General features: G+C 43.7%; 1 protein-coding gene across 1 annotated transcript; it reads right to left on the bottom strand.

Annotated features, from left to right (window-relative positions):
- Positions 1 to 24180: 24180 nt before the first annotated feature.
- cps1 (carbamoyl-phosphate synthase 1, mitochondrial) lies at positions 24181 to 64432 on the bottom strand. Its single transcript, XM_048239854.1, has 38 exons — positions 64086 to 64432; positions 62942 to 63051; positions 62575 to 62719; positions 62273 to 62362; positions 62114 to 62170; positions 61905 to 61997; positions 61725 to 61814; positions 61107 to 61235; positions 60679 to 60785; positions 60414 to 60555; positions 60222 to 60299; positions 59505 to 59603; positions 59312 to 59407; positions 58926 to 59115; positions 58281 to 58438; positions 58062 to 58190; positions 57765 to 57909; positions 57053 to 57263; positions 55115 to 55313; positions 54302 to 54478; positions 53358 to 53476; positions 51301 to 51442; positions 51142 to 51207; positions 50974 to 51037; positions 50585 to 50766; positions 47253 to 47447; positions 43954 to 44021; positions 41766 to 41841; positions 40110 to 40187; positions 35158 to 35265; positions 34534 to 34623; positions 33881 to 34051; positions 29311 to 29385; positions 27931 to 28029; positions 25756 to 25815; positions 25379 to 25491; positions 24843 to 24972; positions 24181 to 24738 (listed from the first exon to the last, which is right to left on the bottom strand). The coding sequence occupies exons 1-38, from the start codon at positions 64203 to 64205 to the stop codon at positions 24640 to 24642; spliced, it is 4500 nt and encodes a 1499-aa protein (XP_048095811.1). The 5' UTR covers positions 64206 to 64432; the 3' UTR covers positions 24181 to 24639.
- Between the last annotated feature and the right edge of the window lie 7657 nt (positions 64433 to 72089).

The raw sequence follows: 72089 nt of genomic DNA, 5'->3' as shown, positions 1-72089 counted from the left end.
TCTTGTCCAGTGGCCCTGCAAGAAAACAAACCACGTCCTCCCACCACAAGCTGGGACTTATTAATTTATGAATTTATGATCTTGTAAAAAAAAACGAGTGGATTTTTGTTAAGAGTTATTCATCCATGTGGCATTAATACATGATACATTTAAACTGTTTTTTCAAATGTTTGCTTTCAAAAATGACAGCTGCATATCTATGCAAAGACAGTATGATGGATTGCATTCATAACATGTGTCTGTTCCTCATGTATGTTTGGTTCATGAGGGGGCCAGAATCCTAACCACAGGAAGTCTAATACTGTGTCACTGCATTGTATGTTTTTCATTTGTGACTCCATAACTTGAAGGGAGTTGGGTAAGGAGAGGTCAAACAGCTGATCATCTGTGGGCGCAGTGAAATGAGTGAAATCTTCATATCCACATGGATGCAATGTTTTTGAGCTCCATCTTCTCACCAAAATGAGAAAGAAGCAGATGGTACAACTTAGGAATCAGGTCATTACCAATATCTTTATGTTCACAGAGAGGCCGAGGCACCACCATTTAGGGCCCCATCTCGGCGATTGTAAACGCATGGTCACTCGCAAATAGCTTAGGGGTTTGTCCAGTCCACATTGGGGGTAGTTTTGTTATCAAACGTCAGATGCCTGGCGCAACAAGGCGGTTCTTATGTTACTTAATTAGTCATGGGTGTGTTTTGGGCATAACATCCTTTAAATCAATGAAAATTACATCTGTCATTCTCTTTAACAGCAAGCAGCGTAACTTCAAACAGCACATCAGTATTTTGATACTCAGCGGCACATTTGAGGGAATCTGCTTGCACGCGAGACTGTATGGAACAGGTATTCCACTAAACCATGTTTTACTAAAACCTATAGCCTACACGCATCTGCACTCGTCTATTATTTGAACATATTGGCAAAGTGAAACTAACTTCACCGTGGTGTCAATAGGCAACAACAAAACAACAATGACAGGGGAAAGAAAAACATTTTAATATGATAAATAAATGGTTTGGTTTGTTTTGACAAGCAGCATGTCAGGTTGAGTGCAGTGGCTGAGTTGAGAGGTGGGGCTATGTCGTCATAAAGTTGCCGGCTTCGCACCTACAGGCGTCTACACGGCGAAAGTTAGCTGGCGGTTTCAAAAGTTCCCCGCCGAACCAAAAATCGGTTTCAGTCTCCTAAACTGCGGTTTCACAAAACCTCACCGGTTTCACAAAAACCGGCGTCGTGTAAACGGCACCTGAGTGTAAACTCTCCTACCTCCTTAAAAGTCTTGACAGTCCTCCAACAGTGGATGCAGTGCAGGTAAGAGTGCTGGTGAGCTTGATTAAGTGGTTGTATCCTCTCCTCCTGCTTATTACTGAGTGGCAGCTGTCTCACCTTGCTTTCTCTCTGTGGGTGGTACAGCTGGTGAGTCCCACTCATTTCAAGGTCTCGACAACTTTCCACAATCCAGAGATGTTCCCGGGGATATGCTTGTCCTGATAGTGTGGCCTTTAGGACTCAAATAGCTATAGAGATGCCCTTGGCCATGTAGGACACCCATGGCAACTCACAGTACTAACGACGCTAGTTTATTCACTTTGCTAACCTTTTGAGGGTTAAGCATACGTATCCCACCACTGTATGTTACAGACTGAATTGTTTTCCATTTTTTGCTTGTTCTTAAAGACCATGTTGTATTTCTTCCCCCAGAAGGTCACAGAGTCATTGGGCCCTATCATGACATTCTAAAGTGCATCGTCACTCGTCAAAAGTCTATTAAAATTTAGTAGGATGTCCAGTTCACATTGGGAGGAGTTTCGCTATCAAAAGTGGAGCGCATGGCGTAACAAGCTGTTCCTAGGTCTTTTAATCAGTCATATGGGTGTGTTTGGGGCGTAACATCATTTTAAACCAATGAGAATGACATCTGTCATTCCCTTTAACGGTATGTCAAATAAATGCATCGGTATTTTTGCATTCAAAGGCGCATTTGAAGGAGGCTGCTTGCGAGACCGTATAGAATAGTCATTCTTAAACCATGCTTTACTAAAACCTAGCATAGCCTTCACGCATTTGCACTCGTCTATTTGAACTCATTGGCAAAGTGAAACTAACTTCACCAAGGAGTCAGTCAACGACAAGACAGTTATATGCAGTTACTTTCACTATTGACTGACAATGTGTTACCACCGAAAACATAGGCTGGAAAAAGCAACACTTACCCTAATATTGCTCAAATGACTGAATAAAACAACATTTATCCTGCAGAGGACTTGCTTATATCTCGTGACAGTGCGTCTTCAGCTGTGCTCCATACGTGTCTCTCACCTCTCCCTAATCACTTTTAACCATCATTACCAATTTGCAAATGATGGTGAATAACTACTCATTATGAGATGTACAGTATTTCGTAATATCTTTGTTCTAATTATGTTTCCCATTGTAATCGTGCAATTTGTAATGCTTTGCATGGACGTGCGCTGGTGTGCGTTCATGAATGATAGAAGGATGGTGCGTGCACCTGCCAATATGACTGTTGACATGCGCTCTTAAAATAGCATATGAACAACTCGTCATTGACTTCTGACCAGGTTTAGGTGGTGTATGATAGCGATTTTTAGACAACGCGCTAGGCCCCTCCCTAGGTTGTTAATTGCCACACCCCTGGGCGCAATGCTTAAAAAATAAACGTGCAAAATCCCGAATTCAACTTTGCGCGGGTGAATAACGAGTATTACGCCATGCGCTGGTGACCCAAAATACAGCCCCTAGTCACCTCCACGGTCATCCTTTCCCCGTGGTGATCGCAATGCTGAGAGGACACGTCCTGTTGGTGTGACAATCATGGTCCTCAGAGAGCGTAGACACACATCTCCCTAGAAGCCGGCCGGCAACAACTGTTGTTCAAATTAATTTAGCCCTTGAGCTAGTAAATATTTACTGTCAGGAGGTGAGAATTTTTCATGTGTGTCGCTCATGGCGTGTGTGTGATTCTGTCTATGGTGCAATGTGTTGCGAAAGTCAAGCAAGGTTGGCCCAGAATGGGATGAAGATGAAGAGATGAAGGGGACAAAGGTCACCATTAAACATTTACAGTGTTGTCCAAGTGGAGACAGTGGAGAATGGGAAATGACTCTCACACACACAGGTATTGGGTAAAGACTGCTGAGGTTGAACTCTCCAACAGTGTGGCTCTGGAGAAACACTGACCTTAGGAACATGTTACAGTAGATAAATATTGCTTTAGAGAACTACTGCCATAGCCCTTCATGGTAAATATCACATGCATGTAGCTGGTATTTATATAATGTTAGCTGTTTAAAATTTACAAGGACTAAACAAAGACAATGTGAAAAGCAAATCTTTATTTTTTATTTGATTTGATATTGCTGACACATAGGCTACTTGTGCCACAATATGACACACATGAGTAAGCTTTGGACAATATAAAAAGAAGTGGCTTCCCAATAAAGGCAGTCTGTCTCCTTTTTACCTCTCAAGTCTAGTTCTAACTATAGACGGGCTCAGCCATGACCTCGGCTCATGATATCGTACGCTCACTTGATTTAGAAAAAGAAACATTTAATCAATTCACACAGAGCATGACACTCTGAAGCATGGTCTAACAGGGGATTTTATGAAATGAATGAACGTCTCCCCGCTGATTACACGGGCCCTGAGAACGCAACTAATCAAACTAGCCATGTTCCACCCTGTTGAAGCTGTTTGTAATTCAACAGAATGAGCCCTGATTGTTATGCCTGAGTGGTTATTTTTGCCAGTTCATTTGCTACGAGCAGGCACCTGCTGAATTTCATTCAACACCAGACTCCACAGGTTGCATAGAGAGAAGGCAACAACTGTGAGCTTCAGGCAATAACGAATGGCTTTTTCTTGTCATGATAAGCCCTTGTATGGTATTAGAGGGGAGACACACACCCGAGCACTCCTCGCTCCATCAGGCATTTCAGATTCATCAGCAGCACAGCGGGAGGACAGGCATTGCGCAGCCATAATTACAAAAGGATTCAGACATTGCTGTCATAGCTCATGGATTGGAGTATATAAAAACAACTCGAAACAAACAAACAAATAGAAGAGAAAACAAAATAATCATGATATAACCAAGATTGCCTTCTCGGTGACACAGCTGTCAATACATGAGAGTAAGTGAGACGTCCTAACACTTTACTTTAGGTTTCTACATAAGAGTGACATGACACTGTCATAACCTTAATCCTAACTTGTCATTACAAAACCGAATGACACTTGACAGAAGTGAGTGACATTTATGACTTGTTTACAATGTTTATGATACGTTCATGACGGTGTCATGTCCAGTAATTTCACTCTTCTGTGTTCATTAATGATGAATACATTTGATTCAATTATGCTTAAAAATGAATAAATGCTATGGGTATTTTGACCATATTGCACAAGTTATGCATACATTTGATTCAATTATGCTTAAAAATGAATAAATGCTATGGGTGTTTTTGAAAACAGATGTGTATCAAATGTGAACTATCATCAGATTTCTGGGGATTATCTAGGGATGAGAAAGCGATGTGGGACATATTAACATCTAACATAATGCTTTCAACTACAAGACAGAACCGTTTTGCAAAATTAGTAACTTTGTTGAAAAACTCTTAGTCCTGATTTCAGAAACTTGACCATTTCTAATACCAATATAGCTGCAAGCAGCAATGTGGGGGCCTAGCAGAGTGCTAGAAGGAATGGTGTTGCCATGGCATGAGCAAGCAGTCACAGCAAGTTTGATGGCAATTGGATAAAGAATGGCTGAGAAATAAGCTCATTTACTTTGTTACAGTGCCCCTTGAGGCCAAATTATACCAGTGTCCGTGCATTCTCACAATCAGCTACCATGTCCCTCTACCAAGTTTGGACTTCATACACCAAAGAGTTGCTGAGATGTGAGCTCTCTTTCTTTATTACAGCACCCCTAGAGGCCAAATGAGACCACTTTCCTTGCATGTCCTCACAATCAGCTACTAAGTCCCTGTATCAAGTTGGGATATCATACATCAAAGCGTTGCTGAGATACGAGCTCACTTCCTGTATTGCAGCGCCCCCTATAGAGGCCAAATGATGCCAATTTCCTAGTGCGTCATCATAATCAGGTAACAGGTCCTTATACCAAGTTTGGACTTTGTACACCAAAGCATTGCTGAGATACAAGCTCACTTCCTGTATTGCAGCGCCCCCTATAGAGGCCACATGATGGCAATTTCGTAGTGCGTCCTCACAATAAGATACCAAGTCCCTGTACCAAGTTTGGACTTCAAACATTAAAGCATAGCCGAGATGTTAGCCCACTTCCTGTTAGGCGGCATCATAGCCATGTGTGATTGGCTGTCACGGGCAAATAAACTTAAAATTAAAAAATCTGACAAGTATCGTTTGTGCGGCTTGGTCTGAAGACCATCTCCGCCAAGTTCCGTGAAAATCGGATGAAATTTGTAACCGCTGAAGCTTTTTTGTAGAGTTTGGACTAAATCCAATATGGCGGAGGTCCAATATGGCGGAAAGTGACAGGATAGGGGTCGATGAACTCGGTATGGTCCAAGGATTAAGACGCTACCTAAATTGTGAAAATCAGACAAAAGAGTCAAGGATCACGCGCATGAACGCATGTCCAGCATTGAACTGGTGGTGGCGCTAGAGCGTTCAATGTATATGCATAAAAATTGCTGTGAGTGATTGGGACAGTGTCCTGACTAATGGTATTGAGTTTTGTTATGTTAACTCAAAGCGTCACTGAGATGTTAATCCACTTCCTGTTTGGCGGCTTTGTCGCCATATTTGATTGGCTGTCACTGGCAAACAAAAATGAAATTGAAAAATCTGGCAAGTATTGTTTGTGCGGCTCGGGCAGAAGATCATCTCCGCCAAGTTCCGTGAAAATCGGATTCAATTTGTGACCGCTGAAACTTTTTGTAGAGTTTGGACTAAATCCAATATGACGGAGGTCCAATATGGCGGAAAGTGACGTAATAGGAGTCATTGAACTCAGGTCGCTTCGCTGCTAGGAACCCAATAATAGGAAAAGCTAGTAACTCAATGGGTGCCTTCGCAGCTTCGCTGCTAGGCCCCCAATTATATTGCCAACTTCTAATGAAACAGATTTGACTAAATGCATAATATGATGTATGGAGAATAAGTGGTTGAGGCTTTAATATGTGTTGAACTTAAAAGTCCAAAAGATCACTTGGTAGAATTCTATTGCGTTGTCGGAAACAAGAGACCACAGCTTATAAAACAGAATTAGTGAGAGCCCAAAACATTCTAACTGAAAAAAGTAAATGGTTGTGGAAAATTGTTTAGACCTTTTGCCAAATTAGTTCTTGAAAGGAAACATAAGATCCCACTGATCTACAAAAACATGTTTCTTTTCTTGAAACATTGACAACGATAGAAGAGAGGGATGTGTCTCTTAGAGTCGATGTGATTTTAACAAAAACACTTCATCCACCTGAAATTAGCTGTGATTACACAGAGCAAAGCATAATAAAAATGCCTTAAGAGATGAACATACTATAGATGTACAATTCAATTTCAAATCTACCTCCCTTTCTATCACAATCCCTCATACAGGGCTATCTTTAATGGTCTATAGCAGTGTTTCTCAAAGTGTGGTCCGAGGACCACTGGTGATCCGCAAGCTATCCCAAGTGGTCCGCAAGCAGACGTGATAAAATATATAGATGAGTTGTTTGTAATATTGAACCAACTTGTATGTAAATCCAAACAGTTCTACAACACTGCCTATGTAAGCTATGCCAGTTTAAATCATATGAAAAATCTGACACAATAAGCAAGGTCCAAAGACAATAAACAAGGTGGTTCATTGAGTAGGCCTATTGTGTAATATACTGTTGAAGTAAGTCTTTTCTTTTTTTTTAGCGAGGTGGTCCATGAGGTTTTTTTTTTTAAGTGGTCCTTGGTCTGAAAAAGTTTGTGAAACACTGGTCTATAGTTTCCTCTGGTCTTGAAACATTATTCCATAGCACAAACAGGTGAGTGAATCACCCAACTGACTCATCTACTGTCATTGTTCAACAAAGTTACTAATAGTTTTGAAAACATGTAACCTTTGTTTCCTCAAATCTCAACACTGAGTTACTGCCCTATGCCCTCTACTGGTATGGAATAGGTACTACCAGCCCAGAAGGTAAAGGAGAGGATGCTTTGTCTCCTTTTTTCTCCCCCAGACCTGACTGGATCCTGCCAAGACCAATAAACTCAGCGCAGCGTCACAGCAGAGAGGTATATATATTGTATATATATTCCTGTCAGCTCTCCAACTCAGCGATCTTTTTACAAGGGCTTGATGTGTATTGTTTTTTGTTGTTGTTGCTGTTGTTCTTGGACCTTACAGCAGAAAAAGGGAGGTCATTCAAGCCTAAAAGGAATTTTAATGATACATTGCATAGTATTCTCTCCAATGACTTTTGAATGCTTGCTGTTAACTGCCTTTGTTAATTGGTGATTAACTCCATGGAACAATTGAGCATCTGGCTGTCATAAAGTCATCCCTGTGTGTGTGTGTGTGTGTGTAGGTGGGTCTTTTTACAGTTAGTTTGTAAGCAGTTCAAAACAAATTATGCATTCAGGATGGATGATTATGTGATATGCTTGCTTGTGGTTTAACCTGTCATACATGAAAATACATCCCTGTTTGGGGGATTGGATATTATAAATGAACAAAGAATGCATGAATTGCATTGATGTGGTTGCCATCAGTCGTGGAAAACTTCATCACACATACGTTACCTTAAAAAACATTGAACTTTAGTTCAGTAATGTATGAAACTGGCGTGCAACCTCTCTCTCTCCCTCCCCTCTCTCTCTCTCTCCATATATCTCTCTCCATTCCATACCCCCTCCCCCCCTTGTTTGTGTTTGTGTGTGATGTGTTTGAAGGTGACTGATGTTGGTGCTGGTCTCATTTCAGGCCGGGGGCACGGTGTGGGGCTCTTTGCAGGTGCAGGTGACACTTTTTGTCTGGTGGAGGCAGACAGAAGGCCGGTGTGGCGCTGCCCACTGCGTGTGGCGGGGGTGCGGAAGCTCGCTCCTGCCAACATGCTAGTGACATGTGAGTGGAGTGAGGTGGACTGGTGCCACACATGCCACTGCCAGGAATACGCGCCAGGCAGCAGACCACAGGCGTCAAACTGCCGCTCCAATCTGTCACCTCCCGACGACAAGGGTCCGCATCACAGACACGAGAGGGACTCGAACGGGCGATGGTGCATGTGTTTATTTCATTTCAATCTCAGTTTGTTTGCACAAATGAGGAATGTGCTCAGTGTCTAGGAAGCCATCTCAGAGAGAGAATTATTACACAAATCATCTGGGTGTTGTCCTGTCAGTTTTGGCTCATTTGGTTGTAAACAGCATCAACTGATTGGGAAGTAATGTCACACAAACTCCAGCGCTAGTTGCAACACCCAGGGTGTGGAAATATTTATGCTATTGTTAATATTTATGTTATTGACAGACAACAAACTGTTTTAAAATATGTAGTGTACATTTTCAGGGCAGTGTCTGAATATGGTCTACTAAGAACATATAGTTAATGCAGCAATGGAGAAAACGTATTAAAGTGTGACACCAATGGTGCCACCATTTCACCACTGTTTCAGAGGCTACCTCTGTGAGCCCCATTTCCTCATTACCACAGCAACAGCGCTGAGCCTCCCTCACCCTTACTGACAGTTCTCCTCCATCCAGCCGGCCATTTGTCACACGACTGAAAACCAGTTTTCGGTTTGTCTGGATCCCAGCAGTGAAATTTAGCCCTGGACCTGCCCTGACTCTCCCACAGGGCAGCCAGAGTGCTGCCGGACAGACTTCTGAGCGGCAGGACCGCCACAACTGGGAAGACACCTGTCTCTCCGACAGAGGATGGTCAGCAGACAGCTAGTGAGCAGAGAGGCTGCTAGAAGAAGAGGAAGAAAGGAGAAAACAAGATGAAATAAAACTGCTGGGGGAAATCTGCGGGAAATAAGTTAACTAATAATAGATGAATAACATAACTGCTTTTGTGAGTCTTCAAGTACTCTGTATCCCTGAGGAAAATGTATCTCTGTCCCTACCCTGTTTGTGTGTGAGAGAGTTGCTCTTTTTTGTCCCCTACTCTCACTCAACATATTTGAATGCCTCTTGTTAGCAGCAAATGAGCAAATTATAGTGACTGCTGGTGCTAGTGTAGAGAAAGAACACTGGGGGTGGGATGGGTAAATTACAAGACAAAAACAGGTGGCATCACATCACATAACAACCTCCAGCCCTTTTAATAAGAATAATCCTGTCACAGCACCTCTCCTCTCCCCTTCTCACATTCTCCGTCTCTATCTGTCTCTCTGTCTTTCTCTCTCTTTATTTTCTCTTTATCTGTCTATTTCTCTCCCCTTTGTCCTTCCCCCGGCCCCACCTTCCCCTCCCCCCTAACTTCCAGTGGCAATATGCATCTGGGGAATATGAATTACCTGCTGGCAGGCGGCGTTCTGCTCGACCAGCAGCTGTCACGGGGGGCGGGATGGATGGAGGGGGACAGAGAGGGATGGGGCTGTCAGCTCCCCCCAGGCCTCCCCTCCTTCTTCTGGAGGGCCTGGCCCTCCTCCTCTCCTCCTCCTCCTACACACATATGAAGAAGAGCTTTCTCTCTCTCTGTCATGTCTCCCTGTTAAAACACGAGCACCAGTGGCCACCATGTAGAAGGCGTCATTGAGCCATCACTCATGCAGCTGATTATGCATAGATCACAAGCTGATGCAGCTTTGCTGCAAAGCTACGATTCTACAATGGAATGATTTTAAACTGTGATTAAGCAGTTGATTGAAAAAGGTAGATACAAATATTTAAATAAAGCTGAAAGCATGCTGGTGCCTGTTTACATCTGCTACAGAATGAGCAGTCTGGCACTGTTTCTTTCACATTAAACAACTAATGAGTGTTAGTGTTAGTGATGCCATTCTACTTAATGAAGACGAGTCCAAACTTGGAATTCGCCTCATTTTAGATCATTATACCAAAACATCTGACTCAGTGGAACAACTTTAGTCAAGTCCTCGTTACTAACAGCTATTTTATATGTGGAAAGGCAATTTTAGAATACATAATGACAAAGTGATATGACCGATGTTAATCCACGGATATGAGCCAACATTCAGTTGCTCTTTTAAATGCCAATGGCACTCACCATCACTCATACACATGTTAATCCATTTCAAGATCTACTCAGCCCACACAAAATATTGTTAATGGTGCACGTGAACTTTTAATCCCTGTGTAGAGTCCTTACACCCCCCTGTCTGTGGTGTGAGTGACCTAATTAATCGGCTCTGGTGCTAAATGTCATCGGAGGGAACAGAGGGCCTTGTACAGCTTCATTCCCCACGTAAATTATCAGGACTGCTGAAGTGGACACGTGCTGCCCTGACCAGATAGCTGCCATATATTAGATTTTCTCCCACTTAATCTGAGCTAACCATCTGTGCAGGGGTGCATGTGTGTTCATATCTCTCTGAGCAGAGCTGGGAAATGGGCCGCTGTCATAATCAGGAGGAGCTTCCAATTATTGCTTAATGTTGCACAGCGTTATGGCACAGCGTTTTTGTCCAGCAGCCTGGACCTCCTTTCCCCCCCAGACGGAGCCATATCAGCAGCACAGCACACCGTTGCCTGGTCACCCTCATTTGACGGATGACTGGCTCTCACTTGATAAAGCGCTTTATGGGAGTTTTACAAAGCTCAAAAGGCCAGTCCTCTCCCTATCTGTTACCGCGCGTCTCCCCCGGTCCTCTTCAGACGGCCGTCTGAGTACAGACGAGACTGTGATTCAGCAGCAGACACCAGCTGTTTCTCTCGACGTGCCAAAGCCCAAATGTGACGTTCGGTACGCCCTGATTTGAGAGTCACCAAGTTGCTCGAGGCAACAAGGCACAGATTGCAAAGTGATTCATCACGTAGGGGACGTATCCGTGTTATCAAGAGCAAGAATATGTCTCACGACAACTTTCCCGAGTAGTGTCTCCCTCTCTTTCTCTGTCTTTGTCACTTCTTTTTGACTCCAGTGTCTTTCGGGGAGGACTGTAGAGAGTGGGGGTGCACTGAATGAAGGTGTGCAGCCATGCACAGATCCATTAGGCAAAAACCAATTTCACACAGAGCCAATTTCATAAATATTAAAAGTGAGCCCACCTTTTCTCTGTGCTTGAGTAGCTTTAGAGGGATACACAAAGCCATCAACAACAGACCCGGCTTAAGCCTTCTCTCCAACTGATGCATTCTATTAAGACTCCCAGCTGATTCTCCCTGCCCTTGAGCTTAGCAACGCCTTCCTTAATTGATTGCAGCACACATTCAGCATGTATATGTTCTCTGTCTATAGCACCTCTCATGCAGCTGTGGAAATCTGGTGTGAAGTTTCAGGGACATAATGAGCATTAGTGACACCTCCAGCAATTATAACTTTGGCAGTGAGAAAGTTTCAATCTGGAGTGTGAAACAATCACTTAGCTCCCCTCAGAAAATGTTTTAGCAATACAGGATCTTTGAGAACAGCATGAGATTACTTTTCTGACTGCCAATCCCACAGCATTCTGTCTGTCTTTCTTAAGGTCAGCCTGCACAAACATATCTCTCTCACCACTCATCATCTCACACTTAGTGACATAAAAACAAGACCACACGCTCACTTCACACCAGAATCCTGCCCAAAAACATCACATCACACGTTTGTCTAGGTCTTGATACCATACAAGCTCTCCCCTCCTCCCCCCCCCCTCTCTCTCTTTCTTTCCCTCTCTCTGTTTATCCATGTGCGGTCTCCACAGGAGTGATCACAGAGGGGTTGGAGCAGACTTCCCAGGTTGTGGTCCATAAGGACAGATCAGTCTTCAGCAGGACACCTATGAGGGTCTCCATTCAGCCTCCCTCTCTCCTCATCTTATTGCACATTTAAATCCACAGCCACACAAGAGCTCTCCCCCTGGATGGCCGGCCACCAGATGGAACGCGTCCTCCCTGAGTTTGTTTTTAAGTGGCCTTTAAATTCCACTGAACACAAATGGTGAGTTTCTGAGACTCCCAAGCGGCAGACTTGGACAGCAGCAGAGGTTTATTTCCAAATTCAGTCTCATCTGAAGCATTCTCCAACTCTTATTTTCTGTGCAGAGAGCTTGTTTGCTCATATAATCCATATAGTTTGTATTGCAGTTTCATGGGGTGTGGTTGAGTGTTATCTGAAGGGACATTATTACTAATGTCCATCAGCACAATGTTAAATGCCAAACAGAATGTAAAAAGCAGAACAGCATGAGGCTTGCATAGGACCACATTGTTATTGGTTTTATACTGTGACTGTACATAGCTTGATAATGAGGACAGATCTGTGAATGCAAATACAAATGTGTGCATATGACCAGAACTGTATGTGAAAATACCACAATAACGTCAACAATAACAATAATAATGATAAACTGTTCTGTGTCTACATAAAAATGGCTCTGCATTACACTGAAAGATGCCTTGAGAAGACACGCTCCAGAGGTAGGGGTGTGTGTGGGTGTGCTTTGGGTGCTTTCATGCTCTTGAATGCTTGCAATCACTGCAGTCCCTAATTACAATCACCTAAACATAACGAGATCCTGTGTCTTGTGTCTGCATCTGTGTGAGTTGTACCTGACAAGAGAAGGACACTTGATGAGAAGAGAGGTATTGTTGAATCCATGACACCAGCACTGATTCATCCATTCTCTGGTTTGTTCACTTAAGTTACAACCTTTTAGGAGCATCCATTTAGTGCAATGTAGCTGAGAAACTGAAACACAATAAATCGATGAAAAGTGAGAAAGGAATCTCTCTCATGTCTTCTTAGCCTCTTATACTATGGCAACTGGTAGTGGTGGAGTGGGCTACACCCTTGATGCTCAACAACATCCTCCTTAGGTAATCTTTGAGATCCTGCCTGTTATTTTACAAAACAATGCATCCACAGACTGTATACTGCATTTGCTTTATGTGTTTTCCTCAGACTCAAAGCAGTCCCCTGAAGATCTTTCAAAAACACAGTGTAACTTCCACTGCTTCCCTTCATTGTGTGCCCAGAAAAGCCTGGGCATACAGTATCCCCACTGTAGCCCTCTGCTACTCCCATCTTTCAATACCTGAGCAATAGATCATCAGAACACAAATGCTGCATAACCCAGTGTCCTTCACAATAGAAGATGGTTCATTTTATACCAGAGGCACTATGCTTTCCCTTTCCATCTGGCTAATTGCAGTTTCTTCAACAATAAAGGAATCAAGGTGCATTATAGCATAGTACACCCACAAAATCATATTTCACGTCAAGCACAATCATTTTTCCCATTGATACTCATAGGCTGCAAAGAGTAAAACTAAGCTTTTTTTTGTTTATGGGTGGCATCACAAAGAATACCCCATCAACACTAACTAAATATGACTAAATGAAAGCTGCAATTCCAGTCGCTATATTCAGTCGAAACCAACAACATGGCATTCTTTCACAGAGAATGTGTAGTCTGTGGTCGTTCTAGTAATACCAAAGGATTACTGTACTATGCAGAACCTTACCCTACTACCTTCAGCTGTCCTTTTCAAAGCATAATAATCTCTTGTGTTGAGCATGGCGCTCCATAGCCATGGCCTTCAGCGCATTCTCATTCTGGGAAGCAGCCCTTGAGATTTCAAGCACTAGAGAAAAAAAACTTTTTGCATTACCACAATTCCTTACTTCAGTGTTAAGACGACACTTGGCAATAACATTTTTACTGCCACTTGTCTTTCTCAGCCAACATCGCAAACTCAGCTTCCCGCATAACTTGGACAGCTGTAAAAAAAATAAATAAAAAAAAACTCACATTGCACATGAATATTTAAAAAATATACAAATAAATAAAAATAAATATTTTATTCATATTTGTTTGAATGCCAAGAGCGAACAAAAACTGAGTGATCACTGGTCAGACAGTAAATTATTCAGTGGAACCTGTTGTTTCTGTTTGGCAGTCTTTCATGGCAAGCTGAGAGGATGTGCCAAGTTATAGGGAAGTATGAGAGACCGGTCCATCTCCATTCAAATGTCACAAGACACTTTTTTGGCACATTTCTACTGACCTGTCTGGAACACTTACAGATTATTCTCACAAATATGGACATATTAAACATTTTGAAGACATTCTGGTGTAAGTCATGTTTTGCTTCCCCAGCCCACTGTCTTCTCTTCTGTTAGTACTGTAGGTGTTTTTGGTGATGAACAGAAACTTTTCATTCCAGAGAGGTATAGGGCCTAATAATACTCAGAATAGTAATATGCCATCATGATGTCGGCTATCGTTTCAGAGGACTCCAGGAGTCATGAAACTTTAATTTGCTCAACCAGTCGGCCATGAAAACCATTGTAAGTCATGTGATGTACACTGATGAAAGACCCCTGTGTAACCAACCACTGTTCATTAACTCAACACAATTGAATCTAACGTTGGAATCCTGTTGCATACAGCTCTGACTGATCTGATCCTCACCTGTAATGCTAGATTAGAGTGTAAAACAAGCACAATTATGTATTAGCTACAGCTGTGGGCAGTAATTTAGTAGGTGACATTCTCACAGTCTCTGATGATCTCCACTTTGGATTTAATGACTCAAAAATAAAGGGTAATGATCAAGAAGGCATGGAACATTACATACTTTAACATTCCTGGCTTTGTTCTGAAATCATGCTGAGTAGGTGGATAACAATGATGAAAGTACTGTGCAAGCATTCTCTCTCTCTCTCTCTCTTTCTCTCTGAAACCCACATTGAAAATAAACGGCTGTAAAAATATACCGCTCAAAAAAATTAAGGGAACACAATCATACACTCTGAGTAAAACTTTTGAGGCGAGTGTTTTATTTTGCAAGAACTGTCATACATTCTGTGAATGTAGTTTGAGAATGGAGAAAAGGGTGGAAGGTTTCAAAAAATGTGTTTTAACAATTGTGGAAAACTGTAAGTGTTCCCTTACATTTTTTGAGCAGTATATTTCCTAACAGGTGTCACTTACACACCTGCGCACATCTCTGGCGGAGTTCATTTATCTGCTTCTGGTGTCCTGTTGGTGGCGTTGGGACGCGGCTGGCTGGCTGGCTGTGGACGATCTGCCAGAGAGCTCCACATTCAGCTGCCAGTCAGTCAGGCCTGAGAGGAGCGACAGGCCTGGGTCACGTAGTGCTGTCTTGGCCATTGGGGGGTCAAGCACCATCCCTGTGGTTTGGCCACAGCCATTGATAATTCATCAGGTGCGGCTTGAGGGAGGCCAATGTAAACGGGGAATCTAATTTTCTCATTTCTGGAAGGGTGAGTAAACAAGAGAGGAGGGGGGAAGAGTAGAAGAGTGTTAGCAGAGGAAGTCCCTGTGACGGAGGCTGGCTGTATAGCAGAGGGCCCCACTGGGTCACTGCAGAGGTGCTTTAAGGGTTTCCCCTCTGGACCTTTTTCACCTTATAGTGGGTCTCTGAGTGAGCAGATACCATACTTGCTCCTTATACTTAGCTCCTCATACTTAGCTCCTCATACTTAGCTCCTCATACTTAGCTCCTCGTATTTAGCTTCTCATACTTAGCTCCTCATATTTAGCTTCTCATATTTAGCTTCGCATACTTAGCTCCTCATATTTAGCTTCTCATACTTAGCTCCTCATATTTAGCTTCTCATACTTAGTTTTGCATACTTAGCTCCTGTTTTTTTCTCTGTCCTAGTCATCAGGAGGATCACCAGATACTGAACCAAACAGAGTTCTCCTCTGCTCCTCATGGCTGGCTGACACTGACTTTCAGTAAGAGCTGAGAGTCTGGTACAAGTGAGTGGGGGTGTTTCTTGTGGCAGGCAGCAGCCATGTGATGGTCCATTTACACCATATCACTGCTACCACATTTGAGTCCTTTTATATTTGATTTGCTAATCACATGTTTGCGCACACAAAAAGAAAGCAGATAAAAGTATAGAAGTCTATGCATGCACACACACACACACACACACACACACACACACATACAGTACACATACACACACACAAGACAAGAAATAGCAGAAATACACTGCTGTGCAGACGTGACATGTGCAGGAACATGTGATGCACAGATGAACAGCCACTTTCCTTTGTAACCACTTTGTGCTGCATTGACTCCAGGCAGCATTGTAGCAGAGAAGAGAAAGGCTGGGTTAGTTTATAGGACACAAAAGGTCTTATATAGCTCTCAAGATACACCCTGGTTCTGAGTTAATGAGGCTATTTGCAAATGTGGGTCAATACTAATCAAACCAACTCCTTTATTAGAAAAAACATCACGTCTGTTCTCCGGGATCTAAATATGCAAGCAACTGATAACTCAGAGCCTTTGTAGTCCTAGGCATAATTAATATTCTCTTTTTTATGAGGTGAACGATTTACATTTCTTTATGCAACTGAGCTCTCTAAAATGGACACTTTGGGAGACAACCAAAGGGACCAGACAATGAACCATAATGACCTGGAAGTTAAATTAGCATTGGCTTCACATACACACAGAAGAAAAGAAAGAGAGAGGGAGAGCACAGAGAGACAGAGTGAGAGAGGAAGGAACAGAGAGAAATAAAAGAGTCCATTCATGTATTCCAAGAGAGGTGGAGGAGTTGGCAAGAGTGGAAACAGCAAGAGAAAAAAAGGCAGATCACAGACTGAACTCTAAACAAGGCCATGACCAGTGGGCACTTTCAGTGCTGAATGCTGATGGAGAGAGAGTCCTCTGCAATGGCCACAGAGAGGTAACAGTAGCTAGTCAAAAGTGAGAACCAGCGAAATAAAGAAAATGACAAGATAGCCTACTTCTGCAACATTGATTAGCTTTTCTCTCAAACAGCTGTATTCTTTAATCCTTGTAGTGAGAAGAATGTATATTTGAGCACAGCACATATGTACTTATAGTAGGATTTAAATATGTAGGCCAAAGTGAGAAAGTTGAGGAAAGGTTCATGGGATAAGTGGTCTCATCATAACAGAATCAAACAGAATCAGTAACAGATCATCCGGAGACCTGGCATCCATAAATCAGTGTCATCAGAGTTCCTCTTGAAAAAAATATCCAAAATACACGTAGGCCTACTGCACGTACTGCAATGCCATCATAGCCCACAGGAATGAACCCTTAGACAATTGCTCAATAGCCCCTCACACTGGATCAAGAGTTTTGTTTAGGTTTATGCTAGAAAAGCTATTGGTTGGGGACTTCACATACAGTAGTTGCATGTACGTACTCACTGTCACATGCAAATGCTAATGATACCAAACAATCTATCTAGCCTCATAACAATTGGGTAAATAGAACCGCCATACGAATAGCATAGAACACTGATATAACAAGGAATCTGGCCTCGTAACAACTGGGTAAATAGAACCGCCATACGAATAGCATATTACACTGATATAACAAAGAATCTGGCCTCGTAACAACTGGGTAAATAGAACTGCCATACGAATAGCATATAACACTGATATAACAAAGAATCTAGCCTCGTAACAACTGGGTGTAACAGAACCACCAAACAGATAGCACAGAACACTGATATACCAAAGAATCTAGCCTCATAACAAATGGGTAAATAGGATAGCAGAACACTGATATAACATTGAAACATTGTTATTACAAATCTGAGACTGAATTTTTTCAAGTGTCCTTGAGAGGCTAATTAACTGGGCTCTCTGATGAAAATATTCCCTTCCCACAAGACCCAGGAGGGAATACTGAAGCCAGTCAGATCCACAGGCCTTTGCAGCGTGATGAAAAAATATAATATAATATACAATTTTACCACAGCCGTATGAACATCAACATGAATATGAATCCGAGAAAATGTGGATTTTCCTCACTGTGTTAAAATGAGTCCTTTCTATAGTATGTTGAACGTACTCATACCACTGAAAAATGGTAGCATAACCTCCACACATCAAACATAAAGATTATTCCTGAATAAAATGATAACTACAGAAGCTCCACACACTCAGATGTCTGTGTTCTATTCTTCAATTAGACATTATTTGGAGCCATGCTGGAGTTGGCCAACATAGCTGTTCATTTTTGATTGCCATTTTGTGGTTGAAGTAGCCTCTTGATTCTCCTCAGGGAAATAAAGGTTTCTCACAAAATGTGATGTCTCTCTCCATAAGGGTTTTCATCCTGACCACACTCTCCATGATAAAAGAAAGGCCAGAAATTTGGCAGCTGTCAAGTACTTGAAGCTTTTGAACAAAAAAAGGGCACATTGACTACTTCTGATTAAAACTAGATGTACCGCAGAGCGGTACAAAATATGACCGCCGCCCAGTCCAGCACATTTTTTCCACAAAAATAAATCACGCTGAAAGGCCTATATGATTCTAACTGTCTCACTAAATAGCATTTCCACACTCAATTGTCACTGGTATCTGCTAGACAACAAGTACCAAAACATGATTAGTTCAATTCTGAGAAATTCTTGAATTGTGTGCATGTGTGCGTGTACACGTTTATGTGTGTGTGTGTGTGTGTGTGTGTGTGTGTGTGCGTGCTTGTGTGTTTGCCTGCGTATGTGTGTTTGTGCATGTGCATGCGTACATATGTCTACTGTGTGAGTATGTGTCATACGTATGATTACTGTAAATGTATGTGTGTGCGTGTGTATCTGTTTATGCACATGTGTGCACATGGAATGGGTTAACATGACCCCTGGAGGCAAACATACGAAAAAAATTGGTCATCCTAGGCCCTACGGTTCTCAAGATATTCACAGAAAACTGTGAAAAACGATGGTTTCATGCTATCCATGTGGGGTTACATGCCCACCAAGTTTCGTGTACCCCGGTCTTTCAGTGTCCCGGGAATCCTTGTTGGTGTCCGGTCACTAAATGTACACATAAATTATTTTATTGTAAGGCTCCCCATGAACGAAAGTTCACAAAACTTGGCATACATTCGGAGGGTGTCATAATGATCCTACACTTTTAATTTCGTGCAGTTTTGACCATGTCAGCCAGAGATATTGTGATGAAAACACCTAATTTTTGCTTTTAATTTTTTTAACTAGGTGGCTATACATTAAATAAGTGGTAATGGGATGGGTTGACATGCCCCCTTAAGACCAACATACAAAAAAGGTGGACCTCCTAGGCCCTACGGTTCTCGAGATATTCACAGAAAACTGTCTCCGGCCACCTACAGGCCAGTTGGTGTATAGTAACATAAATTAATTTATTGTGTGGCCCCCCATGAACGGAATTCCACGAAACTTGGCGTGCATTCAGAGGGTGTCATAATGATCCTACACTTCCAATTTCGTGCAGTTTTGACTATGTTAGGTCACAGATACCTGCGATTACAACACCTCATTTTAACTTTTTTGTGTTTAACTAGGTGGCGCTATACATGAAATAAGTGGTTCTTGAGATATTCACAGAAAACTGTGTCTGCCCTACCCTCCTTTCGGGGGGTGCAGTCCAGCGGGGGCTACAGATCAAAACGAAAAACAATGGTTCCATGCTATCCATATGGGGTTACATGCCCACCAAGTTTAGGTCTACCCGGTCTTTCAGTGTCCCGGGAATCCTTGACGGAAATTTGGACATGCGAAAAAAAAAAAAAATCTGACTAAACCTTTATGACCGCCACGCAGCGTCATAATAAGACACATTGCTACAACAGGTGAGAGATGAAATCTGAGAGTAATATTAAGAGACAACTGTTTGTTGCCTTGGGCCTCCTGTTTCTCCACCAAAAAAATCTGATCTGTTTGCCCTTTCAGGAGTCGAATGCTGGGTTATCAGATATTCACCAGTGTGTTTCCTGTAAGGCCCGCTCGCTGAGACTCAGACTTATGTTCTATGCACTCTGAGCCAGTCAATATGGGGAGGACTATGAGCAGAGCGCCAAAGGTCTCTCCTTCCCTCCTCTTTGGAGAAGACTACCACAAGACAAGGAAAAAGCTGCACGAGGAAAATACTAAAGAGATGATCCGTTTCTGCCGTTGTTGCAACTTTTGGGGCCTCTGCCATTGCTCAATTCGAAAGTTGTTTGAGGACTTCACAATGCTTAGCATCATACCGTATCTGACAATATACTGTACATCTCAACATACTGTTGAAAACAGAGTTCTATTTTTGGCGTAGCCAAAACACACTGTCTCGCCACACTAACACCTCCACACGACTCATTACAGGGGAAACCTGTTGGGCACCAGTGAAGCATGACTAATCAGCAGTAAATAAATGTGCAGGAGCAGCTGGCAGAATGCAGAGCCCAAACAAACGCTCCCCTTTGCTCCCTCTGATTGCCTTTAATTAGCCACAGGGTTTCCTCCCCTCACAACACACTCCGCTCCGTACCGTGCAGCAGCAACACTCACCCTCTCACACACACCCGCCTGAAGGGTGGTCCATGTAGAACTCCACGACTTACATATACAGGGTCTGTAATCAGATAAACTGCCATGAACATATTAACTCCAATTTAGCCGCAAGAAGGCTGCAGAGTGGTGAAGTCTTCACGTGGAAAAAAAGCTGTTCAGAGACTCAGTCAGCAAATGAGCTGTCTGTTAGGCCTGCGACTTGGGAGTGTTTACCTGATTTGCAGTGACTCCATTATTCACTTAGCCACAGGTTTAAATCTACTCCCTTAATGAATCAGTTCATCTTTGGTGCCATTTACCCTCTATTGATTGTGTAAGATGTGCTTCTAAGAGATGCAAGTGGCTCAATGCACCTGAAGCCAGGAGAGAGGACTACTTAATTCCCACAATCCATCAAGCAATTAATGGAAAGTTACAGCGAGCTGGAGGAGGAGAGACTGACTGGGCCGCTGACATCAAGCCATAGGTCAGAGATCTGCGGAACTTCATGACTATTCATGGACAAATAACGTTAATCCACTAGAGTAAATGACAAAGTAGCTATTTACTACTAAAAAAACATTCTTAACACAGCAATGGAAACTTCATATATGGTATATACTGTATATATATATATGCATGAGGCCTGAGGAAGCCATTGTAGTGGAAATCTTCCAACATTCACTTTAATCATCACCCCAGCCTTTGATCATGCCAAACCCTTTGTCAACCAACTGCTCTTGTGACCTTTGTCAATCAAATGCTCACATGACCAATTGTTAATTATACGCTCATGAGAACCACATTAGGACACATGACGACAATTGATAATTTGATGATTAGTCCTTTCCTCTTGACACAATCAAAAAGGAAGGGCTACGCTTTAAATGCAGAGGGAAGATGCAACTCTGGAGGTTCAGTTGGCAGCAGCCCCCAAATAACCAGATTTTATAAGGCACTTGCTAAGGAAGCCATCATCCCCAAATAACCAGATTTTATGAGGCACTTGCTAAGGAAGCCATCATCCCCAAATAACCAGATTTTATAAGGCACTTGCTAAGAATTTCTTAATAAATGGCAAAAACTGTTCAGATGAGTGAGGGAGATTATTAGACAAGTACCGTCCATGCCTATATTAAAAAAAAGAAAACCTGCATGTCCAAAAAGGAGGAATGGCAAATCAAGTGTGTGTGTGTGTGTTTGTGTGTATGTGAAGGTAGGCTTTTTGCTCCATCCTAATAAAGGATTTTTTGGAACAGCAAATGGAAAGCCATTAGCCATAATGAAGTGACAGGGGCAGACCCAGGTGAACGCCACAGATTAGCAGGCAGGCTCATTACAGGTAGATGGCCGGCTTCATCTGGCCACTCTGCCGTGTGGTGATCCGAGCCCAGCCGAGCCGGGGGGCCATCTGTCTGAGGGGGCCAGCTTTGCCCTGGGCCAGAGAGCGCCGAGTCACGCTGACTAGCTGGACCTCACGAGCACCACACATCTCTTCATCCTCAGAGTGGTCTGAGCTCACCACTGGTGCCCCCACACTCTACCAGTCCCTCCAGGATTTCGTGAGGATTTTTTGAGATTGTTGCGATCTAAAATGCGTGATTTCGCAACAACTTTTCTAAAAAATTGCGAATGAAAATTGCGGTGTTTTTAGCTTTTTGTTGCTTAGAAATTGCGAGAGGAAGTGAAAATTGCAAAAATAGTTGCAAAAATATATTTTTTAATTGAGGGTAATTAAGGTTAGTAAGACCAAAATTACACTGATCATCTTGATGCTTATTAAAAAGGATAAGTAAAGGTAAACAGTAAGGGTTCCAGAAAATCAAAGTAGGCCTAGCCTACTTTATTTGTGTAAATACTTTGACTGGGGTAATTCACAAAGCAGTATAACCTTTCATAGAACTGTCCAAAAAAGACAGTCCCCTAAAGAGATGGCATCATGTCACATGTTTCAATACATTCATATATGTTGTAATTCATATTAAGTTCATATCTTTTTAATAATTCATATTATGTGACTTGCATAATTACTATTAGCCAACTAAGTATCTAGTGATTTCATATTGATTTAAACTATTAGACTACACGTTTCTTTAATGTTATTACATTGGTGGTGTGTAAGTCTAATTGACTGCCTGCCACTTTAAGGACGTGAGAGTAGCGTTATAACATTTCTAAGTGGATTGCAATGCTTGCATCTCACTGTGTTCGGTGACGACTGGAAATAACTTTTTGCATAGTGCATTACGATATGTGGATGGAATTCGGGATGTTTTCTATGTCATTAGTTAAATAAATGTTAAAAAATAACTCGTATGAAATCATTCTTGGATCATAGAAGATGTAAATGTCTTACAATGTTATTCATTTCTATGATTTTGGTAGCACTGTACACAAACTGAGTCCACAAGCTAGCAAACATGACACGAGCTAAAAGGACATCTCCAGGTGTAAACGTTTGCCAATGGGTTGCATATTGTAGCCTACTCAAATGTCAGTAAACCGAATAGGCCTTAATTAACTTACCTTCATAGCCTAGGCAGGTTAGCAACACTAGGTTGAGATGACAGATGTAAGTAAAGCAGATCATTAACGTTAGCCTTCTATTTATTGTCATCAAAACTGCAGAGGAGTGAACAAGTTATAGGGCAGTCTCTGGTGTCTGCAGAAGTGAGTGGCATCTGACTCAATATTCTGCGCGAGGGGCTGTTGTGGTAGGTGAAATTTCACGGGGAAACCATGATTGGTCAAATTTGCGAAAAATTTGCAGTGTTCGGACAAAATTGCGAGGTCGCCCAGAATTCACGAGGATTTGCTGAATTTGCGTTAATTGTTGCGATCGCAACATCGCGAATTCCTGGAGGGACTGCTCTACATACACACACATACCACTGGCACTCTACACACACTCACCACTGGTGTCCTCAAGCTCTACACACACACACACACACACACTCACCACTGGTGTCCTCAAGCTCTACACACACACACTCACCACTGGTGCCCCCACGCTCTAAACACACACACACTCACCACTGGTGCACCCACGCTCTACACACACACACACACACACACACACTCACCACTGGTGCCCCCACGCTCTACACACACACACTCATCACTGGTGCCCCCACGCTCTAAACACACACTCACCACTGGTGCCCCCATGCTCTACACACACACACACACACACACACACACACACCACTGGTGCCCCCACACTCTAAACACACACACTCACCACTGGTGCCCCCACGCTCTACACACACACTGGGACGAGGTCATTTTACATTTTCAAAGTTTGGGAGTTGATATATTTATGATGTGAAGGTGAAGAGAGATGTTGCTGTTCAGTGGTAGAATCAATCATCACCCACACTTGCACACACATACTGTACATCACAAGATCTGACAGGTTTTTTATTTATTTTTTAAATAGAGGGTTTTTATTGATGGTTTACTTTCAAGATACGTTTGAAGAAATTGTGGTAATTACTGTTTAATATAAGACTTATTATAAGACTAAATATAAGACTTCCGTTAGATTTGCATTGCATATGAAATGGTTGTAAACATCATAGAGGCGTGAATAGGAGCTCTAAGATATTGAAAGATCCAAAAGATCCTCAACTCTCCATGCACACCCACATTCCATCCCACTCATCCACCCACTTATTCACACATACAAGCACACACTCTCACACTCTCTTTCTCTCTCTCTCTCTTTCTCTGTCTCTCTCTCTAACACACACACACAAACACACACACACACACACACACAATGATCAACAGCAGAAATAAAATTAAAAAAAACTAGACTATTGTGTTTTGTGATGTTGTCCAGCATCTAAACTCGATTTATCCTCAGTGCAGAGTAAAGATCTGTTTCTGGAAACTGTCTTCTGTAAGTAAAAATGCTGGAAGAACTGGCCAATAAATGAACAGAACAAAATGAAGCCAACAATGCCAACAACCCTGGCAAGCCAGCAGCCGTTTGCATAAGGACATACGTTAAGTTAACAACACCATAAATAATATGTGGTTACTTAGAAAAATGACTGATCCAGGGTGGGATGGTATTGCCCCATAACCCTCAATCCAGATTGTAGAAAAATAACACTTAAATTGGAGCTCCTGATCCAAATGATCCTGGAGTGAAATGTGCTCCTGAGTAGCCTGCCGGGTGGTGGTGGCACTTTTTGGTAGCAGCAGCATCTAACTGTGCCTGGTGGTGTTGCGCTCTCGGTAGTGGAAGAGGCTGGTGGTGTCCAGGTCACTGGAGTACTTCACTGCTTCGGCAAACAGCTTGACCACCTGTGAAGCCAAATGAACATTCAAAAGAAGAAACTGCAGAGTGGAGCGGTGAGTGTTGCTCACACCTCTGACACGAGCAGCACCGGAGTGACCGCACGACAGACCTGGAAGTTGGTGATGAGGGGCACCCCGTGGTCCACAGCCATGCGGCGGATTATGAAGTTGTCCTTGATGAAACGTGTGTTGTTGTTGGGGAGGTTCACCACCAGGTCAATGTCACCCTCATTGATGAGCCTGAAACAAACAATGGAGAGGTCAATTTACCTTTAACAAATGAAGATAACAATATCCCCCTCACAAAAAGCATGATAACTTTTTGGAGTTTGTACCAGAACTCTATCAGTAAACACTTGGCCTGCCAACTAAACTCTTGATGCCATCATTCCTGTAATTGAGACCCTGTCAGATTGTTTGAGGCATTAGCGAGAAGGCCAAAGCAAACCAGAACAGCATGTCTGCAGCAGTGGCAAAACAAAGATGTACAGTATAGGGGGGCCTAAATCCTCTATCAGCAAACACGGCTCTGGTGCCTTTGTTGATCAGACAACTCTCCATTTTCAGGGCTGGATAGAGACGTGCCCAGGGAAGTTATCGCCACTCAGATCTCACAAGCTGTCGACCAATCCAGGAGGGAACTCACCTGTTGATGCTGGGGAGAGTGCTATTGTTCTCATCTTGTGTTGGCCAGGCCACTGGAGTGGTGGGCACATCGTTGGCATTGAGCCAGGCGGAGGTGCCCTCAGTGGCATAAAGCTGAGGAATGAGCAGCCATATAAGCTCATCTTAATAGAGTCACGTAAAATACATTAATGTCATTTAAGGGCTCAACAGGGCCTGACTGCAAATATTACTTACTGTTTAATGTTTATTTCAGGGGTAGGGTAGGGTGTATATGAACATATTCAGTCAATGGCAAACAATACACTGATCAAAAAAAGGTGAGACCACGTGTCACTGTTTGTGCACGTGTGTGATTAAGAGGATTCTGAATACTTAAGTGATTAGATGCCTCCTTACCTTGAAACCGTCCTCGTTCAGCTGGTGTGCGGTGGACAGGAAGTTGGGTCTGAAAGAATGCTGTGAGAGTGGGAAGATAAGCGTTAGAGGTGAGAGAGAGAAAGAGAGAGAGGGCGAGGTGAGAGAGAGAGGTGTGAGAGAGAGAGAGAGAGCGCGCTGGGGAGGGGAGGGCCTGAGGGACAGGTCTGGGACGGAGAGCGGCTGCATGTCTGCCCTCCTGGTCTCAGCAGCCCTGGGATCAATAGCCAAAGCTGGGTGTTCACGGCAGCTTTACCGCAGCTGTGTAATTACCACTGAGAGGCATAATGGGACACCCCAACCCTACGGCATAGCCATTACACCGAGTATGTGTGTGTGTGTGTGTGTGTGTGTGTGTGTGTTTAGGGAGTGCTTGTTTCCAATTGGAATTTCATGCTGTCTTGTGCACCTGAAAGTCGATTAGAGAAAAAGTGTGGTGTTACAAGCACACAATGACCCCCCAACCGGATAATGGATTTCCACACTGACACGTTGATTGGAAATAGCATAGGGAGGGGGGTGTTTTGGTGACAGCATAAAATGTGAAACATAAAGGGTTCCGCATAAGCAAAAGTGTTTTAAGAGTAGCACTTTACTTGCTCAGAGTCTTTTCACTCTGGGTAAAAATGTTCAACAAATTGACTTCTTCCTGTAGCATTCAGGTGAATCCTCGTTACAGCCCACTAGAGAAAAACAAAGCCTACAGGCTTTAACAAATGACAAGTCTCTGTGTGCCTAGAGCATTCTAAATCTCAGCCAGTAAGGAGGCAGATGAACTGGTTTGACAATTGACGTGGACAGGTTACAGTATCTTTGAGAATTACAGCTATATGTCTCCTTTCCCAAGTCCCCCTGTACACACACACACACACACACAAACACACAGTATGTTCTCATTCTGGTAATTGACCCAATTATTGATGCAACACAGGGTGTTAAACAGTATTCACCTGCTGTAGATGAGCACCATCAATTACCTTAGCAAACGCTCCAAACAAATTAAAGTGCAAACATATCCACGCTCAGTCACAGGCTGACGAAGGATGGAAACACATTTCATACTACAGGTGCTTGAAGCAGGTAATGAAGTACGTTATGAGATGCACGCATCAATAACAATGAGGAGCATGTGCTTCTTCATGCGAGTAAACACAAGTAAATCACACTGCATGCAGATTGCTTAAAGGTTAACCAAGTGAGAAATAACAAGGCATAGTGTTTATACTATGTGTGATGTGCATGGGTAGGTGGGTACAGTGTATAATTTCGTCATGAATAAATACAAATCCTTCACTGCAGAAGATTCAGTAGAAGATATTCAGGCTATTCAGGAGTAGCTGTAAAATCTGTCTGAGCATCAGTGTGTGCCAACAGGATGCGCTTTAACTAGCGTCTACTCCACAACTCTGGCCCTGATTGAACTGAACCCATCAGGACTGGACCCATCAGCCCTGGCAGCTTAACATCCGCTTAAGCCTAAGGGTCTCCAACGCTGCACTTGAAGCTAGCTGAACGCTCCTGTCTCGCCAGTGCTGAACATGAGTAATGTAGGGCTAGTGTACAAAAGTGGGGGAAGAACTCCTGTCAGCTTCCATCTGCTCTAGAAAGCATGCACAATCTGGGTGAGGGGAATGTCATCAGTGTGTGTGTGTGAGAGAGATACAGAGATAGAGCTAACGCAAGAGAGAAAGAGAAAAATAGAGAGAGAGAGAAAAAGAGAGAAAGAGAGAAAAAGAGAGAGAGAGAGAAAAAGAGAGAGAGAGAAAAAAAAAGAGAGAGAGAGAGAGAGAGAGAGAAAGAAATATAGAGCCGATAGGCACTGCAGATCTCTAGCTCTTGCCTCAGCACATGTCAGCCTGATCTAAAAGGCCAGCCTGTTTCAGTGTACTCTCTCTGTGAGCTCTAAAAGGTCTGCTCCACTCATGCTCCTACTCCAGGCCTCATCCTCCACACCTCCGACTCTAAGACCCAGGCAGACTGAACAGGCCCGGGTGAGTTCAACACAGCCGCTACTGTAGGTCAATGTCTTCATGCACTATTAAGATGTTCTTTTCTCATCTCCACAGGTAGAATCAACCATTATTCATCTAAAAAGTTGAAAAAAGACACATGCTGCGCTACATGCTAGCCAAAGGAAAAGAACACCGCACTGCGTACCTGAATGCCTATGAGGATTCCCTTTTGCGGGAGCTTGAATCCAGTAGAGAGCATGGCCTTCAGGAAAGCGGAGTAGATGTTTGGTCCGAAGCAAGCCACCTGTGCAGATCCACAAGAGGAAGCTTCTTTACTTTATGACAGACAGTATCAATAAAAAGATATGGGTAAGGTTTAATGTCAGTGTGCATTAAAAGCAGAGGGCTAGAAGTAGCCATTTTCTCCATATCCATTGAAAAGATTTTTATTTTTTTCAGATAAGTGGAAGTAAAAGCCTACAGGAGTGAACTTGTTTTCAGGACACAGACGAGCGCCAGAGAAAAAAAGGAGCATAAAACAGATAAAAAATATAAACATTACAAAACACGATGCTTCCTCCTCACTGTTTGTCCTCCAGGCTGGTTTCTATGGTTTTCAGGTTGCCAGGGAGAGCAGGTGGGGGAAATGGTGTGGAAATGTAAAAAAAAAAAAAAAAAAAAACTGCCTTTGTGTTTTTCTTTTTTTCTCCCATGCTCGTAGTCTCATAAGTAAGTATAAGTTTATATACTCTTTTGATCCCGTGAGGGAAATTTGGTCTCTGCATTTATCCCAATCCATGAATTAGTGAAAGACACTCAGCACACAGTGAACACACAGTGAGGTGAAGCACACACTAATCCCGGTGCAGTGAGCTGCCTGCAACAACAGCGGCGCTCGGGGAGCAGTGAGGGGTTAGGTGCCTTGCATAAGGGCACTTCAGCCGGTTACAAGTCCGAAGCGCTAACCGGTAGGCCACAGGGAGACAGGAGGACACAAACACCTGCTTCAACTGATGTTTCTCTCTCTTGATGTGGGAGAGAGAGAGAGAGAGAGAGAGAGGAGGAAGGCCACTGGCTCCTACCTCTCCCTCGCGGTGGTGCCCAGGGGGATTGAGCAGGGAACTGCAGAGCTCCTAAGCCTTGCTGGAGCGACACTCTCCCCCGCCCAACTCACACCCCCTCACACACGCCACAGCATCAGCTCATTTAGCTAATGAGTTATTAACAGCGTGTTTGTTATTTATGATGATGCTTCATTCATATACACCAGAGAGATTAGCTTGTGACTGTATGCAGATATTCATCTCAAACGTATGTATAGTGTAGTTAATGGGAGTCTTTTGCATGGCATTCATGGAGTGTGCTTTGTGAGTAGGGAGTGCATGTGTGTGTCACAGAAAGACAGTGTGAGTGTGTGTGTGTGTGTGTGTGTGTGTGTGTGTGCGTGTGTGTGTGTGAGATTGAGGAGAGAGAGAGAGAAAAAAAAAAAGAGTCTGTGTGTGTGTGTGTATTGCGTGTGTAAGTGATCGAGAGAGAGAGAGAGAGAGATTAAGTGTGTGTGTGCGTATTTGGGGGTGTGCTGGACCTCTCCAGTGGAGGCCATCTCACAGCGCAGGACAGGGTCAGCATCCCTGAGGCGGGGCCAGGAGAACATGGGAGCCTGGATAGGCGAGAGAAAAAAAAAGAAAGGAAACAGAGAGAGAGAGAGAGAGAGAGAGAGAGAGAGAAAAATTATTAATATTGGTTATTTGAAGACTTTATCTGGATGCGATCTTCACACTGTGAGCGACTTGTTTGCAGAGAATAATAATTGAGCGGAATATGTCCAGTTGATGTTTGAAACTCGGCTTTCATAAGATACCTGTGAGGCATGCGAGACCCTGAACATAACCCAGTTTGACAAAGAAATCTCTATCACACCGCTGCCACCTACAGGATAGATCCCCAGAAACAAGACAAGCCGCTCGGCAAACTAGAAGGAAGTTTCACAGCCCTGATATCTTACTCTCTAGATTAACAAGGAGGAGGACACAAACACCTGCTTCAACTGATGTTTGCAAAACTAGCCGGGCACCCCAGAGAGAGAGAGAGAGAGAGTAGAGACAGACGGCGCGGGGAGTCGAGAGAGAGTCCAAAAACAAAGACGCACAGAAAGCCGAAATGAGAGAAGAAAAGGGAGAGGAGAAGGAAGGCTGAAATGAGATAAGAAAGGGAAAGGAGAAGGAAGGCGTCTGATGAGTTATATCAGCGCTGATGCCTTATCAGGCTGTTTGATATTCCGCATTGTTAGGAGCGGGCCATCACTCCACTGCAGCGTGAAGGAGAGCGAGAGAGACACGGGAGAGAGGAGAGAGAGAGAGAGAGACACGGGAGAGAGGAGAAAGAGAGAGAGAGACACAGGAGAGAGAGAGAGAGAGAGAGACATGGGAGAGAGGAGAGAGAGGAGAGAGAGACAGAGAGAGAGAGAGAGAGAGAGAGAGAGAGAGAGAGAGACATGGGAGAGAGGAGAGAAAGAGAGAGACACAGGAGAGGAGAGAGAGAGAGAGAGAGACAGGAGAGAGAGAGACACGGAGAGAGGAGAGAGAGAGAGAGACACAAGAGAGAGAGAGACACGGGAGAGAGGAGAGAGAGAGAGAGAGAGACACGGGAGAGAGGAGAGAGAGAGAGACACGGAGAGAGGAGAGAGAGAGAGAGAGACACGGGAGAGAGGAGAGAGGAGAGAGAAAGAGAGAGACACGGGAGAGAGGAGAGAGAGAGAGAGACACAGGAGAGAGAGAGAGGAGAGAGACACGGGAGAGAGGAGAGAGACATGGGAGAGAGAGAGAGACACGGGAGAGAGGAGAAAGAGAGAGACACGGGAGAGAGGAGAGAGAGAGAGAGAGACACAGGAGAAAGAGAGAGAGAGACACGGAGAGAGGAGAGAGAGAGAGACACAGGAGAGAGGGAGAGAGAGAGAGAGAGGAGAGAGAGGAGAGAGAGAGAGAGAGACAGGAGAGAGGAGAGAAAGAGAGAGAGACACGGGAGAGAGGAGAGAGAGAGAGAGAGACACGGGAGAGAGGAGAGAGATGGAAGACTGCCAGGGTGGTGGAGAGAGCAGCGTCTTCCTCTTCTCACTGCGCAGCGGTTCAACAGGGCCGGGGTGTCCAGGGAAACCTATTGAAATATGAATCCCATCACTCCACCCATCAGGGCTAATTAGCCGAGACTGTTTGCGGTCTGTGATGTAGCAGTAGTCCACATGAAGTGTAGCAGCTTGTGAACATCAGAGGTTTCACAGGGTTTCCATTTGTACCGTCATTAATCCATTTTCCCAAAAAACACAGATTAAGATGGCACAGGGAATTGTTTCAGACCTGGAGATGAATTTGTCTGATATTTAACTTGAAGCAACAATGAAGGCTCCATGTTGATTTAAATAAATGCTGTTTAATATTATTGCAAGATGGTAAGTGACAGAAAAGCACCTCAGGCACTGCTGCTAAATCATACATGCATATGCACTCATGCCATACTCTGAAACCACAGAGCCTGCTAACTGCGTAATATCACGCTCTGCCCATTTCAGAGGCGCGCTACCTGTGCAGAGGGAAGTTATTGTGGGAGATTAGAGCCGTGGGGGAGGTGGGGACCCTTGATGCCAAGCCTGAGGCAGAGTGGGGAGTTGGACGCATCCTTGAAGCGATGCAATCAGGCCTGGTTGAGGCGGGCAAGCGGCAGCATGCTAATGCGCCAGCAGAGCCCAGTCAGCTGGGGGAGTAAACACAAGCACTCCTAATTAATCCACTGGCTGAGCCGCAGGGTGGAGAGTTTTTATTTTCCATTTCTTTTTCCTTTATTCACATCCTTTCCTTTCTTTTTCCTTTTTCTCCTCCTGACAATGTGTGAGAGTCTTGGGGCAACTTGACAGGATAAGACTGATTATGACCTCTGCCCAGTTACCGTTTCCAACCCAGAGCGCGCTGCGATGGCCAACCGTGTGTGGCTCCACTCGGACGGATACAGATGCATTATTAACGCTCCTTGCCTCTGGAAATGCCCACTGCAGCCGGCAGACAGAGCCGAGTGGTTGGACGCAGCCGTTCATACGGTCCTCTATAGGAAGATGATGGCTGCCATGGTAACCGGGGCCTGCTGGGGGCCCCTGGGGGTCAGTGCATACATAACGCGGGGGAAAAACTGCGGCGCAACGAGCAAGCGCTTGACTAGGAACAATCATATTTGACGCTTCCAGCAGGCTGGCTATAGAAAAGTCAGTGCACAAAATCTATGCACCTGCAGTTTCAAACGAGGCACAGGTGTGTGTGCATGTGTGTGTGTAAGAGAGAGAAAGTGCCAAGAGTGTGTGTATGGGAGTGGTGCTGGCTAAAAATGGACCATCCCCAGTGAGCATGAAATGGCGACGTGTGAATGGAAGTAACGAGCATCTTCGATCAAGCGAACATGTGACCACTCGGTGCCCTCTGAGCCGTTGCATCACGCCACGTTCCAAGCTCTGCCTTGACGCTGGAAACTTCATTTAGCCATATTGTTGTGGAGGAACTACAGGAAAACTTACAAAAGGGACTGGATAAAGACAAAAAAGCCCTTAGAAATATTCCTTCAGACCACAAATGAACACAAAGAAAGGCAGAGGAAGGTGAGAGAACGAACACACGAGACAACATCCTGTTGGAGAAGCTCTACGCCACAGATCTAACGCAACTCAACACCAGGGGGCCTCCAGCTACTAGGAGCGCATGGACCAAGTTGTCTCAGGGTGGAACCAATAAAGATTCAGCTTGAGCCTCCCCTCCATAAGAAAACCTAACATAAGTATGGCCCCTATGTAATGAATCACATCTATTGATTTCTTTAGTAGCCATGACGGGGGTAGCAATAAAAATGCACCATTACAGGTTATCCTTCCACACTACAAATAAAAAAAAGAATAGAAAACAAATAGTATACACCAGGCTTTGAAACAGAATCCTACTACAATTAAAAGGAGCTGGTTGTCAATATCCCTGCACTACTATAGAATGGTGGTTATTGTTTGTTCAAACATCAAACATAACTGATATTTCTTTCATCTCAACTGTGTCCTTCATATAAGAATTACAATTAGCATCTTGTGTAAGGCTCTCTGTTGTAGGTAATGAATATTTGTAAATTAAATTAATATTCTGCTTTCAACTTTTACTAAAATTACTTTAAACAAAAGTATGTGAAATGCAATTAACCTGAGCTGATCAGACATTGTCCAAAGGTAATTAGATTATCACTTACTACTCTAAGTAGTCAGAAACACTCCATTTCCAAAAGCAAATTACACAGTACTTAAGTTTTTCTTCTGTTTATGTCTGGATGAGCACTGATTCCACATGTTTTCTCGTTCCAAAAACAAAGCCTCCAAACCACCTAAGGCTGACTGTGCCTGTGCCCACCAGAAATGATGGCAGATCCACGTGCATTTTTTGGGTGGAGATGCGGTGTGCTCAGTGTTTTGCTGCATAGCGCTTAGTATTCCCCGCCACATCTCAGCTGGGTATTTAAAAGTTGGAGAGTGGCAGGAGATGGGGATTATTCCTGCATGATTGCCTGCTCATCACAGACATTGTGCAGCAACTCCTTTGTAATTATACAGGAAATGACTTTAGGAGAGGAGAGACACTGCTCCAGCGCTGAGCGGCTCACCGACGCCATGTTCCAGATCCTTCTCCGTCAGGCCGTGATTGAGCCACTGTCTCCCATCCGATGTGGGTGATGTACGCGGCAGTTCATTTCACACAAGCGACGCACAGGGACGCGCCACGCTCACTCATCCGTAATGACTACTGGAGTTGCCGACCAAACACCTAGGCGTGTGTGAGGGCATGTGTGTGTGTGGTCTCCATTATTACAGAGAATATTACAGACATGAATGGGTTAGTTTCCACAGAACACCACCACAAATGTACCCTATATTAACAAATGTGCAATCCACAGGCTACACAAATACAGTAACTATGGTATACTAACTGCAGAGGGACAATAGCAAAGGAATGCTTTCTAAAACACAACTAAGCATACAAAAGACTACATTACACAGCATATGAAATAGGCATATTATATGCATCTACTACTGACTGAATCTGATATCCGTTTATGGACATACACGCACATGGACACATACACACCTTGATCCCGACATAGTCCACAGGTATGATGGGGTTCTCCAGGGAGGGCAGGCGGGACTCATCAAGAGGCTCGCCCACCATGACGCGCGTGGCCACGTTGATGAAGTCGACGCCGATGGTCTTGGACACAAAGGGGAAGGAGCGCGAGGCTCGCAGGTTGCATTCAATAACCTAATAAACCAACAAACAAATAAACAGACAAACAAAGAAATCTGACAGCACTTTAGCTAGCCTGAGAAAATTACCCCCCTTGCATACAAAAAAAGACAATTCCCACTCATCTCAAATCATCAGAAAATCTGCTTCAAATTCAATCAAGACCAATCATCATCAACTCAAAACTGAAAGAAAAAAAGTTTTAATCAAGATTTAAGAATCTAACACCAATCAAGCCAGCAAGCCTGAAACACTTTATTTTAACCAGGAGGGAGCTTTTCCTGGATGGAAATAAGTGCACACTTACTCTTTCATGGCACACAGCATTCTCTGATGTCAGAGCATATGGCATTTGTAAAGCTGACTATGCAGGCCGAGAGGCCCTCTGCAAAGTGTATCAAAATAGTATTTCCACCCGAGCACTACAGGCGGATAGAGCCATCCATCAGTAATGACCGGGGTGGATATTCAATCTACATTTCAGTGTCATAACTTACCATGACATCATTGCCTTTCACCAGAAATTGAGTGTTAAACGGCCCTGAAATTTCAAATGCCTTGGCAATTTTCCGGGTAGCAGTCTTAATCTGAAAATTACCAAAGAAAATATATATTAAGAGAAGGAGACCACTCGCCGGAAGCCATAATTCAGCATGACACCACTGCTTATGCTCAGCACTCCCACTGACGCCACCAACATCTCTCAGGATTATGAATATGCTGCCACACCAGAGAAACTGGGTGAGGAGATGGCAATCTCATGACAAACAGATGGGGCGAAATGTTTACTGGAGCCCAGGAAAACAGACCTCAGACCTCCCTTTGCCCAGCCAAACTCCACAAGCTAACTGGGCCCAAGCACACAGCCACCCTCTTCTCAGGGCTTTGGAAAGGCTTATCTTCTTATATGTTTGGCCTATATGTGTAAAAGAGCTGCAAAATATGACATCATTGGACAATAGCACAATTATATCATGGCCTGGCACTTGTGTGGCTTAAAAACGCTGATTCAGTGCGAGGGTATGCAACATGGCTGTCCCTGCTTGAGGTGCATGAGCTGAGGTTTGTGATGAGAGGAGAGATGAGAGGAGGCAGTACGAGTCTGAAGGGACGTCACACACCTTCTCCAGCGCCCCCTGGCTGATGCTCTGAGTGGGCAGCATCAGGGTGGCATCTCCTGAGTGGACACCTGCGTCCTCCACGTGCTCCGTGATGGCATGGACCAGCACCTGTATACAAACACACACACACAATATGACCTTATATCAGCTTGTGTCTCAATTAGCATACAAGCGACAGGCAGTGTTTCCCCTTTAAACTCCTGAAACAAAACACAGAGCGTGGTGCAGACAGGAGCAGCAGCGATCCATGGCGCTCAATGTCATTAGCAGCCTTGAACACCACTCATTAGCCCAGTGCCATGAATATGGATAAGGGACACGGCGCGGGCCGACCCTGACTATGCGATATTAATCATGACGGGGAGAGAGGAGACGACTACGGCGGGAGAATTACACAAATAGCACAAAAACCAAAGAGCCAGTCCGCAAACAAGTCTCGGCGACAGCAACTTTGGAAGGACCTTGCTGAATGCGCTGCCTCAGGCTAGGTTCAAATGCTAACATGAAAGGTTTAAAAAACAGAGAGGGAGAAATTTAAAAAAAAAAACAAGTATACTTGAGATGACTCACTCCAGACACACGGGACTGAGTAGAATACAAGAGAGAGAAAGTTTAGTTGAGTGGGCTTTGGTCGTTCTTTCCTGGGTCCAGACCAGATTTGGTTCACAGGCACAACATGTAAATCAGTATATTTACAACCTTGTTGGGTGTCGACACACATATGCTGGAACCCTTGGCTTTTGAAAATGAATTGAAAATGTAAATGAAAATAAGTGCTCAGCAGACAAAATAAATCATATAATATCAAATACATTGTGTCAAAATGTTGTTAAAATTATGGGGTAAGGTGATTCTTTTGTTATGGTCCAAGGATTCAGGAGTGCGCACAATCAAGCCATATTCAGTCTGCAAATACTAAAAGCAACTACAACTGCAATGCCTAATGAGCTCATTACAATAAGGTGGGTTATCTTTGAGCAGGGCCACTGAGCTGGTCTCTGTGTGATTCAAACACTATAATACAGCCGATTCTCTTTTTTATGCATATGTAACAAAAAGTGTCATCTTCCATCAGATACCACATATTCAAAATCAAGTGTTCCAGACTCTGCTTTCAAAAGATTCCAATTTTAATGGGCTCGGTTTGATGGGTCTTTATCTGATAATTCTCCAATTGCTATAATCATTTTACAGCTCTAAAGTGGTCTGTGAAACGACAAGGTGAGAATACACTTTCCTCTGCGGCTTTCTGTAAGAATATAAATGGCAGAAATGCATGCTCTACTGCATCATACTCTGCTGACATCAATGAGTTTACGGAAGTATCATTGAGTTACATCAATATGCTAACTGATTCCATCATCCCAACTGTAAAGATCCGAAGCTTCCTAACCAGAAACCATGGGTGGATAGAAGTGAGAACGGCATTAAAGACACGCACCATGACATATAATGCTGGGCTTATTTCAGGGGATATGACGGATTACAAAGCAGCATCTTATAGTTTACGTAGTGCAATTAAAGATGCTAAGCGGCTATAGAGACAGAGTTGAAGCTGATTTCTTGGAGGGTGATCCAGCACGAGTGTGGAAAGGACTCGAACCATCACTGGCTTTGAAAGAAAGTCCCCTCCTATGATGAATGTGAGTAAAGCCCTCCCTGATGAACTTAATGCTTTTTATGCTCGCTTTGACATGAAAAAACACAGACTATATTGGACTAGCTGCAGCATGTGAAGCAAATGAGGATGCACCTTTCTGTGTCTCTGAGGTCGATGTGAGCAATGCCTTTAGGAGGGTAAATTGTAGAAAAGCTACTGGACCGGATGGAATTTCTAACAGGGTTTTGAAATCCTAAGCTGCTCAGTTAGCTCCTGTGTTCACTTATATCTTTAACACATCATTGGCTCAAGAGACAGTTCCTACTTGCCTCAAGCAGTCTGTTATTGTTCCAGTACCGAAAAACAAAAAGTCCATCATGTCTGAATGACTACACCGCCCAGTAGCCCTGGCGTCTACAGTGATGAAGTGTTTTGAGAAGCTTGTGAAAAACATTATCTGCTCATCCCTCCCTGCCTCCTTCGACCCCCTCCAATTTGCTTACAGAGCCAACAGGTCTACAGAGGATGCCATCTCAAACCTCATGCACACCACCTTAACTCACCTGGAGGAGGGAATGGGAATTATGTGAGGATGCTGTTCATTGACTTTAGTTCAGCATTCAACACGATAGTACCTCTCACCTTGGTCACAAAGATGAAGGCCTTAGGACTGAACACCACCCTGTGTCACTGGATATTTGACTTCCTCACCAACCGCTCACAAGTGGTTAGAGTGGGGGTCTGACATCTGACTCATTAACCATCAGTACTGGTGCTCCCCAAGGCTGTGTTTTGAGTCCACTGCTGTACAACATCTACACACATGACTGCAAAGCCAACAGTAGTCATACCTCCATCATCAAGTTTGCAGATGACACAGTGATCTTGGGCCTGATTAAAACAACAATGAACAGTTCTACTTGGATCAGGTTGATGAGGTGGCACAGTGGTGTCAATCTAACAGCTTGACACTGAATATCAATAAAACCAAGGAAATGGTAGTGGATTACAGAAGGCAGCAGCAGAACTACAGTTACACCCCACTAATGATCAGCGGGCAACCTGTAGAGAGTCACAAGTTTTAAATACCTTGGTGTCCACATTACTGAAGACTTAACATGGACTGTTAACACTCAATATGTTCTGAAGAAGTCCAGACAACTCTCTACTTCCTTCGTCAGCTAAGGAAATTCAAAGTTTCTACATCCATCATGAAGGCCTTCTACACTTCAGCGGTTGAGAGTGTTCTAACTGGTAGCATCATCACCTGGTATGGGAACTCCACAGTTAGAGATTGTAGTACTCTGCAGAGAGTAGTGCTCAGCTGAACGTACTATAAGAACTCAACTCCCTGCTCTACAAGATATCTATTCCAGAAGAGTACTCCTAAGAGCCCAAAAAGATTCTGAAGGACTCTTCTCATCCTAACAATGGATTATTCCTACCGCTGAAATCAAGAAGACGCCTATGTAGTCACAAAGCCAGAACTGAGAGACTCAGGAGAAGTTTTATCCCCAGGCCATCCTAACTCTGAACTCACACTATACTGACTTTGCACACATTCACTCCTCAGCACTCTCAAACATTTCCCAACTCTGAACTCACACTATACTGACTTTGCACTCATTCACTCCTCAGCACTCATGACCCCCCCACACACACACACACACACACACACACACACACACCCACACACACCTACAAGACTTTTAGCACTTTTACATCCCTCTCCCTATGCTACAGACCTTTTTTTTTATTTTCTTATTTCATCACATCGTCAAAACACACACACACACACACACACATATCTGACTTTCTCCAACTTTTTGCACACTTTTTATTTATTATTTTTGATTTCTCCTCCATCTACCCATGTCCTTGATTGCCTAGCCTTTCTGCCCCCCACCCCCACCCCACCCCATCCCCAACACACACACATCATCACTGTCATCACTTCACATACATACAGCACTCCTCTACATACTTGCTGCACACTGCCCCCCACATACACAGCACATTGTCTTCAGGATCTTCTCCAACACACATCCTCTACATACTTACAGCACACTGCCCCCACCTACCCACACACACACACTACACACACACACACAGTCACTGCTCCACTCCCGCCCACACACACATCTTCACTGTCATCACTCACATACATTACATACAGTACTCTGCTTGCAATAGTAAAACGAAAAGCGATGGTTCCATGCTATCCATGTGGGGTTACATGCCCACCAAGTTTAGGTGGTACCCGGTCTTACAGTGTCCCGAATCCTTGTTGGTGTCACGGTCACTAAATGTACACATAAATTATTTTATTGTAAGGCCCCCCATGAACGAAAGTCCACGAAACTTGGCATGCATTCGGAGGGTGTCATAATGATCCTACACTTTCAATTTCGTGCAGTTTTGACCATGTCAGCCAGAGATATTGTGATGAAAACACCTAATATTTTGCTTTTTTTAATTTTTTAACTAGGTGGCGCTATACATGAAATAAGTGGTAATAGGATAGGCTGACATGCCCCTAAGACCAACATACAAAAAAGGTGGACCTCCTAGGCCCTACGGTTCTCGAGATATTCACAGAAAACTGTCTCCGGCCACCTACAGGCCAGTTGGTGTATAGTAACATAAATTAATTTATTGTGTGGCCCCCCATGAACGGAATTCCACGAAACTTGGCGTGCATTCAGAGGGTGTCATAATGATCCTACACTTCCAATTTCATGCAGTTTTGACTATGTTAGGTCACAGATACCTGCGATTACAACACCTCATTTTTACTTTTTGTGTTTAACTAGGTGGCGCTATACATGAAATGAGTGGTTATGGAATGGGTTGACATGGCCCTTTGAGAAAAAAAAAAAAAAAATGGTCCTCCTAAACCCTACGGTTCTCGAGATATTCACAGAAAACTGTGTCTGCCCTACCCTCCTTTCGGGGGTCCAGTCCAGCAGGGGGCTACAGATCAAAACGAAAAAGCGATGGTTCCATGCTATCCATGTGGGGTTACATGCCCACCAAGTTTCGTAATACCCGGTCTTACAGTGTCCCGGAATCCTTGACGGAAATTTGGACATCTGAAAAAAAAAAAAAAAAAAAAAATTCTGACTAAACCTATATGGCGTTAAAGCTTTGCGCGGCGGTCATAATAAGGTGGGGTGACAGATCTGGGGTCACATCCAACACACTATTTACATTGTTATTTTGTAAAATATAAATGGCTGTCAAAGCACTTTCAGCTGGTTTGTATGAAATTGGTCCAGAACTGAAGATCAATTGATGGATAGACACACCAATTTGTCACACATATCAATGGAGGCTGGCAGGGCCCACTCACCTTCCCAGTTTTGGCCACAGCGTCCACCTCGACCTCTCTGGCTCCTCTGATGAACTTGGTGATGACCACAGGGTGCTCCTGCAGGGACAGGAGGGAGAGAGGGACAGAACAATTATCAACACTGGCAGGACATCAAGCACAACACACACCTATGTAAGTGGTAGCTGTTGCCTACTGGCTAGGGAACCAGACTTGTGGCTGAAAGGTGGCTGGTTTGACCCCTGACAAGTAGGAAAAGTGTGGGCAGGGGGAGTGGTTGAACATGGCTCTCCCACATCCACATCCACGGCTGTGGTGCCCTTAAGCAAAGCATCTAAGCCCTAAGTACTCCCCGGGCTCCAGGTTTGTGTGTGTTCACTAAGCACAGATGGGTAAAATGCAGAAAAAGAATTTCTGTCGGGATCAATGACAGCATTTCTTTACCTATATTATAGGAATACTCTCTATAAACAACAAAACTACAACTATTTGCTTTAAATTTTGGTGGATGCCAAAATAAGTAGCTTTGTTGGTCTCCACACATGATGGATGTGGATACAGACACAAGATTAAAACCTTGTCTTTGTCCACAAAGCGCTTTGACAAGGAACTATGTCAAAAGCATTAAAAAATGTAATATACTCAAATCGTGTATTGTCAAGGTCCCAAAACAGGGTGAGAGGTTTTTTTGCCCAGACATTGCTGGGAACCATATAAATAAATAAAAAAAGGATCCATCTTGTTTTTCTACAGAGAGGTCCAATTCAGGTCAGCAACAAGAACAGCTAGTTCCAGGCCAAGGGGCACTGGCAGGGGATGTGTGGAGGGGTCAGGCTTATTAAAGCCCTCTCTAAGGGCACTGGGGCCGTGGAGAGCCGGGACCAGGAGGGGTGGTGCGGTGTGGTGTGGGGTGGGGTGGGGGCGGGTGGAGGTCTGGAGAGGCCGTCTGTTGTGCCCTCAGGCTGGGGCACGGTGGATGTGCCAGGTGCGGTGGAGCCACGCGGTGAGAGTGCAGAGCTGGAGGGGAAGAGTAAACAATGCAAGCATGCCCCGGAGCCAGCACACAGACAGGAGTGCCAGCTAATGCTAATTGGCCACATATACACACACCGCAGAGTGTGTGTATGCCTCTATGTGTGTGTGTTTGTGGGGGGTCGGTCGGGTGTGGTGCTCATGTATGTCTATGTGTGTGCATGCCTATGTGTGTATGTTTGTCTGTGTCCCAGAGGTCCAATCTACTCTGTGGTTCTAACTTTTGATACACTGAATAATGTACACTGTACTGGTATGTGCTTAATGTTTATTCATATGTGGATTTGACACAGACTAAAGTGAGGAGGAGTGCAACACAAGCTAATAGCTAGAGGCAAGTTTTACTTTTCACATTACAAACAGGTTTTTAGGTGTGTAACAGTATATGAACTTGCAAGAAAATGCTAGAAGTTCACATCTATGTTTCAGACTTAATTATAGTGAATGTTTTAAAAGGGAAAATACAACAACGGAATATTAAGCCAAAATAATTGGAGCTGTGGGTAGACTTACAAAATAGTCTACGCACATGCACATTCTTTTCGGTTTTGTGTATTGGTTGTATTGGTTCAAGATTGTATGGACAGTGACACACAAAACTGACGCTGTATGGTCTCAGATGTCGTTCCCAGACGTGCACCTCACCTGTGACACCTGAGCAGCCTCCTCCAGGAACCTCTTCATCTCCTCCTCTCCGTAGGCCACGTTCATAGCAGAGCCACTGTGTGAGATGGTGAGGGATGAGAGAGGGTAATCAGACAGTAGAATCTGATACTAAAGCTGGAGGCTAAATCTAGAGGGTTCCAAGTTCTCCTGTGTCTGGTGAAGAGTGGAACTCATTTACATAATTCAATCACGTAAAACTCGTCTGAAAAGAGACAAGGTCACAGAGCAATAGACTAACAGAGTAAGCAGAACAGTCCAACAGAAGAGCGTGTGTGTGTGTGTGTGTGTGTGTGTGTGTGTGTGTGTGTGTGTGTGTGTGTGGGGGTGTTTGGCTGAATGCAGCATTATATGGGTCAGCTATTCCTGCAGGCTCCGCACAAATGAGTTTGGTTTCCGAGCACTCCGTCCTTAAAAAAGACCATTCGGGGCTAAAAGGGACGCTGACCGCTTGGCCTCCACCTGTTCTGCTAAGGAGCCCTGGGGTCGGGTGACGCAGAGCGCAGCAGACTAGTGCCCTCCAGTCACACCCCCCGCCCCCCACTCCAGCCCACACTAACACCACCCTAACTCCACCCACCCAAAGGGGACACAACAGGAGCAAAGGACCTACTTCCCCCTCACCCCTTCACTGCAGTGACCTCTGACTTCCCCTTTGCGCTTTTAGAGGGCCTCCCTCACACATAGCTCACAACATCCAAGAGGCGTCCATTACCTACCAGCTGCGACAGAACATTTGAGAAATGACCACACTTATGGCATACATAAATGTCAGCTGACCCTAAACACAGTTCTCTTTGGAGCATACTGAGCAGCTGAGGAACACCAGGATGGAAGATTCTACCAGAGAGAGACATCAGTGGAGCTGCCCCCAGGCTTTCTGCGGTCACCGTCTCATGACAGTGTGCTGGTGAAGTGACCTGCGATCTGGGGAGAAGTTGTGACTGGACTTGCTGTGAGAAAAGTGGCCTCTCTAGGAGGTGGTTCTTCCTGAAGCACTGCCCCCAGGCACAGCGCGGCAGAGCTGCATGACCTGCCACGACGCTGGAGGTTCAGATGAGCACAGGAGGCCAATGCTACCAGCCACCGCAGCTCAGCGCAGCACAGCTCTCTACGGAGCGGCCTGTGATCAGGGTACAGAAAGTCATCTGCACTGCCCAAGGTGCTGGCCGGCTTTAGAATACTAATCCATACTAATATATAAAACTAATATTTTTGGATGACATCCACTAAGCAACTCTTGCTTGTTTTTGTCATTCTGGTACAAAGGAGTGATTTTTTTTCATCTGTTGTCTGAGATGTTCATTTCCTTCCCCATAACGATCAGAGTTATAGACCAGAGGATGGATAATTACCGTCCAAACCTGGCAAATGGTGTAATTGCAGGGCTTTGCACACAGCTCTGGACATGAGGCAGTATGACTCTCAGAGCACGAGTCAGCTAAACTCGGTGGTCAGATTATGTTACATGGTGACGTCCAGGGTTTCAGGTTGCGCTTAGCCTCTGGACCTTATGGAGCTCTTGCCATTACACAACCACAGGCTTGTGCCAAGTGCAGCCATAACCAGTGTTTTCATTCATTCATTATAACAGAGCTCAGCAGACTGTCATGGATTGGAGACTTTTTTTATCTTTACGTGTATTGCTAGGATAATGCCTGCGTTTCTGGGATTGTCTCGGGTAGGCACAGCATTGTGAGGGGAACCAACAGAATTGACAGCGACATCCACCACAAACACTTGGGTCCCCTGGGGAAAGCAGGGCACATCTGCGGCTTGACTCTGAGCCAGCATAGTGAGGAGAGGAGAGGAGAAGAGAGGAGAGCAGCGTCTCTAAGGCCAGGCCACTGCTGATGAGCTGCATCTCCTCCACTAGGAAGATTACAGAAGAGAGCAGCAGTGCTATTAAACAGGCAGACAAACAGAGCTCCATTCTCTTTGGACTTTTTTTTGGATTTGCCACCTCACACTCAGGCACTTTAAACTGCGATTGGTCTTGTAGGTAACATTAGTTAGTTAGTTAGTTAGTTAGTTAGAAACATTGATACATTCATTTGCATTTGTAAGTGAGTTAGCACTCATTTGATACACATTGAACACATATAGGTGTATTATGCATTAACATGCAGAGACATTAAGGACAGATAGATAGTATTGCACAACACCTCACCTCAGCACATAAGATGGCCGCAGCAGGCATGGGTAGCCAACCTTATTAGCAAAGGCGAAGGCATCCTCCTGCAAATTAGACATAAAATCTGCAATGAGTCAATGCATTTTGGATAGTCCCTTTTCCCAAAGCATATGTTTACATTACCAGGCCCAGCTAGAAACATCACACTCACCCCCACTCTTTAGGGAGTCCCGTGGTCCTCATACTCAAACATATTGCAACACGAGTTTGAAGTTTGAGGATGGAGCACAGACAATCCAATTCACTGACTATGTGTGTCAGTGTGTGTGTCTCGCGGGGCCTGTGTGTGTGTGTGTGTGTGTGTGTGTGTGTGTGTGTGTGTGTGTGTGTGTGTGTGTGTGTGTGTGTGTGTGTGTGTGTGTGTGTGTGTGTGTGTGTGTGTGTGTGTGTGAGAGAGTGTATAACACAACGTCATCCAGCACTCCTCATAACAAGCGTCCATCCCCTGCGGTCCTCATCAGACACATTTCGGCGTGCGAGCGGAGCGCACAGCCCACAAGTACACTGTAGCTCCAGGCTCACTGTGAGCCAGCTGGGCCTGCAACAGGAAGGCCGGCGCACAAACCATCAGCGGGAGACTGATAAACACCGCGCGCACAAACACTCGCATGCACGCGGCGCGCACGCGGGCCAGACACACACAATTAAAGACGACCACAAAGCGGCTGGAGTGGTGCTGAGAGCACTGAAGGCTGAGAGAGCAGAGCCTGACTCATCCACAGGGCTGCTTTGATGAGTCCCCCGCCGCCGCCACCACCACCACCACCACCACCCCCCCCCCCCACACACACACACACATTGACTTGCTTTAGCCATTCTCCTTCATTCCAGTTTTATAAAATGGGCTTCTCTGTCTGACTGGTATGCGAAAACACGCACTCCTAACCGTGGAACATATTGTCATGTGTCTGGCGTCAGCTGCATTGCTTTAGCTAACGGTCTATATTAAGATGCAGATTGTGTGGTAATCTCCATGGAGAGAGAGAGAGAGAGAGAGAGCTAGAGAAAAGGAGGAAAAGAAGGCAAAAAGGAGGAAGAATAAGGGAGCTGCGTGTGTGGGGAGCGTGTCAGGATGGACTCTGGCCTCTGGCCTCGCACGTCCCACACACCTACTACACCTGCCTCTGGCACTAGCTCAATTCCCTCCCAACGCAGCAGCAAACAAACAAACAAATAAATAAAAACAAATAAATAAACAAAACAAAAAAACAATGAGGAACTAAGGCTGATGGGTGAGAGTGTGTCAACTTCCAGACAACACGTCCCCACACTTGTGATGTTTGGGGGGAGGCTGAGAGCACTTGAGCGCCGGGGGAGTTTGTGCCGTGGCTGTGGCTGAGCTTAAGAGCCGCTGGAACCTGGGGACAGGAGAGGCGCCGCTGTGCCCCGAATCCAAATGAGACAGAGAAGCTTCTAGAAAACTCTCCCCCTCGCGCAGGGCACTCAGGTGACAGGAAAACAAAACGCACCTTAGTGTTAATTTCGTCAGACGAGACGAGAGGAAATCTGTTCGTCAACAACGTTTTTTTTCATGACTAAGAAGAGACGATGACGAGACGGCAGTAATGTCCTGAAACACTGACTAAGACTATCTTAAGATGCATTATTGTTGACCTAAAAAGACGAGACTAAAATGTTTTGCATGAAATAAAAACTAAGATAAAATCTCTCTTCATTTCTAAAGCCTACAAAATGAGAAGACAGAATATCTAGCTGTTACGTTTTAAAATATTCGAATGAGTTCATACGCAACAGCTTTCCTGTAGGCTAGTCTACGTGCTGTTGCTGCAACCCTGTGGCTGCAACACCTAAACTACATGGAACAAGAGCACTGGAGATTTCTGCTAGAGTTAGCAAGCTAACTACCTAAGCTTTATGCCACAATGCTACATACCCAGAAGTTGAAACTTCTCTCATACAAATTAACATCCCCAGAATGTCCATACGAAAATGTTCATCATGTAATGTCAACTATTTAACTAGTTAGACTGATGATGCAAAGTTTGCTAGCAAGTAAGCTAATATGGAAAGTTCGCTAGCAAGTTAGCTATGGCTAAGATGGAGAGTCTGTTTGGGGAATGGTTGTGTTTAAGATATCGCCATCTAGCGGGAGTAAAAACATTAATACTTTGGTCTATGACAGTGTTTCTCAAACTTTTCAGTTTCAGGACCACTTAACTAACCCTAGCTAAAAAAAAAAAAAAAGATTATACCTACTTCAACAGTAGCCTATAATTAGTCTACACTATAGGCCTACTCACTGAACCACCTTGCTTATTGTCTTTGCACTTTGCTTATTGTGTGTGGATTCATACTGTATGATTTAAACTGGCATATCTTACATAGACAGTGTTGCAGAACTGTTTTTACATACAAAGTTGGTTCAATATTGCAAACAACTCATCTATATTATATTTTACCACGCCTGCTTTCCTGACCACTTGGGATAGCTGCGGACCACCAGTGATTCCCCGACCACACTTTGAGAAACACTGGTCTACTTAATATGACAGTGGTCCAGTCAAATCTTTTACTCTCTATGGTCAAAATCCCAGCCGAGCTATAACTGAAGCTCGACTTACCTGTGCATGTAAACATACTGACTGACAAAAATCAGAATGAGTAATTATAACAGACGAGTAGCCCTGTCGACACACAATATTGTTGGAAAATTGAGATGTGTGAAACACTATTTGACTCAAATGGTAATCAGAAATAATTTGTTATAAAAAAAAAAGACTAAAATGTGTTGACTAAAACTGACTAAGACTAAGATACCTTTAGTTTTCTTTTGACTAAAACTAGACTAAAATGACGAGACTTTTAGTCGACTAAAACTTGACTAACAAAAATGATATTTGAATGACTAAATATGACAAAGACTAAAAAGGACATTTCGTCACAAGACTAAGACTAGGACTAAATTAAAAATAGGTGACAAAATTAACACTAACGCAGCTCCGTGTTAACAAATGGGCACAACATCTTTTGACTGGATCAGACGGAAATGGGACGGGAACAACAAATGGCAGCAGCTGGTGACAAAGTGAAAAACAGAACGCAGTCCACCATGGGAAACAGGGGAAGATAAAAGAACCATTCTGTAGTGTTGCCAACACTGCACTGCACTGAGAACAGACCAGGGCCCAAGCTAGCCTATAAAACAGAGCATTAAGTGCAGAAGCTGAGTAGACTTACAGGCAAGTTAAACTAAATGTGTCCCTACCTAAACTGTATCTGGATCAGTGTTGGTGCGTGTTGGTGGTGTGTCTTACCAGTGAGCTGAGGGCTCTCCAGGGAGCCTGGTGCACCCCGAGCTCATCAAGGATGGTGGAGAAGATGGAGCGCTCCTCAGCGCGGTCGATCTGGAGCGGGTTGGTGCCCAGGATCTTTATCCCGTTCAGGTGGAGCGGCATGGCCAGGTTGTTGGGGATCTGACCGCCCACAGACACAATGCAGCCGGTGCAGCCCTGAAGAAACCAGTGCAACATGAAGAGATCATGTCAGCTCAGCATAACGCCTTATCGTGGTCTAGGTTTGACAAGAGACAATAATCCACCCAAAAAAAACAAAAGCCATGTCTAGAACAATACATGTTCCTGCTAAACAGTTAAGGTTGGCTGCTGAGGTACACAACAGAATCTAAAAGTGCTGAATTCAAAACAACATGCTTAAGAATTAGGACTTTCAGGTGTTCAGAAATTGATGCACGATTCAAACTTCAGTTCCTGTGTCCAGCCTATGCTGACCAGGTGGCCTTTGCCATCGTTCGCCTTGTCCATGTACTCTGATACACAACCAGGGCCTGTTGGCCTCAGAGCATCTGATGCCAGTCATGGCACCGTGTACTGGTCAGATCGGAGGGCACACGCTCTGCCCTGCTGTGCCCCCTCTCCCCTCGGAGCCCGCGCCCGCATCCCTACTCGTGTTTCTATGGAAACGCCAAATGTGACCACTTCATTACTCATACAGTGCCCCCTCCAGGTACGCTGAGCTTCTCTAATGCAAAGTTAATTACTACAACTTGGCGTCTGGGAATTGGCTCGCGACATCATGCCTCTACACGGCTTATTTGTTTACCAAGAGGGGAGGGGGAATAATCACATCATGATCCAATAGCCACTTACGCAGGCTGGTCATTTGTGGAAGATAAAAAGTCCATAAATATTTAGAGGCGTTGAGTGCAGGGGGTTGTTGGTGAAAAATCACCAGGTTGAATACTTAATCTTTTGAATCGAACCTGACATCAGGGTCTATGACAGGGCTATTCAATTAGTTTGTAATGGGGGCCAGTTCATGAAAAGCATCACAACTGAGGGGCCGGAGAAATGCGGCTTGAAATATGAGTCACATTAACAGCTGTAGATACAATGAACAGCAGCAATATGGGTGTTCAAATGTTGTATTTTGTACATGCATAACAACATCATTAGCCAGTGACTAATATCTGAAATCTGTGATAATAACAGTAATGGAATCTGTGCTTTGCGCAGTAAATGCTTGGTCCAAGATTCCCAGTGAGTAGAAACATTCAAACACTTTTCAGGTGAAATAATGTGTAATCAGTTGCATATATGTAGCTCTTCTGACGTATAGGCCTACTTGTTACATTTGACGTTCCCACCATTTAAATGAGATGACCGTGACCTCTAGATTTTCTTTAGCAGTGGGGGCAGGCCAGTCATAATAGCCTAATAATAATATTAACATGGGGGGCCGGGGATTTTTTTTTCTTTCTGGTTCTAATCACACTATTTTAACATGTTTTGAGAGGGACAGGCCCATCTTTTTGGTGAACGGAGGTGCACATCATCTCCTTTAGGCTACTTTCTTTGGTTATTAATATAGTCTACGATTCATTTTTACTACAAAACGTTTTGCCGTCGTCACATTTATAAATGTTAATTTACCTTCGGCTATCAGTGATACTTTTTGCTTCGAATCGCAATTGAGTGCGCATTTAATGTAACATGCCACGATTTCCAAGAGGCCTTTAGACAGGCTCATTTCTGACTTCACTAGACTATCATTGCATTTGTTTATGTTGTAAGACGTGAAGAAATGAAGGACATAGTCTAGGCTACGCACAAATTCATCATTCACTAAATGGACACAGAGAGACTCCAAGTTTTTCTTTCGCTATCGTTGCAAAAAAAATAGCCAGGCTACTGTATAGACATACTTTGAAATTCCATGAGAGTCGGATCTGCTCCACCTTTTTACCAAGTTTTGCAGAAATTGTGCCCGTGGTTTTTTGCGATATTGTTGACAGAAACTATTTGTGTGGTGCAACCTGTTAAATATTAGTAGTTCATAAACTCCAACGTAGTGCCAATTTAGGTTGAAACTAAACTAAGATGGAACTTACGTTCAAATTACAAATGTAATGAATTGTAATGTAGTCTAATTTGTGCAATGGGCTGAGGTGCAGTGGCTGCAGGACTAAAGCGAGCGAGAGATACAACAGTGGAAAACAGCTCATGCACTTGCTAAAGATTCATTTTTTTTTTTAAGGGCCAGTACAAATGACCGCCAATTGAAGAGACCTGGTCTATGAAGTCCTTTGAGAATGACTGCAGAGGAATGGGAAATCTTTACAGAAGATAAAGGGCTTCCAGGGTGAGATAGGAATTTGCCTGATTTTCATGATAAACATCTACAAGATGTGCAAATTTGAAATACAAACTATGTGGCAGGCCAGTGTCTCTTGAGAAAATATGTGCCACTTGCAAATGCTACAAACAAATAACAAAACTGTTCTACTCTACACACCAAGCAGTCATCACATTTTGCTCAAACTAAATGTTACACAGCGGTCTTCTATGTCACATGAAACATGGATACCTTTCCCTCCCAGTGCAGAGCTGCTGGTGTTACGTAAGAGTTATGTAAAGGGCTCTGAGGTTGGGAAGAGTGACTGCCGAGGGGGGAGCATTACTGGAAAGCCTTCATATGATCTGAGCCACGGGAGCAAATCCAGGGAATGGGAGTGGGAAGAAGAGACCCTCTTAGTCAGACTTATTGTGCACGTCTCATACTTCTTCAATTCTACAAAAAAAATATATATATTTTGGGGGGGTTGTTAAACCTGTTCTACGGTATTAAACTATTAAAAACAGTTTATTAAACTGTTGTTAAACAGTATTAAACTATTAAAAACTGATAAATATCAAACTTACTACATCAAATGTTACAGCTAATGCTGTGCAAGAGGTCTTCATGATGCAAGTCGGAGAAAGAGCCTCCCTCAAAGTCTACATCATAAACTTACATCCTCTACCAGCTTCTTAAATCGCCTCTTTCATTGCTAGCAAGACAGCTTATTTCATGTTTTGGTCTGGTGGATAGAGAACACTTAGGAGGGTGAACCTCTACTGCCTAATCAGTTCAAGTCTACAGTATGTGAGGAAAGCCCTGCTAACGCCCTTACTGGAGCAGTAGTCCACCATTCCAGTTCACTGCGGGGGTTGCTGGTGGTGGTGAGTAGAGGGGTGGGGTGGTGGGGGGTTGGGGGGTTATGGGAGGGAAGTGTGTGTGTGCCAGCGGGTGGGTGTGCGTGTGTGCGCGTGTGTGTGCGTGTGTGTGTGTGAAGAAAGTGACCCCTCACCTCCTGCTGTGTGATGTCCAGGATGCGCTCCAGGGTCAGCTCCTCGAAGTACAGCCGGTCACACTCGTCAAAGTCCGTGCTGACCGTCTCTGGGTTATGGTTCACCACCACCGTGCGCCGGCCCATCTGCCGCAGGGCGCGGATGCTTGACACGGCGCACCAGTCGAACTCCACACTGCTGCCTGCAGGAGGGCAGGGGAGGGGTTGCAGGAGGTTGCATAAATATCTGATAAAGAGTCCTTAGGAACACTCTGCTTTGGATACTTTAGTTCCTTTTCTTTTATTTCCTCTAAAAACTCTTTGTTTCTCTTTAGAAAAAATGCCTAGCTGGATACACTGGAATGAATGTGTAATTGGAAACAGCATAAAATCCAAAGACAGACTCTTACCAATATGATAAGGACCACATCCCAGCACCATAACACCCTGGTCAGTGAATTCCAAATCATGCTCCTATTCATGGACAAAAAGGTTCAGATGGGAAAAAGACCCAAAAGACTAAGAGAATAATAAACATTATAGCATAAAGATCTGATCTAATGCAGAGGCAGGAGTACCTGGCCATGATAAGTGCAGTATAGATAGTTGGTGACCGCTGGGTATTCTGCAGCCAGGGTGTCAATCTGGGTGGAACAAAACAAGTTTATTAATATAAGCACTGGCAGCTTTTAGCTGACTGCTGGCTCCATGCCAACCCAGTGTCCGGACGCTCTCACCTGTTTGACCCAGGGACGGATATTCTGGCTCAGCCGGAGTGCCCGGGCCTCGTCCTCGGAGGTGCCCAGGGCACTGCCCACTTGGCGGTCGGAGAAGCCGTCCTGCTTGGCCTTCAGGAGGATCTCGGGAGGCACGGAGAAGCTGCGGATCGAAGGCAACACAGAGCCAAGCGATCAATGACACCAGGCCCCAGTGACGGAGCGCTCCGACTGAAGTTGTGCCAGGAGTTAAGAGAGAACTTCCCCATACACCCCACCCTCTCCACACACACTCTCTCACACACACACACACACAAACTCTAAGTCCCGTCCCTGATGCATCTGAGCGCATTCATGCCCGGGGATTTGCTCCCACCGCTAGCTGGGTTAAATGGGGAGGGAGGAATGAATGGGTTTAATTAAGATGTCGTGTGGCGTGGCGGCACGCGGCGCTACGCTGCGCTGTGCTCGGAGCTCAGGCTGCATGGCTGGCCGTCTCCCACTAAGCCCAGACGCAGAGGCCAGGGTCCTGCTTAGGCCGGCCTGTCGGCACAGGAGCAGGAAATTAGGTGCAGCGCAATCGATGAGGCATCAATAAATGAAGTGCTCAAAATCCCCCGGCCACACCTCTCCAACACAGGCTCTTTCAATTCCGTTTCAAGCCATTAAAATTTCAAGGCCTGGGGGGGGGAAGCGCTTCGAATTTTTTAAGGCGAGAAAAAAAAGGTAAAGGCGATCATTCTGTGGTGATTTCTATCGTTTTATCACTCAATTATTTAAGACCTCACACCGTGAGGTTATCGGAAATGTCAAGTGATCTTCACCCCAATGCACCCACTGGCCTTAAAGAGCAAAACATTAACAGTCTTATGGAGCAGCAGAAAGTAAAATACTTGGCCAAAGGAGATATTGAAAAGTGCTTAAGGAGCAACCTATGCTATTTAATTCTACTGCTAAAAAATGGAAAGAGAAAGGAGGAAATTGATCTCAACTCTCCTATATGTCCAACAGAAAGCACCAAATATCCTTCCTAAAAGCCAATCTCCCAGTAGACCAGACATATTGAATTCAAATTCTGCTGGCATATTTCTCCATCTACAGTGCTAAAACTTCTGCTAAGACAATAAAACTGTCAAACAATAAACTGGCTGTCTGCCATTGTGTTCTTAGTCAGAAAATCACAACCAAACCACAGAAATACTAAGATATAAAGCAGTTAAGAGTTTTCAGGCAGTGAGAGTTTCAAGAACAGACAATTTACTTTCACAGCATGCCAACCGGACTTTTCCAGATAACTCATCTCAGAGTGTTTCCTAAAAGCCTGAGGAATCACAGGTTGCCCAGACAAGGACAAGGGAATCATTACATACAATCAATAAAAAATAGGTGAAAATCCACTGAACAGACAACATAACCTGTTAAGGCAGAGCATGTTTGCTCACAGACATTCTTACAGCTCCATCTAGTGTCTATGACATGACATTGCATGCCCTCTGCGAATGAGAGGGCTTAATACCTCTTAATACTATGAATGAGTCATACCTGCTGCCAACAATCACTTTTTTTCCAGTTTACTCCCACATTTCAAGGTCATCTCTCGGCGCCCTACCGTTTTGTATTTCACCCGGAAAACTCCCGTAATTTGCATGACCATCAAACTTCATTTTAAAACCATGGATCGATTCATTATTTCGGTTAGTCTGACATTTCCCAGTTTTTGGAGATTTGAAGTTTTGGAGGTAGACTGCAGGCAGCAGGTGGATACATAACTGGCATGCACATCTCGGTATTTCGGTATACATATTTCGGTAAGGTAGAAGCAATGACCGAAATGCAGTGTTGCAAAGAGTGTATGAAACAAGTTAAATAAGCAAACACTGATCCTGTGCAAACACTATGTGTGTGTGTGTGTGTGTGTGTGTGTGTATTTCTCCAGAAACGGCTCAAATTTTGTTACTGAATGGCAGGGATACAAAATAACAACGGTAAGGTTCCTTTATGAAGACTGCTTGTGTGTGTGTGTGTGTGTGTGTGTACATGTGAAAGTCATGTTAGTTAGTGTGTTCACACTGTCTCACCTGTTGTACTGGCCCAGGTGTTGCTCCAGCTCAGTGATGCGTCGGAGCTTGTGCAGGAACCACTTGTCGATGGCGGTCAGTTGGTGGATCTGATCCACACCCATCCCGCTGTGGAGCGCCTGCAAGGCATCGAGTGCAGGGGAAACACAATCAGCACTTCCTGCCCCCTGATTCACCAGATGGGCGATAAAGCTGGGATGCTCTGCGGAGCCACTCAGTGAACGGGGGACGTGTTCTATTAGGGCCGTCTTTAAGCAGGGGAAATAATGCGGCCTGAACGCAAGAGCCAGGCTCACTCCTTCTCTTGAATACCAAACGGGGGAGCCAATGAGCTGTGACCCAATGAGTTTCAGCACGGCCACCATCAGAGCGCTGGGGCCCCTGTCGGCCTCTCGACCAATCAACGAGTGGCACTCGACAGCCATCCGCTTGATAGGAGACATAACCAGCTTGGAATGAAATTACGCACCCAGGGAGCAACATGAAATTACAGTGGCGCCACAGCAAGGCCAACCTTGAGAGTTATTGATGTTCCACGGCCTGATGTGATTTGGGCTATTATTTCTTAATAAATCTGCCAGCATCAATAATCGTGTTCAACACTCATGATACATTCTGTTTTAAAAAGGAGGCATGATGAGTTTTTTTTTGATGAGCGCTAGCAGTGAAGGAGATTGAAAAAAATACAAAGAATGAAATGAATGAAAAACGCACCATCATAGGTCACATGAATAAATGATTAGGAATACTTGCTAACTAATTACAACACAGACTGTGTAAACAATGACAGTGAGGATTTTGTGAAGGATGCAGCAGAGATGGCAAAACAACTTTTTAAAAACTGTCCTTGGAATAGAAAAGAAAAAAATCCCCATCAACTATCAACGGTCTGATCTGTTTGACCCTGTGACCCCCACCCCCTCGCCATCACTCCTACGCTGTACCTTGGCCAGGGAGAAGATGCGGGTGCTGGAGGGCACGGCCAGCTCCTGCTGCAGGTCCTGCTCGTCGGCCCAGGCCCTCTTGAGTGGCAGGTGGGGCACAAAGCCATCCACGGAGGGGTGGCACATGCGCAGGGCCTTCTGCATGCTCTCCTCAAAGGTGCGGCCCACCGCCATCACCTGGGGTCCCGCGGGGGAGCGGGGAGGGAGAACATGGGAACAGAGGAGGAGGTCAGGCTGAATGACAAGACAGCTGCATATGCTTACTTACACACACACACACACACACACACACACACACACACACACCGTGAGACTGCAGATGAAAGGTGTGCCCTTGAGGGGATTGATGTGAATGCATTCATTGTGGCGAAGGACGTATGTCCTTCTGAAAAGACGTTTCTGATGACAGTTCAATGGGTATTAGGAATACCTTAAAGATGCAGTGTGGAGACTTTGTTGTCAAAATGACATACTGTATGATTCTACATAAACAGGTGTGATGTCTTTCTGAAGGCCTGAAAAAAACATAATGCATCACAAAAGTATGCACTTGCTATCCATCTTATTTCGATCTCTTAGGAAAGTGAGTGTATACACTGAATTCAGGGAGAAAAAAATACCTTTTACAGAATGCCATCATTACAGTACAGTTGAGCAAACCTACATGTCTTGGAGAAAAGGAGCCATTCCAGTTCATTGAAATACTGTAATTCACTAACTTGCTGTTTAATTACGTCTATTTGAGCATCTGATAATCAAGACGCTATGTGTGTGTGTGTGTGTAACAGTAGAAGAGTAACATCTGTGGCCCACCTCGCCCACACTCTTCATGGCACTGCCGATCTCCCGGGACATGCCCTGGAAGCGGTCCAGGTCCCAGCGGGGGATCTTGGTGACGATGTAGTCCAGGCTGGGCTCGAAGCAGGCTGTGGTCTTCTCCGACACAGCATTCTTGATGTCCGGCAGAGGGATGCCCAGGGCCAGTTTGGCGGCCACAAAAGCCAGAGGGTAGCTGAGGAGAGGGACGGAGGGAGAGTAAGCAGTGGACATAACTATCTGTGTTCATCCACAGTACGTCATTGTCACTGAGAGGTGGACTGTTAAAGAAATGAAATGATAAAGCATGTTTGCTTAGCTTCTCATATTCTAATGAATAAATCAGGAATTCCTTAGGGGGAAAGATGCAGTGCTAAACTATCTACAACAGTGCATCACTGCATGTGGTCAGACAATGCATCATCCAAAGCATCTACTCTAGCATAACCTACCTCATTTTAAAGATAGGGGGAGAAAAAGAAAATGGAGGAAAGAAGGAAACTCTAATAAATAACTGTTGTCAGTGTTTCCCCTAGAATTTTTTACAGCAGCGGTGCTGTTGATCGTAGGAAGACCCCCCACCCCAAAAAAAAAAAGAGAGAAAAAATTTAAAAAAATGACTCCTTAAATGGTGACTTCTGGTGGATTTTGTGAAAGAAAGAAAAGAAAATTGAGTTACAAATTATGACATAACCATCAGCACAAGCATTTACAAAGCATGATTATTGCAGTACTTGAACAGGATTATTCATGTTTCTCTTTCACCATTTACATTATTAGTATCAGCCACTAGTAATAATTAGTATTAGCAACTGTACACTGTAGGCCACTGTACAAACTATTACTATTTAGAATATACAGTGCTGTGCATAAGTTAAGACATGTATATATATATATATATATATAAGTTAAGTTAAGACATGTATATATATATATATATATATATATATATATATATAACATTTATTTATTTACGATAAATTAAAAAATTATTGATGTCCTATTTTTTTTTAATTAAGGCATTAAGACAAAAGGCAAAATATGTTTTTTATTCCTCCCTTTAGCCAATTTCAGCATGGGTGTCTTAACTTTTGCACAGCACTGTATAAACTATATAGACTTCTCTTTCATGCCATTACACTGTATTGGTGCTGTGCAAGTTGAATTGAGTGCCTGTCACTTTAATGCCGTGACGGCCCGTGACGCTGGCTTGATTATCACGGTTTTAAGCTAACTTAGTAGCGTTGTTGTGCATGGTGCATAAGAATATGTGGATGAAATGAATTATGTTTCCCATGTCATTTGGTAAAATAAATGGTCAAAAATTTGAAGAAAATCTATCTTGGATTATAGCAGATAAGTGTCTATATTTATAATTTTGTGTCATATCTATAATTTTGGTGAGCTCTACAGGAATTATAAACTATCTCAGATGTAAATGCTTGCGTATTCAATAGGCTAGCTAGACCTTAGTTACACAGCCTAGGTATGTTAGCAACACAGGGCTTGAAAGCATTGCCTGTATCACAAACAAAAACGAAACAATGCGTGGAATTTATCTGGGAATAGGCTACTGAAGGTAGGGGCGAGCTATCTCGCTGGCATGTTTAATTTGGTTCCTTGGTTAACATAAGGTATGCTACGTTTTTTTCCACAAAATTGCGTCTGCTAATAAACTTAAACATCAACACAAACAAGCGTGATCTTCTGTGGAATCCCTGACTGCGCCTTCAACGTTAGCCTACTATTATTTGTTGACATGAAACCTGAACGAACGGCAGCTGTTCCTGAAGTTCACTTGCGTCTATTTTTTTTTTTTATATTAGGCAACTTTTTTTGCAGTGGCGCTTGAATTCCAGGAGCGGCGCTGTGCCGCTGATGAATACATTGTAGGGGAAACACTGGTTGTTATGCAGGACACTGCTGACGACTTACCCAGTTGCCTTGGAGGCTAGCGCTGAGCTCCTGGAGAGCCTGGCGTTGACCTCGATGATGCAGTACTCCAGAGAGGAGGGGTGAAGGGCGTACTGGATGTTGCACTCTCCCACGATGCCCAGGTGCCGCACCACCTTGAGGGCCGTCTCTCTCAGCATGTGGTACTCCTCGTTGGACAGGGTCTGGCTAGGCGCCACCACGATGGAGTCACCTGCAAGGACAAGAGAGGCTTCTTTTATCCTTTTTGATAAAAAAAAAAGGTCTGCAGTCCAGCTGTACACAAATAATGAATAATGAATTCAAAGGATGTGTGCATTGGACATACTGTGAGCAGAAGTAAGTAATACTGGGTGGGGTGGCGCCAGTTAGTGGTGTAACGGCTTCTACACACAGTTGCGTTCCGTCAACGCATGCCAGTGGGTGTTCCCGACGGTAGCTATGCAAATGACTTGAAGTATAACCGTAACTTGATTGGTTGGTGCCGTCCGTCGATTGGCTTGATTGGCCGGTGCCGTCTGTCGGTGCAGCAACAGCTGAACTTCTCAACGCGAGCGACGGGAGAAACGCGACGCAACGGACCCCCAATTCAGTTCGGCAACGGCTGACGTGAGCCCATGTAAAGTGAATGGGATGCGTCTCCAGCACTGCAATGCACGCAACTGTGTGTAGAAGCCGTAATGGTGTAATTGGTCCAGTGGTCTGAGTCTGGTACCTGTATGGATGCCAAGCGGGTCAAAGTTCTCCATGTTGCAGACGGTGACGCAGTTGTTGGAGATGTCCCTGACCACCTCATACTCCACCTCCTTCCAGCCCAGAAGGGACTTCTCCACCAGGATCTGACTGCTCATCGCCAGAGCCTGCAGGGCCACACAGCGCACCTCACGTCAACAGAGTTCGCTCTCAACATCCACACGCAAACACACTGGATCAGAGAGAGCGGTCCTGCTGCCACAGAGGCACCACTGCGAAGAGTTCGCTCTTAAGAGCTGGGAACTGATTCTCTGCTCACCTTCCGTGCCGTCTGCTCCAACTTGTCCTTGTTGGCACAAAGGCCGGAGCCCAGACCCCCGAGTGCGTAGGCAGAGCGGAGCATGACAGGGTAGCCAATCTTATCCGCAGCCTTCAGGGCATCTGCCACCTACAGGACACAGTCTGCCATTACAACACACTCATTCCACTGTAAGAAAGCTTGTTATTACAGCATAGCAGGCATGAGGAGGTGTCCCACCGTCTCCACAGCGATGCTGGGTGCTATCTTCTCATTGATCTCCATAAGCTTGTCTGAGAAGAGCTGCCGGTCCTCAGTGGCCATGATGGACTCCACAGGTGTCCCTAACACCTTCACGCCGTACTTTTGCAGGACTCCGCTGTTGTACAGCTCCACACCTGCGTAGCCAGCAGAAAATATAACATACCACATTACCTTTACTAACTGCTGTACAGCATCTTACCTTTACTAACTGCTGTACAACATTCGATTTGGTGAAAGGTTTTTTGATATTTGAGCACAGTGGATAAACTTCTGGAGGAACACAAGGAAAATGTAGCCGAATTCAATGCAAAGTGTAAAGGATTACAGTCAATGACAGCATATCAGATAATCACTACAGATAAAACTGTCACACAAAAGAATGCAAACACAATACATCCAAAGTCCAAACGGTGAACAAAATCACAACACAAGAATTGAGAACCTCTGTGAGGCCATCAGTAGATATGCGTCTAGTTGACTTTTTCACCTCAGGGTTGCCATTAACATTGATAATTTCATACAGTGACAGCACTATAATGAAATGATGTCTGAATACATCAGGCTAATGTGTTCTGTGCACTTGTCCCCTGAGCAGCAGGCTGCGCCCTCGGGGTGACTCACCGCAGTTCAGAGCTGTCTGGCCCCCCATGGAGAGCAGGATGCCGTCTGGCCGCTCCGTCTTGATGACTTCGGTGACAAACTGTGGGGTGACGGGCAGGAAGTAGACAGAGTCAGCCTGCTTGGTGCCAACCTCGTTGGTCTGCACAGAGGCAATGTTGGGGTTCATCAGCACCGTCTTGAGGTTCTCTTCCTGCAAGACAAAACATTCATATCAGTGACTTGTACACCAATGCATCATATGCTATATGGTCTATATTTGTATTTAAGACAGTTGTCTAGAAATAGAAGTAACATGGAAACAGCAACTGACAATGGATTGCCTTCTAAGACACACTTTTTCATGAAATAATGCTAGAGTACTACTGTAACAATGCTTAGACTGTTACCTTCAGGGCCTTGATAGCCTGGGATCCAGAGTAGTCAAACTCGCCTGCCTGGCCGATGGAGAGGCCCCCAGAGCCCAGCACCAGCACCTTAGACACCTGGGAGGGGGCGCACACACACGCTCAGAGACACAGACACACACACAGCCATGTGCAGCTCCCCTCTCGGGGATGTTCACGTGTTCACCCATCTCACCTTAGCTCTCGGAGGAATGTCTGGTTTCGGAGGCATCACAGACACTATGCTGGCCCCCTTCCCCTTCTTAATGAGCGATATGAAGGTGTCGAACAGGAACTAGAGCATGAAGAACATATCATAAATATGAATTCAGAAGTGTCCTTGGTATGTTGTTAGGGTAACACTAATACACAAGTGCACAATAGGGCTCCTATGGATGTATTATCACCCGGAGAGAAGAAATACTCTTTTCTGATTGGCTGGTGGGGTGGCTATTAATTCTGAATAACGGGACACCTATGAAGTAGATCTGGTAAAAAAGGTTTACCGGTAATCACCGTTCCATATCAATGCTTATGAATGGTAACAACCATAAAATGATATAAGCTGGATAACGGCCTTCTAGGTGTCCTGTTATACGGAATTAATGGACTTGGGCGGAGGCAACTTTCTTTGCCTCTCACCCTCGTATAACAGGACACCTCGGCGGTCGTTATCCCTTACTTAATATGTCTGCATCTCAATGTAACATATGTAACATAACAAAATCTGCAATAACACTTCACCTGGACACTGCGCTAGCAGAATAACATAATTGTTTTACTGCATTATTGTATTATGAAAGGATACAATGAAATTGCAGAACATTTGTATTACTTATAAGAACATTACTTATAAGAATAAGTTTGTGTTGTGAACAACATATAATTCAATTTGGGTAATCTGGAATCACACCTCTGTGTCAGTAGGGCCTCCCTTTGCTTCTGGGTGGAACTGTGCTGTGAAGACCGGCTTGGAGTTATGCATGATACCCTGGAGGATAGAGAGAGGGTGAGGAGGAGACAAAACATGCACAACCCAATATTACTCAGTGAAACCCCATGAAACAGAAATTAAAAGGTTAGAACAAAGACAGCTAAACTCTACCTCATTGGTCCCGTCATTGGCATTGATGAATAGAGGGCTCCAGCCTTGTGGCAATGACTGGCTGTCAATTCCGTACCCATGGTTCTGTGCAGTGATAAAGGCTTGGTTTGTCATCACATTCAGTACTGGCTGGTTCTGTCCCCTTCAAGGAAAGAAGAAAAAAAAAGAAAGTGGATATTGTAGAGAACAAGTGTTATATGTTACAGGTAGGAAAAGATTACAACTCTGCTCGTTTAACAAGTTACAGTACATGCTAATGTTGTACCTGTTGCCCATAGGCAGCTTGTAGGAATGAGCTCCTGCCGCAAGAGCAGTAATCTGGTTCCCCATGCAGATGCCAAACACAGGCTGGGGCCGATCACTATTTAGCACCTAAACAAGGACAAAAACAATTCTCTCAAATTTCCCAAGTTAAACAGCAACAAGGATACAACACAGGAGTTGTGTACAAAAACACTGGTGGTATTGCTCTAGTACTCATAAGTCTTAAGATTAAACCTGATGCGTCTCCACCATCACATCAAATTCAATCAGTCAGTTCTTTTGTCTTACTAAAGTAAATCACAATAGGTTTGAATGTCAGTGGTAAGTGATATGCTTTGGCCTAAAGTGGTGACCTGAAGTCGGCCAAACTGGTGCAGCAAAAGACGAAGGACACAGTTTTCCCTCCACTTCCATGTACACAGACAGTACCTTGCGGACATTCTCAATTAGGGGCCTAGCTAGTGAAGGGTCCCCCGGGCCATTGGAAATAAACAGACCATCATAGTCCAGGCTCATCAGGTCTTGGTCCCATGGTACCAGATGTACTTCTGCTCCCCGCTGCACAGGAGTAGACAAGTCACTTATCACATGGAAGCTGGGAGAGATCTCTGGTTTCACTGACAGCTTTTGATGAACAGGTATGCCAAACTCAGGATAGATGAAGAATAATTACACTGCATATATCTGTACATGTTGTTCATGCTACATTGTCATATTTATTCTGCTCTTATAAGGTTACTGCCTTCTGTAAACCAACTGTATACTACTGTTTACACTGCACTATATATCTTGGCCTGTCTATACTTTGTGTATCACATTTCTGCTATACACAAACTGCATTTTGTTGTCTTTGTAGTTGTACTCTGCACAATGACAATAAAGTTGAATCTAATCTAATCTAATACTGAATCAAAACTACAACTGAGGGACCATTTCAAAACATCACATTTGTATTCTTTCAACTTAAACACAAGATACCATACTGCAAGTCATGTGATGCCATCTCCTTCTGCAAATCAATCAGGTCAATTCTTCCATATAATTTACCTTGACAAGAAGTCTGATTATGTTGTGTTTGATCCCACAATCAACTGCTACCACTTTGATTGGGTTTCCTTTCCCAAATATCTGTGCTTCCTTAACAGAAAGAAGTGAAAATCATTTTTACACACACACAAAACAGTATTGATATAAAAGTAAAAGGAATATAGGACCATTGGTGTTTACTTTTGTAGAGACTTCTGCAATTAGATTACGTTGGTTCGGGTCTGTAAATTCAACAGGCTCCCCATCAAACTCAATCTTCCCCAAGACTGTTCCCTAAATATAATAAAAAGATAAATGACACATATTTTCCTATAGCCAACTGAAAACGTTATCCTTCATGTGAAAACAGTTCAGTTAAGATAATACTGTATGTGGGTCTGGCAGCCTACCTTATCCCGAATTATTTTAGTAAGCATCCTAGTATCCACACCATACAACGCAGGCACCTTAAAATTGGAAAATTAAATTTAAAATCTAATATGAAGTAAGCATTTACGACAAGAAGCCCAAACATAATACACAGGAGGAAAGAACACTTTGAAAAATACCCCTTCTTCTTCCAACCATTGAGCCAAGGATTTGACTGAGTTCCAGTGGCTGTATTCATAACTATAGTCTTGCACCAACAGCCCAGACACCTGAGAAATAAAATACAGTCACAATCCTGAGGGGTTAGAGTCACCACTGAAGGTCTCGTGCAACATTGGCCCAGATGACTGGCAGCTAATATTGCAAAATCTTTCAGAGAAATTAATCTTAGAGGCAAACATGTAACAAAGTAAAGACATATTGGATGTGGCATTTACACAGCAGTTTAATCAGTGAACTTTAGGAAGTGCTCGAAACCCACATGAATTTGGTCGGATTCCAAATGCTTTCTCAATCCCAGCTCATCCAGCTCCTGTGTATTGGGAACGCCGTAGTTTCCCACAATCGGGTACGTGAGAGTTAAAATCTGGCCCCTGTAGCTAGGATCAGTCAGAGCTTCGGGGTACCTGTGTGTAGAAATATGTTGAAGACGGGTGCTTTGAGTCATACAGTGAATCCAGCACGCAACATAAATCCCTCCCCAAAAAACATGGTGCATGTAACAAAGTGCTACACCACAAACCACATTGTAACCATAATGGATAATAGAATAATAGATTCAGCCACAAAAAAAAAGTTTCTGTTGCATTCAAGCCTTTCAATCATAATGAAAACTGTGTATGCCTCACCCTACAAGTCCTGTGTTGAAGACTAGCTCGCCAGCCATGGAACTATTCTTTCCAAAGGACAAGCCCTTCATTCGAGTGCCATCCTCCAAAACAAGGTGAGCAGTCTGGGCCTGAGGATAAGGGTTCAGATAGGACAGTAGTACAGACATTAGTCCTTACTAGTGCTTCTCAGTAATCAAAATAATTAGGACAGGAACGTGACAAATGTAAATCGCATTCCCTCTTTTCAACCTATGGTGGAACTGACACTGATGTGAGGATTCACCTGACTTATGCCTTGCCATCATGAATAATTGTGAAGATTTGTAATACAACCTCATGTTTGCTTTAAGACAGATAGATAGATAGATAGATAGATAGATAACTGATTGGAATGTTGGCATTGCTATCTTCAGCCATAATATAGGATCTTTTTCCCAATAAAATAAAAAATACTTCCTTCAACACATGGCGCAATTCAATGCAACTAGCCCTCCAACGTGAATAAACAGCCTCAGCAATAGTGTAGTATAATTCCACATCTGATACATGGGCTAAACAAGTATGATTACGTAGCCGAACTTATCCCACAGCGATTTACGGTTAACAAATGAGGCGTTTCACTCGGTATTTCGTGGACCTAGATAACTATACTCACTGTGTTGGCATGAAACCAAACAAACCTATGTGATTTCACCATTTTTGCTATGAAAACACAATAACAAACAGCCAATCAAATGCTGACATGGCTACTCAATGTTTACATTATGCAAAGTAGCACGTCGAGGGTAGCAGCAGCAGCCAGCACTAGCAGGCAGGCACACCCACTAGCACCTATGGTTTTTGAAAGCGGGAATTTGATATTCGGCCAAATAAATCAGACCATGAACGTATCAGAGAATTAAAAACGTATTAAATTCCTTTATCATTAAAGTTATTTTGGATAAGGTTAAACTTAGGTCTTTTTTGAAAACATATTTAAATCAATGGTTACATTTGCTCACAAAGTTTAAGTTAGCAAATTTGGCTTAAGTAATTTTCTTTGTTGACCCCGGTTTAGCTGGCTTAAGCAAGAGGGCCAAAATAAAATTGTAACTGACAGACTGGTTGATAACGAGGCTGGATAAAATGTTCATGAGCTTTAATAATTAGCATTTTATTTTACCTTTACACTGAACAGACGAGTTGACTTCCAGTTTACAAGACTCCTGCTTCTGCCACTTAGCCATCCTTGCTTCAGTAATGTTACCCTGGCTACTGTGCAAGCCGTTAATATCTTTGTCATTATAAAATTACAAACAACGGGAGATGATGTTGTGGTAAAATCGCCCAAAATAACTTTATCCTTTTTTTCAGTCACTTTCAGAAGAGACTAGGTCGAAAGAACAACTATATATCCCGTTGTAAAAAAATGAATGAAAGTGCAGCGTCCTCGTGTCTTGCCTGAGAAACTGTCAGCTGCCGTAAGCTTTTGCCAGGCGTGCCGCGTGGAACGCCAAAGTGCAGAGTTGCACTCTGACCTAACCCACAACTGCAGGAATTCCATAAGCCCGCCACGCTGCCATCAAACTCATCGCTTACATCGCTTACATCGCGCACTGATCGACGATTGGTTAATGCCTTTCAGTGACGGACATTCCAGTGTGAAGTTGAACCATGGTGTAGTGATAACAATTTCATTGTTTTATTTTGTATTATACAGCTATTGTTACAAACTCACTGACCTACTATTATTCTTCTCCTATAAGTAGGCCTAGGCTACTTTGCATTCACTAGAGTATTTAGAAACATTTGATCACACTATGTGTGCATGCGTTTGTGCATGATTGATATGATGAGAAATGTATCATGCCTACTGGGCATGCATTCCCACATGAGGAGTTCATGTAGGCTGACACTGTAACATCAGAAGAGACATGTAACCCAACCAAGATGACATTTTACTTATTTAAGCCTCATGCTAAACACATAATTGAGGTTACCTACATTTGATTTAAGCATCTTGGTCATCATGTGTTACATTTACCAAAATGCTGCTAGAACATTTTGGATTCGTTTTTTAAAAAGGTGGTATTGTTTGGCAAATGCATTGGTTGATGTTCTGTTACAAGGGCGTAGGTTTGGTCTGAGCTTTGGTGAGGACCACTAACACCCCCCCTCTCAACTCTTTCACCAGCCACTATAGATATATAAAATTATTCAAATGTGTATTGTCTAACTACTATCCATGATTAAAATGTGAGACAAGATTGGCATGATTTAAAACTGTCCAACTTGATCCAACTATACTGTGTAGCCTACATAATCTGATTTTAATATGTACAGATATGTAGGCTATATTTAACATTTAACATTTATTTTCTATTTGGTCTGTTATGAAATTATGCATTGACCCATTTAAGCACAGCTCAGTTTTAAGAAACTTAAATACATGCATGCTTAGCATTTTGTGAAAAGAAAACATTAACAAACTACGTTGCGGCTACATTGACAAACTCTTAACCGTGAGCTGCCTGTATATTCTCTGATTCTAATAATTACAGATATCTAGGCGATGTAAGCACAGCTCAGTTTTAAGAAATGCTTAAAGCCGAAAGACCATGTTGAATTTTGCTACAATTTATTTAAAAACCGGCTTTCTCTGGAACAGCTACAGTAACTATACACGGGAATGCATTACACCTTTGTGTTCGGTGAGGTCTGCTGTTTATTCTGATATATAGGCCTATGGTTTGTCATGTGTTGTGTGAAGAGTGTGTAGGCCTACGATATTCCACCAAGACGAATGGATGTGGGGATGGCGCAGAGAATAATTATTAAATCTCTTGAAGTTATTTTTCTCGCGAACTGTTTATCACAGCAAATAGTGGCTAGCTAGCACCGTTTAAAAGCTGAGAAAAGGCTTTTTCATGTGACACATGATGAGTAGCCTACTTCTCGAGGAGTTCAACAGAGAAGAATGGGTGAATTTGGACGCACTACATATGCTTTGTAGAGCGCCATGCTGCGCAGGAGATTGCGGCTTAGTTATTATAGGTAACTTCAAATCACAGCGATTTACCCTTATAGGCTACTCTACATTACAAGATCTGTACGAGATGATCCACAGCACTGAAGTGAGAAATGATTTAACTCTTTGTGTAGCGCATGTGAGCGCTTTTTTCCACATTTCAACCTGAATATTGGTGGGGACATTTCAGTCAGTAATTTGACATTGGTGTGGACACGTCCTTCGGTCCCCACGCAAATCTACGCCCCTGGTTACAATATCCATGGTGATGCATTGATAGCCTACTTCTACATCATGCCAGGGATGCCTTCATCTCCAAGAGAAGTCTGGAAATAAAAATCTGGTCGAAAACCTAAAGGTACTTAAACTATGTTAACTTAGTGCATGCAAACATGAAACGACACACTATGCAGGCACACACAAAACACTCTGTCCCCCATCTCTCACCCTCCATCTTGAATGGCCTAAACAATGCCCTTCAAAGACTTGTCTCCGACACAACCCAACCATCACACAATAGTGGGCAGCCATGGCCGGGGATTAGGGGAGCTGCAGGGGTTTGCTGATGATGGTGAGATTGCAGCAGACCAGAGTAGGCGCTCTGGTGGATTCAGCAGTCTGTGACCAGTGGCCAGTTGGGCGTGAGTAATGTGACCTGGGATGTGTCAGCAAAGAGAGCGGTCTTTAATGACGAACAATACAACATGATGCCCTGCAGTGACCCTAGCAACGTCCACAGACTTGACCCTATCTCTGTATCATAACGGTTCTGAGGTGAGGTGACCATGGTGGTGAGGTGTTGAGCAGGGATGTAGTGGAGGCTAAACGCCAAGTAAACGCAGTTCACCTACCTCTGAAATTTCAGAAATAGAGTTTATCCACCTCTCAAGAGTTTGTTCACCAATTTGAACTTTTGACATTAAAAAAACACACTGTATTATCCACATTTACAATATGTACACTCATCAACACTCTAGAAACCATTTAATACCACTGGTATTGTTATAAAATATTGGACAATAACCTCCACCATCATCAAACATGCTCCGAATGCCTTTCCCACCTCTTATTTTACCACTACACAACATGGTCTTGAGGCCGGAAAGTGAGACATATCACCCCAGGACGTTGCACACCCCCATTTTTGAGTCCTTAGGTAACAGCTGGCCATGTCTGAACTGGAGTCTAAAATAATGTTTAAATTCAAAGGGCTTGAAGTAGGGCTTGAGTGATTGAAGTAGGATGATGAAAACATAAAGTGCACTAAATGCACTAGCGGTTTAGGGTAAGCTTGAAGACCTTGTATGTTTTATCTTTGCTGTTTCAGCAGCAATATGGACTATATCAAAATTTTGGATTTTTTTTTTATCAAATCTTACCCAATGCTCCCCTGGGTATGAAGAAGTGTGATGATATTTCAAAAGTAAAACAGTCAGATTAGAGGAAACTGTGCCAGGCTGTCTGGGCAGGGCTGTGCTGTGCTGAGGCTGCCTGGAGCTGAAGTCCTCTATGGAGTCAATGGTCATTTCATTACTGGTATAGTGTTTCATGCCCTGGTGTTAAAATCACAAATGAGTCATTCAAGGAAGACTTCTGTGCTTAAAGCTTATCATGAAAGAGTAACAGTGCACTCTAGTGGTTGTGGACTGCAAAACATGTTGTTAGGATAAATTTGAAGCAAACAGACTATCACCATGAAACTTTTACATGCACATTTCACATTTTGGGTGGAAAAGGAAATGATCCCTACTCCACGGGTCACTACACCATTGTAGAAATTCAAATCTTAATAACATTACATTTTCAGATAGGAAAACTTTTGAACTCCCACATAGATACGCACACACAATCTACAATTTGTGTATGTTTGTACATCAAAATCTTCCACATTTGCCTGCATTTTGTGACACATCAACAGCTGAACACCATATGTAACAGTTTGAGGGTTTCTTCACTGTTCCTGGATCTTATTGTTATAAGCAACTTTCCACGATGCTTGTCTCACTGGCAACAACACAGTGCTGCTAGCTATATGAGCCTGAAGATGGAAAATAGCACAGTCTCTTAAGAACACGGGAAGCCTTTGAAACACATAACTTTCTATTACGGCAACACACTGGATCCATCCACTGGGACTCCAGTGCTTAAAGAGATATGGAATGTTTCTCTGTCATTTGAATGGCATTCACATTGTTTGGGATCATATGTGCAGCTTTTAGACATGTTTAACCATACAAAAAAGCCTAAAAATAATTAAGGCTATTTCTGTCAGGAAAGCAAATGTTCCTGGGATAATATTGTCTTTCTCAGAGTCAAGCATCAATGCTGATGACTACACCTTTTGTGTTCTCAAGAATTCAACATTAGAGATCTGAAGTTTTTATATTTATACTTTATTTTCAGTTAACCTTGACTAATACATTTTTGTAAAATATATAAATAGATAGATAGATAGATGGTTAGAAGTATGTATTGGAGTAACTGGAGCACACAAACACACATTACTTCTCTGCACCAAGTCTCCAAATCCATGAATACATAAAATATTAAACCAAAGATGAAACATAACCTTCTCACTACACGTAGCAGTAAAAGCATTTAAGGTTTTTCAATATAATGAAATATGCAGAGTATACGCAATGTCTGCCCAAATAAACAAGAGCAACATCTCTTTAACATGATGAGAAAAACACAGGGTGGCAGCATTGAGTAAACAGGCACTAAAGTAAGAGACAAGGAGTCTGCAGACAGGTGGGGCAGCCTGGTAAAGCTCTGGAATATTCTAGAATATCCCAGTGCCCTCTGCTATTATCTTCTGCCCACCCCATCTCATATGACATACTGTAGGTGGATAACTTTTTCAATGATGTCAAGAGTCAAACTGAATGCTAAAATGAAGAGCCCTGCAACAGCAACAATGCTGGTGATGGAGTCCACTGAAGAATATCTGTCATAACCTTGGTTGACATCAGATATAGACCTTGAACATTTTAAATATTCACACTATTTCTAGAAACCGCAAACCAATTTGCAGATGATTTTAAGTAGTTACGTGAATTCAGAAAATAAAATCACAGCAAATATGACATCATATATACTTGTGTGCATGTTTTTTATATATATTATACTATTTTTCAACAAGATAGGGTGACACCCTCTCACACTCAGACCTACAGCAGTGGTCAACACGGCAAATGACTTAGGCATGCCCTGCAGCACATAGACTGACCATATGACTCATAAATTCCAAGATGGGGATCAGGTAACATGGGTTCCTTCTCTTGGCCAAGGCCATGTTTTGGCTTTGTTTAGCCTTCCACTTTATAATGCCCATTTGCACTGTGGGGGTGCTTTAATCGGCAGGCCAACTGCTTTGAATCGGTCCCCTTAAGGAGCTGTAGCCCCACTCAGAGAGATCCCAAGAAACTTCACACCTCTCCAGAAAGGCCTATAAATAGTGTCCATCTGTCCCTGGGCTCAGTTACAAGCTCATTCCTTTTGGGGCTCAGAAAGGGGGTGGGTGCTGGGCCTGCTTGGTTTGGGAGGTCAGACCAGAACCCAAGGAAAGTCTAACTGTCATACTGCAAAGCATCAGTGATCTGCAAACCAGGCACAAATCTTCACAGGCTGTAGGTGCAACCAGGTGCAAAAAATAGTAATGGGCAGGTGATGGCTCAATGGGTGAGATGGACCAATGGAAGTCACTATGACTTTCACCTTTGCCATTCTGCTGGTGTAAATATAAATAACATTGCAACCATCACTCATGATTATATCATTTTTAACCTTTATTGTCACTAACAATCTTTTGTGATCCCTTCATTTAGGTAACAAATCAATTGGCTCAATTTAAAACAAAAATTGTCATACAAAACAAAAACATCCTTATTATTAATTGAGTTTAACTCTCTTCAACTGCAATACCAGGAACATTTGAACATTTGAGTTCAATTCATATAATTACTCATTTGGTATTATGTTATGTTTAAAGTTATTGACTGTATTGTATAGTGCATTGTCTCTTCAGTAAAGTATGAGTTAATTTTGAGCCACAGTGTGTCTTCATACATCCCAAAGGGGGCTCTGTGGGGGTTAAACCCTTCCTCTTGAAGGGCCGGCTAAGACTCAGGGTGATGATGTGATGATGCTGGAGAGAATGAGGGACACACTACCCCGACAATGCCTGTCCTATTTGAGGCTTGGGAACAAACAACTGACGCTCACTCCAGTCAAATCCCTCATCAGATACACACATGATAGCTGCAGATGAGTTGATCTACTGTATCAGTGCACATTCTGTTCAGGTGACTGGTTTTCTCATTGCGATCACGTTGCTGTGTCTGCGTAAAGCCATTACTGTATGTTGTACAGCAGATATTTATACTAATATGGTTACACTGCAGTTAGAACAGCATTTAATGCAGGCTTTCCCTGGGATCCCTACAAGGCAGCTTTTAATGTGTGATGTCACTGTACTACGCTTCAGCTATAGCTACTTTTCTTGACATACGATATTGAAGACAGCTTAACGGGCTTGCTAATGCTGAGGGTCTTCATTGCAGTGTCTCGTAGATTCCGCTCAGGGATTGGATAGTGAAAAAATAGTGAATCATGTACTTGTACTTACTTCTCATCAACTCAAGACACTGTACGTAAACAACATCTGTTGGCTATACAAATATGTTTCCTTTAAAACCTCTCCGTCTCTGTCTATGTGTTTGAGCATATTTAATAGAGTTAAATGCAAAAGTACTTTCATGAAAGACAGTAATAAAACAGTAAATATGGTCAACCACTGAAGGTCCAGCAACTGAACAAATCTTCTCTCCATTCATGAGATATATTCATCATTGCAAGAACTCCATCAGGCTGCCAGGGAGTTAAAGCCTTTTAATCTGTATGGTGCTAAGTTGCTATGTTTACTGCCTGCATGAAGACTTATCCTGACCCTTCCCACTTGGTTCATGAATCTCCTTAGCATTTCCTCTTATTAAAGAACTGTCAGGACGTGTATATTCATTCACATCAAATGTTGAACATTGATAATAGTACTGACCAGGGTTTAAATCAAGTAATATGCACAGCATGGCAAGATCTTGAACTGTGTCTACTGTATCAAAATGCAGTTCCTCACAATTGCCACATGAAGTGCTGTTTCACTATGACCTTTTAACCTTTCCTATGACCTATGACCTTTTAACCTTTCCTGGGGTACTCCTTCCTCTGTTGCTTAGGGTTGGCCCATCTGAAGGAGTTTAATTTAATCCAGTTATGTGTCACTTGGCATGAGGCCTGGCTGTACTTTAGTGTATGGGTCCAATCACGCGGTTATTGACATCCAACTCTAGAGCTGAGCATATTTACTAAGAGTGGGGACACTGTTTACAATGATTTATGAAAACATGTTTATGATTCTGAAATGTATATGTTTCCATGTAGTAAAATGCTGGTATCATCATCATCATTATTGTATTCACCCTGACCTTATGACATATCTAACCCTGACCATATGACATAGCCATGACATAGCCAGAACATTGCTACCAAATTGTCAAAACAGTAATTTAAAGGGAGCATAACTAGGGTGTTATCTGTAACACGAGTCTTGAGGTAATTATAATATATTTTAAATATATTTGGTGTTCTGTGTTGATTTATGGCACCGCTCCAGCAAGAGTGAACAACAGAGTTGTTCAAAAGTTTTCTAAGTTTAATGGGAGTTTGCATGGTAGCTGTATAACAAACAGGTCTCTGTTTTTCTTTTTTGGGGCCAATCAGTAAGCAGCTCTTTTTTTGTCCGTGACCTCACAGAGTAAGGAAGCCATCTTAGGACATTATTACTGATTATGAAGACTGATTATAACTATGGTCTCTCCTCCCCCTGTCCCATACCCCATCCCACCCCCCACCCCAGCACCAGGCTCTTTGGCCGAGTAATTTTGGTAAAATAATAAAAACTTCACAAAAAAAATTCGTGATTAGGACCAGTGAGACAGGTGCAGGGGCAGGGGTCTTGGAGACGGTGCTTCTGGAAGGCCAGGGTGAGCTTTGATGACAGCTGACGCGAATGTGGTTTTCTCTGGCTGAGCCTCTGTTGGAAGGGGTTAGAGAAAGAAGAGGTGGGGAGAGAGAGAGAGAGCCTCCAGACCCTTCTTTATC

Source organism: Alosa alosa, chromosome 3, assembly GCF_017589495.1.
Source record: "Alosa alosa isolate M-15738 ecotype Scorff River chromosome 3, AALO_Geno_1.1, whole genome shotgun sequence".
NCBI lineage: Eukaryota > Metazoa > Chordata > Actinopteri > Clupeiformes > Clupeidae > Alosa > Alosa alosa.
This window is presented reverse-complemented; position numbering and strand designations above follow the sequence as displayed.

Excerpts from the sequence above, each read along its gene's own strand:
- cps1 (XM_048239854.1), bottom strand. The coding sequence starts at position 64,205 with ATGACAAAGATATTAACGGCTTGCACAGTAGCCAGGGTAACATTACTG. Across the intron at positions 59,604-60,221 it reads GAGGCCCTACTGACACAGAG|TTCCTGTTCGACACCTTCAT; the intron begins GTGTGATTCCAG and ends TTCATGCTCTAG. Across the intron at positions 59,408-59,504 it reads ACATTCCTCCGAGAGCTAAG|GTGTCTAAGGTGCTGGTGCT; the intron begins GTGAGATGGGTG and ends GCCCCCTCCCAG.